General features: G+C 45.1%; 3 protein-coding genes across 4 annotated transcripts; 2 read left to right on the top strand and 1 right to left on the bottom strand.

The window, feature by feature from the left end:
• The first annotated feature begins 15,698 nt into the window (after window positions 1–15,698).
• Window positions 15,699–21,333, top strand: alkbh7 (alkB homolog 7). 2 transcript variants are annotated; one of them, XM_056288234.1, is made up of 4 exons: window positions 15,699–15,810; window positions 17,263–17,436; window positions 18,919–19,043; window positions 20,258–21,333. In XM_056288234.1, exons 1-4 carry the CDS (start codon window positions 15,805–15,807, stop codon window positions 20,376–20,378), a joined length of 426 nt encoding a protein of 141 aa, XP_056144209.1. In that variant the 5' UTR covers window positions 15,699–15,804; the 3' UTR covers window positions 20,379–21,333. The 2 variants fall into 2 exon arrangements, with proteins under 2 accessions (XP_056144209.1, XP_056144208.1); XM_056288233.1 differs by having other exon boundaries at window positions 15,705–16,086.
• A 1,142-nt stretch (window positions 21,334–22,475) lies between these two features.
• On the top strand, window positions 22,476–39,741 carry LOC130119672 (GDP-L-fucose synthase-like). Its single transcript, XM_056288256.1, has 10 exons — window positions 22,476–22,630; window positions 25,959–26,073; window positions 26,299–26,427; window positions 30,030–30,103; window positions 31,157–31,290; window positions 35,599–35,663; window positions 35,810–35,876; window positions 36,069–36,148; window positions 39,094–39,193; window positions 39,686–39,741. Exons 1-10 carry the CDS (start codon window positions 22,476–22,478, stop codon window positions 39,739–39,741), a joined length of 975 nt encoding a protein of 324 aa, XP_056144231.1.
• Window positions 39,742–42,387: 2,646 nt separating this feature from the next.
• Window positions 42,388–53,708, bottom strand: gtf2f1 (general transcription factor IIF, polypeptide 1). The gene is made up of 14 exons (XM_056287939.1): window positions 53,612–53,708; window positions 52,880–52,944; window positions 52,490–52,536; window positions 51,759–51,831; window positions 50,170–50,363; window positions 49,654–49,824; window positions 47,014–47,216; window positions 45,244–45,397; window positions 45,061–45,116; window positions 44,482–44,613; window positions 44,238–44,311; window positions 43,989–44,130; window positions 43,607–43,718; window positions 42,388–43,107 (listed from the first exon to the last, which is right to left on the bottom strand). Exons 2-14 carry the CDS (start codon window positions 52,889–52,891, stop codon window positions 42,903–42,905), a joined length of 1,575 nt encoding a protein of 524 aa, XP_056143914.1. The 5' UTR covers window positions 52,892–52,944; window positions 53,612–53,708; the 3' UTR covers window positions 42,388–42,902.
• Window positions 53,709–72,089: the final 18,381 nt, after the last annotated feature.

Below are 72,089 nucleotides of genomic sequence, written 5' to 3'. Positions count from 1 at the left end.
TCACTCACTCATAAAGGCCTACGGTATCACTCACTCATAAAGGTCTACGGTATCACTCACTCATAAAGGCCTACGGTATCACTCACTCATAAAGGCCTACGGTATCACTCACTCATAAAGGCCTACGGTATCACTCACTCATAAAGGCCTACGGTATCACTCACTCATAAAGGCCTACGGTATCACTCACTCATAAAGGTCTACGGTATCACTCACTCATAAAGGCCTACGGTATCACGCACTCATAAAGGCCTACGGTATCACTCACTCATAAAGGTCTACGGTATCACTCACTCATAAAGGCCTACGGTATCACTCACTCATAAAGGTCTACGGTATCACTCACTCATAAAGGCCTACGGTATCACTCACTCATAAAGGCCTACGGTATCACTCACTCATAAAGGCCTACGGTATCACTCACTCATAAAGGCCTACGGTATCACTCACTCATAAAGGCCTACGGTATCACTCACTCATAAAGGTCTACGGTATCACTCACTCATAAAGGCCTACGGTATCACTCACTCATAAAGGTCTACGGTATCACTCACTCATAAAGGCCTACGGTATCACTCACTCATAAAGGCCTACGGTATCACCCTCGAGCTCAGGGTAAACTCTGTCTCTATACCCGCTGGTGTCAATACTTGGCTTTATTTGTAGCAACTGCTTGATGGGAGCCATTCATTACCTGGTAGAAGCTTAGATGAATATGGGGAGAACATGTGAACTCCAGCCATCAGGCTGCCCCCGGACAACATCAGCACCATAGAGAAAGAGTTACTCGTACCATCAGAACCATAAGGATAGTCACCCCCCCCCAAAAAAAACAAAAAAAACCCCACAACTTTCACCAACCATGTCAAACACCAATCAATTCAGCAACACACACCTTATCACATCATCAGCATATCATTAAATCAGTGCCTTACACATTGCCATATGGCCTATACGTATTTAAACCATGGCAACAATTTAAAGCCGCATTACGTGATATTTTGATATTAAACTCTATAATCTATACTCTATAATTTATCCTCTATAATCTATATTCTATAATCTATAATATATACTCTATAATCTATATTCTATAATCTATACTCTATATTCTATAATATATACTCTATACTCTAGAATCTATATAATCTCGTCGGCAGAACAGTGCTTGATAAATTCATTGAGACACACTGCTGAAATGTTCCTGTCATATTCACTTGTTAATAACCCTGGGCAGGATTTTCAATGGGGGGGGGGGGGCCTTGAGATGATAAGTAACACCATGCAATCAATTAATATAACATGAACTATAACGGCCTTTTTACTTTATGTAGATGCCACACTCTGATATGTTTGCTATGAATGGGGAAGAAAGGCAATAAAGATTTTTGCTTTGGAAATATGTGAGGATTTCTATGACAGCAAATGCCTTTTTTTAAATTATTACTTTCATGGATGTAAATGGAATAAACGTAATTAATGCGCAGATGGAGTCACTATGAGGATAGGCAGATACGTTATTTCCTTGGACACTGAAGGCCTTGTGGGTTAAAAGGGTGACAACCAGTGCTCTAGGGCAGGGGTGCCCAACTCCAGGCCTCGAGGGCCGCAGTGTCTACAGGTATTTGTTGCAACCATGCACTACACCAGTGTTTCTCAACCCAGTCCTCAAGGAACCCCTATCCTGCAGATTTTCATTGTACCCCTGCATAGGTAGCCCTGCTTGCACTTACTCGACCAATCATCTCGCAGCACTTAATTATGCAAGGTGTGCAACGTCTGACAAAATTCATTGCTGATTGGTTGAATAACTACAAACAGGTAACCTATTCAGGGTTGCAAAGAAAATATGCAGGGTAGGGGTTCCTTGAGGACTGGGTTGAGAAACACTGCACTACACCACCTGATTTAACTAATTAGCTCACCTCTTGGACCAAGGAGGGGAAGGAATTAGTTAAATCAGGTGGTGTAGTGCATGGTTGCAACTAATACCTGTAGAGACTGCGGCCCTCGAGGGCTGGAGTTGGGCACCCTGCTCTAGGCCAACGTTTCCCAACCCAGTCCTCAAGGACCCCCTAACCTACAGATTTTCATTGTAACCCTGCATAGGTAGCCCTGCTTGTACTTACTCAACCAATCATCTCGCAGCACATAATTATGCAAGGTGTGCAACATCTGACAAAATTCATTGCTGATTGGTTGAATAACTACAAACAGGTACCTATTCAGGGTTGCAAAGAAAATCTGCAGGATAGGGGGTCCTTGAGGACTGGGTTGGGAAACACTGCTCTAAGACACCCAGACATGCTTTTCTGACCATCCATCAATCATCCAAACCGCTTATCCTGCTCTCAGGGTCGCAGGGATGCTGGAGTCTATCCCAGCAGTCATCGGGCGGCAGGCGGGGAGACACCCTGGACAGGCCGCCAGGCCATCACACACACACACACACACACACACACACACACACACACACACACACACACACACACACACACACTCATACCTAGGGACAATGTAGTACGGCCAATTCACCTGACCTACATGTCTTTGGACTATGGGAGGAAACCGGAGCCCCTGAAAAAAACCCAGGCAGACACGGGGAGATTGCGTGGTCTCCAAACAGAGGGCGACCCAAGACGACCCCCATGGTTGAACTACCCCGGGGCTCGAACCCAGAATCTTCGTGCTGTGAGGCAACCGTGCTAACCACTGCGCTACCGTGCTGCCTGCTTTTCTTACTATTTCCCAACATATTAAACCCATTTCAGCAGCAATGCCTTGTTGTTTCTGGTGCAGAAATTATAAAGTATAAGTGCACAAACACTGTACAACATGAAAGTTATAGCTGTTCATGGGATGATGGTAACGTTGTGGTGAGTTGTGTGTGTGTGTATGCATGAGAATATGAGTTTGTATTTGCAAATTTTGCATGCACACACTGTTTGTTGATAAGTACTGAATGTACGTGTGTCTTTACAAGTGTGTATCTTCACAATAGAGTGTGATGATCTGTGAAATTATCACTTGCCCTGCAGAATTGGAGTCTCTGAGATGAAGCAGCAGCCTTCTGTCCAAACCCCATGATTCCACACCATAAGTATCAGAAGCAGTGAAGAGCAACAACGCTACTATCCATGCAAAACTGTGAGGTCCTCGGGACATTGATGATGCAGCAGCAATGTCTTTTTCTGCCTCTGTTCCTTTCTCCTATTTTTCACTGCATAACCATACAAAACAAAACAAAAATCCCTATACTGTCTTTGCAAAATACACTCATGAGAAATACCTTGAAACGGTTCATTTTGAAAAGGAAAATTTTGACCACTCACTTAATCTGCATGGGCATAAATGAACTGGTCGATAAGAAACAGCAATTAACCCAGCATTAAGACAAATGATGGTGCCAAGTCTCAGTGGAACAGGAAATAGCTTGAGTTCTCGACTTGTAAAATGAAAATGCTTTTCATTCCAGACCTCTATATTTCCGATCTGTCATATAATGAATTGCAGTTTGTGTTTCCTGGCTGATATGTGGTGTTTCACAGGGAGACTCTTATCCCAGACAAGATGCAAGAGACAAGCATCACCTCGCCCAAGTGTGGCTCCCGGGAAAAGAACATGAGAACACAGCACAGCTGGAAGGTCAAAGGAATTTAGGGGTAACTGCGTACTTAAATACCCTTTTTTTAGGGGAAAATTAAATATATGGCTTCATTTCAATAAAAGATATCCCTCTTGCATGAATTCTCAACGTTTATGCGCAATTATGACTTTATCTGCATCTACTGTAATAAATCTGCCAACACTGCACCCCGCTGACTGAACTGCTGTACTTTTGTCCACAGCCATGTCACACATGCAAAATAAAGTATGTATGTTACCACCCCCACTTGATTAGAGAATATAAGTGTGCTCCAAACCCTGACTGGCACAGAGCCGATTTGTGCCAGATGGGTGTGGTTTCCACTCCATTGAGCTTTACCACATGAAACGGCACACGCCGGCTCACGCCATCCCGAGTCTACCACTTTATTTGCTGGCTAGAAGGCAAATAAAGCACCGCATGCACCAAAATGACAAACAAGTGTCCGGGTGGCGTGGCGGTCAGTTCTGTTGCCTACCAACATGGGGACCAGAAACCAAACAGCTGGGTAATCCGCACAAAGGCAGCCTAATCAGAACCTGCTGCAGAGTTGTAATAGTCCCGACCTGCTGCCGTCTGGGGCTAAGATCATGAACGACCCAGTGAGAGCTCACTTTACTGTCCACTGAGAGATGGAGGAGGCTGAGGCATGGGAGTAGAGAGAGAGATCCAAGCAGGGGGACTGGGAGATGAAGACAGTATAGGAGAATATGAGACAGACAGACAGATAGATAGATAGAGGTATAAACAGCGAGATAGACAGCTACAGAAATATGGAGCGTGTCAGAGAGAGAGAGAGAGAGAGAGAGAGCGAAAAGAAGAGATTCCTCACTTCCTCTATACTGACCTCTCCACTCCCCACCTCCGCTAAACTTAAGAATGCTGTGGGAGGACAGAGATGAAGAAGAAGAACAGAATGACAGAGATGGGCAGTCCGGGTAGCGTAGCGGTCTATGCCGTTGCCTATCAACACGGGGATCGGCGGTTCAAATCCCCGTGTTACCTCCGGCATGGTTGGGCGTCCCTACAGACGCTCACCCTTTCTTGCCTGTCCTGGTACCACCACACCTCCGCCCCGAAAACGTTCTGTTTCTCAGCATTTCTCAAGGATGAAAGAGGTGAACTCTACAAGTTACTGTGCCGTGGGTAGGATGCCAAATATGCAGCCTGTAGTGGAGGACCGCAGGAGCCAACCTCGCTTACACCACCCTGTTCTTTCTAGCCAACATGGTCTATCACTGATGGACTGTACCGGCTGGAGGGAGGATGAAGATTGGCTTAGCTTGTCAGTTTGAAAAACACGGTCAAACCGGCCCTCACGCTGCTCAGCGGTAGGTGTATACACTAGGCATTACGGTACGTGTGTAAGTGTATACACTAGGCATTACGGTAAGTGTGTAGGTGTATACACTAGGCATTACAGTAAGTGTGTAAGTGTACACACTAGGCATTACGGCAAGTGTGTAAGTGTATACACTAGGCATTACGGTAAGTGTGTAAGTGTATACACTAGGAATTACGGTAAGTCTGTAAGTGTATACACTAGGCATTACGGTAAGTGTGTAAGTGTATACACTAGGCATTACGGTAAGTGTGTAAGTGTATACACTAGGCATTACGGTAAGTGTGTAAGTGTATACATTAGGCATTACGATAAGTGTGTAACTGTATACACTAGGCATTACGGTAAGTGTGTAAGTGTATACACTAGGCATTACGGTAAGTGTGTAAGTGTATACACTAGGCATTACGATAAGTGTGTAAGTGTATACACTAGGCATTACGATAAGTGTGTAAGTGTATACACTAGGCATTACGGTAAGTGTGTAAGTGTATACATTAGGCATTACGGTAAGTGTGTAAGTGTATACACTAGGCATTACGGTAAGTGTGTAAGTGTATACACTAGGCATTACGGTAAGTGTGTAGGCGTATACACTAAGCATTATGGTAAGTGTATAAGACATGATTTAAAAACAAAAGCGACCTTCTGGTGAACATGATTTCACAGGCAGTCGGTCAGTCAATAGTAAGGCCCTGTGTGATGGCCTGGCGGCCCTGTGATGGCCTCGGCCCTGTGTGATGGCCTGGTGGCCTGTGTGGTGGCCTGGTGGCCTGTGTGATGGCCTGGAGGCCTGTGTGATGGCCTGGTGGCCCTGTGATGGCCTCGGCCCTGTGTGATGGCCTGGTGGCCTGTGTGATGGCCTGGTGGCCTACGTGATGGCCTCGGCCCTGTGTGATGGCCTCGGCCCTGTGTGGTGGCCTGGAGGCCTGTCTAGGGTGTCTCCCCACCTGCCGCCCAGTGGCTGCTGGGATCGGCTCCAGCATCCCCACCACCCTGAGAGCAGGATAAGCGGTTCAGACAATGGATAGATGGATGGATGGATGGATGGATGGATGGATGGATGGATGGATGGATGGATGGATGGATGGAGGGGGAAAGGCACAGAGCACTGCCGATACTGGAGGGTGTTAGCTGACATCACAGTTAATCTGCAAGAGGCAACACACCTCCTACAGATTGTTTTTCCTTTGAGGAGGCAACATGCCTGTGAATACATTTAATGGTGTCATTTCAACGGCAGTCATACGGCCCTTTCCTCCTTCATTTAACACTGACGTGAGAAAAGGTGTGTCATTTGTGCAAAGTAACTGCTTTAGTTTTGTATTATTTGAGAGTCCAAACTTTTTGACGGCATGTATTCGGTTTGAGGACGGTGTAAAGGTTCACCTCATTTGATGCCAGGGGCACAGCATGGCAAAAAAGGTCATGCCACCCTCACCATTAGGCAACGTGACAAATCCATCCACCCATTATCCGAACCGCTTTTCCTGCTATCAGGGTCACGGGGATGCTGGAGCCTATCCCAGCAGCCATCAGGCGGCAGGCGGGGAGACACCCTGGACAGGCCACCAGGCCATCACACACACTCATACTTAGGGACAATTCAGTAAGGCCGAGTCACCTGACCTACAGGTCTTTGGACTGTGGGAGGAAACCGGAGCCCCCGGAGGAAACCCACACAGACACAGAGAGAACATGCAAACGCCACACAGAGGACGACCCGGGACCACCCCCAAGGTTGGACCACCCTGGCCTTGAACCCAGGACCTTCTTGCTGTGAGGCGACCGTGCTAACCATTGCGCCACCATGCCGGCCAACATGTGACAATTTGACAAATATTATACAATTTTATATTTCAATGCATTTGCTTACACCTTCCTTACAACAATTTTCAAACAGGACACAGCCGTGGGGGCCACTGCAGCATTCTTACACATGCATCGGGCATTCAAGCCATCTTTTGAAGTTAAAAGTGGGGCTAATGTTTCTCTCTTGATTTTTTTTCCCCTCTGTCAAATGTTCAGGCTGTGGGTGCCTGTGCATCTGGAGCTCTGAGACCAGGGCCTAAAAAGGAGTTTCTTCATTCAATGATTCATAAAGCTGAATAATTCAATGGTTGGATGCATGTAAAGCGCTCCGCCCCTGATGAACCTGTTCCTCCACAGACCCACTGCCAAGCTGAACCTCTGCAAGACTGCTGCATCTCTGCACATACACGTTCACCACTGGCTTGTCCTGGTTCATGAAGCGGAGGATGACATATTTGTATTTCGTTTTGCTGTTGAAATAGGAAGAATTTTTGACGAAGCAAAGTGAACAGTGAGGCCATTGGAACCGGGTGAAGAAAGCGCTCAAACCAAAGGAATTGTCTCAAAATGTGTCACAGTAAAATTTTTTTTAAAAAAATCAAATTTGAGCCAAACCACAAACGGTAGCATATGTGATGATTTATGTTTAAAATAAACTCCTTACTCATCATTACTGTTTGGCCTTGACAGCAGGAATGGAACAGCAAACCATATTAAAATAGGACTCATAACATGTGCTGACAACATTGTGGGGTTAAAGCTGAGCAACCCGCTGTAATGCATCTACCACGCCCCTGCCTCTGTGGGCCGTCTATGAATACTTTATACAAGTTGTCTGAGGAATCTGTTCATGTTACATGTTGTAGGTCAAACAAAACCAACAAAGCAAAACCGATAAAGTTGGGCGTCCGGGTAGCCTAGCGGTCTATTCCGTTAACTGCCAACACGGGGATCGCCGGTTCAAATCCCTGTGTTACCTCCGGCTTGGTCGGGTGTCCCTATAGACACAATTGGCCGTGTCTGCGGGTGGGAAGCCAGATGTGGGTATGTGTCCTGGTCGCTGCACTAGCGCCTCCTCTGGTCGGTCGGGGTGCCTGTTTGGGGGGGAACTGGGGGGAATAGCGTGATCCCCCCACATGCTACGTCCCCCTGGTGGAACTCCTCACTGTCAGGTGAAAAGAAGCGGCTGGCGACTCCACATGTATGGAGGAGACATGTGGTAGTCTGCAGCCCTCCCCGGATCAGCAGAGGGGGTGGAGCAGAGACCGGGACGGCTCGGAAGAGTGGGGTAAGTGGACGGCTACAACTGGGGAGAAAAAGGGGGAAAGAAAAACCCCGATAAAGTGCACGATGTAAAAAGAGTATCGGTGCAGCTCTTGGTTTCAGATGTGCGGCGAGCAGCACGTCAAAAATCCTTCATATCGGCAGCTTTTCATGCAAAGTGGTGCCCGTGATTTACTATTTTGCTTTTAAAGCGAAGCGACAATTGAAGGGAATCTGGGTTAATGAGCGAACAACAACCATGCAGATAATGGTGCAACACACCAGTGTTGTGGACAGTGGCATCTTGGGCACTGGCAGCCCACAACCACACCAGAGGTCCCTTTCAGCTGCCTAATAAACCTGCAGCTGTGCATGATTGTCTCCTAACACTCACATTCACTGCATGACTCATCAGAAGCCATTATGGTGCCTCGAGGGCTTGCTAACCAATGGTGGTGGTCATAGGACCGTTACACAAACAGGAAAAATTCAGAATTACAATGACTCCAAACACACTCATCGTGGATGAGTGGAACGCTAGAGGCAACAACATGGCATCCAGCAATGAAAAGACTAGGAGGAATCACTGCACTCACTGCCCTCTGTGTGTGTGTGTGTGTGTGTGTGTGTGTGAGAGAGAGAGAGAGAGAGAGAGACTAATTTGTGTATCCACAGTCTGTTAGTGTTCATATTAAACCTACATAGGTCCATGCTCACATACGCATGCTCTTCCACATGTTGTGGGGTGGGAGGCAGTAGTGGGTGTGTGAGTGCTGGTTTTCAGTGAGGCAGATACAGTCGTGCTGCACAGATGACAATACCTCAACACTCACATATATATAGACATTACTCAATGTGCTGATGTAGGCACAATTCATTTTTAAACAGCAAGAATTATTAAGCCTTCGCTCATAAGTAGGTTAGTGCTGCTGCTGCTGCTGCTGCTGCTGAAAACTTCAAATGCCGTGGCTTTATTTTATTTAAGGTTGAAGGGACGTTATTTGCCACTTACCACTATGTTGGACACACCAACGGTGCTCTTACAAATAAAGCTACAACAGAAAGCGAGAGAGGGCAGCTAACCTGTCCTTAGTGGTAAATAGGCCAACTGTTTCACCGGGGGGGGGTGGGGGGGGCTCCTCCGGTGGGGCTGAAACCACTGCTTTTCCTGCTCTCAGCACTCCTTCTACTTCTTACATCTTCCACTTTTTCTCTCCACCTCACTTACATCTCTCCCCGCCTCCCCAGGCTCCTTTCTTTAATCCATCCTTTCAAATATTTCTTCCTTCCCTCTGCTCTATCTGTCCTCTTACTGCCCCCTGTCACTTTCTCTCTCCATCATCTGTCTTATTTTTTGGTATCTGCTGTCTCTGCATACCATGGGCATCTCACTTTCTATTTTTACTCACCCCCCCCGCCCCCCAGCCTCAACTCTCTCTTGGTTCCAATGACCTCAAACATCTCGATACTTTGAAATGTTTTATTTCATTTTCATTAATTGTCAAGAATCGTTTCATTTGTTTAAAAAAAAAAGTCTATCTTACCCACCTGGAACCACCTCTCCAAACAGCTTTTTTATCAACTCAATCTTTATTGCCTTGTCCTGGTCAATGCCATCCACCCATTTCTCTTTCCCTATTCTGATTCGAAAGGATCTCTCAGTGCTATCTAAACCAACATGGCTGCTATACGATACAATACGATACGATACGATACGATACGATATGGTACAATACGATACGATATGATACAATACGATACTATACAATACAGTGTGATACAATGCGGCACAATATGATACCATACGATGCGACGTGGTATGATACGATAGTGTGATACAATATGATACCATATGATGCGATGCGATATGATACGATACAGTGTGATGCAATGCGGTACAATATGATACCATACGATGCGATGCGATGCGATACGATACAGTGTGAAACAATGCGGTACAATATGATACCATATGATGCGATACGATACAGTACGATACAGTATGATACGATACGATACTATACAGTGTGATACAATGCGGTACAATATGATACCATATGATGCGATGCGATGCGGTATGATACGATACGGTACGATACAATATGATGCGATACGATACTGTACAGTGTGATACAATGCGGTACAATATGATGCGATGCGGTATGATACTATACGGTACGATACGATATGATACGATACGATACGATACAGTGTGATACAATGCGGTACAATATGATACCATACGATGCGATGCGGTATGATACGATACGGTACGATACGATATGATACGATACGATACAGTGTGATACAATGCGGTACAATATGATACCATACGATGCGATGCGATGCGGTATGATACCATACAATGTGATGCGATGCAATACGATACGATACGATACAACTTTATTGTCCGTTTGTACTGAAATTCATCTTTCATCCTTATGCAGTTCCGTTCAAGAGATTAACACACAAATTAAACGTAGTTACACATGTGACCCTTAACACAGACATACAAAACACATCAAACAAGTTATGACAAACATACACATCACATTATATCCTCTGGATTCAGATCTCAATTATCAGCAAACTGACTTTGGTTTAGCAACAGCAGATCAAATGCGCAGCGGTACAGGGAGGAAAGTCCAATGTGCGGCTGACCACTGGGGGACTAGAGGAGAGCACCCAGGAGCTACAGTGTACTTTCCAAGCAATACCATAAACTTGTCAGCAATCTGGCACAGCACATACAGCCTTTTCAACCCAAGGTGCAAAAACCAACAATAAGTCAAGCGGTGCCATAATAGCAGACACTTAGGTAAATTAATAAATCGCACCACTGAAAAGCTGTGATATACGAGATTACAAGTGAAAGCTTTGTGGTACCACTTGATCAATCAAGTGTGCTGGTGGCTGAAAATGTTTTGAACTGCCTCAATTAACTGAATTCTGCCACAAAATCCACAATTATTGCCAATTAAATAGGCAGGATGACATCATGGCTGTTGAGTTTTGAGAGTTGTCATGGCAAATATCTATCTTAGAATGAATATGTAACATTATAAGAGCAATAATTTTATTACCATTGATTTTCCTTTACTGTGACTATGCCTCTGATCCAATGTAGAGAAATCCCCCAAAACGATGCAAAGACCAGGCTCTTTGGGTTCAGCTTCTTGACTCCTACCTTGAATAAGAAAATAAAGAGGAAAGAATAATTTTATCATATCCAAAAATTATAATCAGAATCAACTTTATTGGTCAAGTGTGCCTATGCACACGAGGAATTTGACTCTGGTACAGCAGCTAAATAATAACTATCACTATAAATATTTGCACAATAAGCATAAGTCCAGCGCCCATGACTCTGGTGCAACCTTGGAGTTGTCATTCATGTTAGTTCAATTTTAAAAATGGCCAGTGAGAGATATTTGGGTGGAGGTTTGCCAAAAGGGATGAGGGATAAATACCATTAGGCAATAGATAGCTTATTGCTCTCCTCTCCACTTTCCTTTACCCTATTTCACCTACCCCTTTCCCCCTGTGCACATCATTTTTAAAAGACATCAGCTTCTGCTACATTTACTCTCTTTATATGCCAACCCCCTCACTTTCTCTCACACCATCATCCTTCTCTCTTTTTAGAAGTACGCCATAAGGCCGGTAGCCTTGGCAGCAGACTGCTCTGAATGAATGTCTTCTGCAGGAGGCCTTGAAGCTTGGACAGCTACTTTTCATTCTATGCAATTTAGTAATATATAATTTAGTCGGTGAAATAAGCGAATCTGTTAAAAAGCATGAGTGGGCGACTCCCATCCAGGCCTCATGCCTTTTAAAGGCAAAAGTAACACAATAGTGACACCTAGCGTCTAATAAATCAACAGCCGCCGCCCTCATTCTTCCATAGTCCGCAAGGCATAACTTTTACAGACGTCACTCTGCTGTAACACACTTTTTTTGGTGGGGAGGGGGGGGGCCTTGATCCCACCAGCACTGGTGCTATATAGTAAACTTGATCGGCACAACATCATTATATATATGTACATTGCATAATGTTTTGACTACTCCCGTTAGGGGGCGCCACAGCGGATCATCCGTGTCCATCTCCTCCTGTCCTCTGCATCTTCCTCTGTCACACCAGCCACCTGCATGTCCTCCCTCACCACATCCATAAACCTCCTCTTTGGCCTTCCTCTTCTCCTCTTCCCTGGCAGCTCCATATTCAGCATCCTTCTCCCAGTATACCCAGCATCTCTCCTCCACATATGTCCACACCATCTCCGCCTTGCCTCTATTCCGTTTTACCTCCGGCTTGGTCGGGTGTCTGCGGGTGGGAAGCCGGATGTGGCCATGTGTCCTGGTCCAGCACCGTGTATAGAGAGAGTCTGGCCAACTGGCTACACGGGTGCCATATTGCAACTGGTAGGCAGCCCCATGCGTGCGCTATCCAAAATCACGCTCGCTTCATGACCCCTCAAACTGCACTTTCAAAGACATAAGGGAAAAAAGAGATGGGGTCCCGGGCGAGGTTCTGGGGGCACGGTGGGCGTGGCTATGGTGCGGGAGGCGTGACAAACGCAGCGGCAGGCATGCTGGAAAGGAGGGTACACTCGAGTGTTGTGAGTGAAGTTGAAGTCAGCGTGAGTGAACTGGTCGGTACTGGTGATATACCAGACAGACCTATAACATGCGCGGATCCAGGGGGCGCACCCGGGCCGTCAATCCCCCCCCCCCCAAACGACATAACGATGGAGAACACACGGGCCTAGAGGCTTCTGAATGGTCCTGAACAGGATGTAGGTCGGTATACGTCATCAGCAGCAGAGCAACGATGGCAATACGTTACGTTCCAAGGGCGTCCGGGCAGCGTAGCGGTCTATTCTGTTGCCTACCAACACGGGACCGCCGGGTCGAATCCCCCGTGTTACCTCCGGCTTGGTCGGGCGTCCCTACAGACACGATCGGCCGTGTCTGCGGGTGGGAAGTCGGATGTGGGTATTTGTCCTGGTCGCTGCACTAGCGCCTCCTCTGGTCAGAGAGGGGCTGGAGCAGCGACTGGGACGGCATAAAAAGAGCGGGATAATTGGCATGATACAACAGGAGAGAAAAAAGGGGAAAAGGTTTGAAAAAAAAACCCGTTACATTCACACACGTGTATTAGTTTACACTTTGCTTTTGCCGTCTACTGTTGATACAGTATAGAGATACTGTATAGTGATACTGTATCACTATACAGCATAGAGATACTGTGTAGTGATACTGTATAGTGATACTGTATAGAGATACTGTATCACTATACAGTATCTCTATGCTGTATCACTATACTGTATAGAGATACTGTATCTCTATACAGTATCTCTATACAGTATCACTATACTGTATAGTGGTACAGTATCTCTATACAGTATCTCTATACAGTATCTCTATGCTGTATCACTATACTGTATAGTGATACAGCATAGATACTGTGTAGTGATACAGTATAGTGATACTGTATAGTGATACTGTATAGAGATACTGTACCACTATACAGTATAGTGATACTGTATAGTGATACTGTATAGAGATACAGTATAGTGATACTGTGTAGTGATACAGTATAGTGATACTGTATAGTGATACTGTATAGAGATACAGTCTAGAGATACTGTATAGAGATACTGTGTAGTGATACAGTATAGTGATACTATATCACTATACAGTATCTCTATACAGTATAGTGATACTGTATCACTATACAGCATAGAGATACTGTGTAGTGATACAGTATAGTGATACTGTATAGAGATACTGTATCATTATACAGTATAGTGATACAGCATAGAGATACTGTGTAGTGATACAGTATAGTGATACTGTATAGTGATACTTTATAGAGATACTGTATCACTATACAGTATCTCTATACAGTATAGTGATACTGTATCACTATACAGCATAGAGATACTGTGTAATGATACAGTATAGTGATACTGTATAGAGATACTGTATCACTATACAGTATAGTGATACAGCATAGAGATACTGTGTAGTGATACAGTATAGTGATACTGTATAGAGATACTGTATCATTATACAGTATAGTGATACAGCATAGAGATACTGTGTAGTGATACAGTATAGTGATACTGTATAGTGATACTGTATAGAGATACTGTATCACTATACAGTATCTCTATACAGTAGTGATACTGTATCACTATACAGCATAGAGATACTGTGTAGTGATACAGTATAGTGATACTGTATAGAGATACTGTATCACTATACAGTATAGTGATACAGTATAGTGATACAGCATAGAGATACTGTGTAGTGATACAGTATAGTGATACTGTATAGTGATACTTTATAGAGATACTGTATAGAGATACAGTATAGTGATACTGTGTAGTGATACTGTGTAGTGATACTGTATAGTGATACTGTATAGAGATACAGTATAGTGATACTGTGTAGTGATACTGTGTAGTATAGTGATACTGTGTAGTGATACAGTATAGTGATACCGTATAGAGATACAGTCTAGATACCGTATAGAGATACTGCGTAGTGATACAGTATAGTGATACTGTGTAGTGATACTGTATAGAGATACAGTATAGTGATACAGTATAGTGATACTGTATAGTGATACTGTATATAGATACAGTCTAGAGATACAGTCTAGAGATACTATATAGAGATACTGTGTTGTGATACAGTATAGTGATACAGTGTAGTGATACTGTGTAGAGATATTGTATCATTATACAGTATAGTGATACAGCATAGAGACACTGTCTAGTGATAATTGTATAGTGATACAGCCTAGCCTAGCCTAGCCCAGCCCGCCGGCGTCGAACATCACATCACGTGTCTCATGAACTTGCTTACGCATGAACATCAACATATGAAATTATGTTTATAAAAAATATTTTTAGCACAAAATCGTGCGATTATTGGCTGATTCCGAATCATTTATGACTTAATGAACATTTGTAAAAAATAATATATATAATATATATTTTTTGGGTAGGAAAAATTGTAGGGTGGGCCTGGTGAAAAGTGGGCGGGCCTAGGACCGTCAGGCCCACCCATAACGCCGTGCCTGCTCCTGACACTCTTCTCCACCCACTCCACCCTGCCTGCACTCTCTTCTTCACCTCTCTCCTCCTGCACTCCCCGTTACTTTGGACTTTTGCTGGAGGGAAAAAAATGCAGCCTCCGTTTATTCGGTCGTTTTGGGAGAAGAAGAAAATGAACAGCGTCTCAGTGACGTAATCAATCCGCGCATGCAAGCGCAACACCGCCCACTTGTGGACAAACAAAGTCGTAAACAAAATAATAGTACACAGTAACACATAGTCATACAAATACACGGGTGTCATATGTCAACATAAAGGATTTGAAGTTTCAAGAAAGACGATGTTGACTGGATTTTTAATTATCAGATTATATATTTTTTTACTTGGCTAAAAATAAACCTAGTCCACATTCCGTATCAGTTGGTGGCAGTACCGCACTAACCCGTTATTTGCCAGCTTCTATAAGAACCGAAGAAGAAACGTCCGCAGAAGAAACGTCCGAAGAAGAAGCGTCGCGCGGTCTCAGCTTATACGACTACACCTCCCACGATGCTTCGGGGTTTCAACATGGCGTCTTACGTCGTAACCTGAACAATATCAACAACAATACCAGCCCATACTCGCTAAACACGGCACACCTAAAGTGCAGGGCGAGCTGAGCACTTATAACAACAATGGAGGTACTGCTAAGGCTTATTATACGCGTTCATAGCCGCCTGCCGAGCCGTTCCCCCCCCCGCCGCCGCTGTCTGAGCTCCGGTGCTGGCGGCAGCAGCCTGCCGCGTCTCCCCCCTGCAGCGCTGGTAGCGGGCTCCTCTCGGGAGTTGCTCCACACGCTCCGCTCACAGGTGGAGGTGCGGACGGAGTTCATCAGCGAGGTGGAGGAGGTCGCTCTGATGCAGGAACTCGAACCGGGTCTCAGAAAGAAACGATACCAATTCGACCACTGGGATGACGTAAGTTTGAGAACACGATCCCGATGATGATGCTCTCAGGTCATTTGAGCAGGCTTCATGGGGACTTGGAAAAACTGGGAACGTGGAAGGTACCGTTCCCAGGCGCCAAAGGGGTCATGGAAAGTAGACATTTTGGAAAAATGCTAGAAATCTGACTAAAACACAACCAACGCTGCTAAAGATTTATTGGCCAATTGAAAAACAGTGAACGGACGGAGCTTTAGAATTCCCGGTGTGTGTGTTGATGTGTATTTTCTGGATGTGTGGAAGATGTCAGTCAGATTGCTACCTACCTACCTGGCTGGCTGGCTGGCCGGCTGGCTATCTGGCTGGCTGGCTGGCTGGCTGGCTGGCTGGCTGGCTGGCTGGCCTTCATATCTGTTAGCTTGCTCTTGTCGACAGTCTGCCAAGCAAGTGCAGTGTCAACAGTCAGAGGTTTCAAATGCTCAAGTGCAAAATACGGTTTACAGAAGTTGCTTTAGAGTAGGGTGGCTCATACTGTATGCAGAAATTAAAATATATGACTTTCACATTATATGTATTGTTGAAGCACACCTTTTAAACCATAGGTGAAAAGTGTGTGAACTCTGTTTTATATCAGTTATAACTGACATCATAATTACATACTGACTATCATGAGTGTTTTTGGTGGACGTTGGGTTGTGGCTCCTGTAATAAATGTTGTCATGGGGTCCGCGGTGGTGTAGCGGTCTAAGCATCGGCTTTGCGTCGATGCAGTTGCCCACTGGGGACTGGGGTTCGCGCCCCGGTCTCGTCAGATCCGACTATGGCCGGACTCCATGAAGCAGCAATCATTGGCAACGCTGTCTTCGGGAGGGGGGCGGAGTCGGCTTGTGTTCGTCACGTGAATGCGTCTCTGTGTGTGTCGGAAAAACAGTGGTTCGGCTTGGAGTCGCATTGTCACAAAAAGTGGGGAGGCGTCTCCTTCGAGACTGCCGGCCGGAGAGATGCAGTTGGCGAACGCATACAGTGCGAGGGTGGGTGTTTGAATTAAAATAGGGATCGATTGGCCACTAAATTGGGAGAAAAAGGGGAAAAATCAGAAATAAATTTATAAAAAAAACAAAAAAATAAATGTTGTCATGAACCACGTTAAAAAGAACTGAATGTGGCGGAGAGATTCAAACTAACATGTGCTCCCTTTCCCTTGTTTAGGCCATACACGGGTACAGAGAGACCGAGCGTGTGAGGTGGGGAGACGTGTGCGAGGGGGTTTTGAGCCGGGTTAGATCTGTTGCCTTCCCTGAGGGCAGTCCACTTCTTGGCCCTGTACACGTCCTAGACTTGGACAAGGCTGGCTACATCAAACCCCACATCGACAGTGTTAAGGTAGGCTTTTCTTTTCTCCTTCATTGTATGTGTGCATTCCCAAAAAGGCCACCTGCACGACATGGTTTCCCAACGTTTCTAAACACCAATTTAGTCAGACAATTCAATTTTATGTGTTGAATCTAAGACTGAGAATGTGCTTTGAAAACATGTAGAGTTGTTGTTAAACTACCAGTGGTATTACTACATCACCTTTGAAAACGTCTAGTGATTGAATGCACAATTAAACTTACATTAGTAAGCGCAGCTAGTCACAACATTTTGGGGAAATCCCAGAGCAAACAACATGACAAATGTAACAATATTTTTAACATATTTGTAACATTCCTTGAAATTGATATAACAATACTTTTATCCTAGAAAAAAAAATGCTGGTACTTTCTTGCCCTTCACTTTGATGTATGATTATTAAAAATTGATTATAGTTGTATTAAAAAGGTGTAATGTGAAACGTCTTTGTGCATGCTCAATAATCCAGGTAAGAAAAACCAAAGGAAGTTGAACCAGTTCATCTGCACACCAGATGAACTGGTTCAACTTCCTTTGGTGTAATGTGAAAGTTACACGTTGACCTCTGTCATTCAGAGAATAACAAAAACAAAACAAAATGTCCGTGTGGCTTGCCCCTTCCTCAAGCTAGCAACACAACTATATTGCAAATTCAAATCAAAAGTTACCATTTGTTTAAGCACATTTGCTGAAAATGGCAAATCAGAACATCTGACATTTTCAAACAGTAGATGTCAGATGTCCTTTTTATTTGTGGGGGAGGCTTTATAAATAAACTGACCTTAACTTTCTCTATGTTCTAATCAAATACCACCGAATTTCAATATTATATCTTTTGATATAGGCGGCACAGTGGTGCAGTGGTTAGCGCGGTCGCCTCACAGCAAGAAGGTCCTGGGTTCGAGCCCCGTTGTAATCCAACCTTGGGGGTGGTCCAGGGTCGTCCTCTGTGTGGAGTTTGCATGTTCTCTCCGTGTCTGTGTGGGTTTCCTCCGGGTGCTCCGGTTTCCTCCCACAGTCCAAACACATGTAGGTCAGGTGACTCGGCCGTACTAAATTGTCCCTAGGTGTGTGTGTGTGTGTGTAATGGCCTGGTGGTCTGTCCAGGGTGTCTCCCCACCTGCCGCCCAATGACTGCTGGGATAGGCTCCAACATCCCCGCGACCCTGAGAGCAGGATAAGCGGTTCGAATAATGGATGGATGGATCTTTTGATATACATTATTGTAATGGTGTTTTGTATTTAATGGTGTTATGTATGTATTTGAAGCGTACTGTGGGTTTCAGGTTTTCCAGTGTCATTTTCCACCTGCTCTACAGGAAGGAATTTTATTAGATTATTTTTTTGGCATGTATGCGTTTCTTTAATATTAATCTTTGCCAAAACCCTTTGAGAATGTTGACGCCTTTGTGTGCTCGTATTGCTAAGTGTCTCTCTGCCATGTCTACCCATCCTCTCCCTCTTTGCCCCCAGTTCTGTGGCAGCACTATTGCGGGTATAAGTTTGCTGTCGGACAGTGTCATGCGCCTGGTGAAGGAGGGAACCACCAACGAATGGCTGGACCTGTTGCTGCCCAGACGCTCCCTCTACATATTAAGGTTTGGTACATATCGCAGCTGTTTCCTGTGACTGTTTTTGATTTTGTTTGGGAATGCTGTGTACAAATACAGTTGTTTCACAAAGTATTCAGACCTCTTCTCTTTTGCACACTTTGTCCATCCATTCATTATCCGAACCGCTCATCCTGCTCTCAGGGTTGCGGGGATGCTGGAGCCTATCCCAGCAGCCACTGGGCGGCAAGCGGGGAGACACCCCGGACAGGCCGGCAGGCCATCACAGGGCATAAATATTTATAATAATAATAATAATAAAATAATTATTATTAAGATTAAATTGTAGATTTAATTTTAAATGGATAAAATTGCAATTTTTGCCCATCAATGTACACTCAATAACCCTTAATGGCAAAGTGAAAACATCTTTTTAGAAATTTTTTGTACATTCATTAAAAATTTAAAACAAATGGTAGTGGAGGGCATTGTGGGTAGCAGTTAGCACATCTGATGAAGACCTCCTGCGGTTGAAATATTGGGTTTGTTTGTAAATAAAACAAGGTGCAGCAGATACCTACATGGGGAGTTCCATTAAAATCATGAAAAACTTGGCTCACCTGCACCAGATAAGGAAGGGGATTTGCATGTCATCATCATATGAATTAGTGTGACTCGAAAAAAGGTCACTTGGGGCGTCCGGGTAGCCTAGCGGTCTATTCCGTTGCCTACCAACACAGGGATCGGTGGTTCGAATCCCTGTGTTACCTCCGGCTTGGTTGGGCGTCCCTACAGACACAATTGGCCGTGTCTGCGGGTGGGAAGCTGGATGTGGGTATGTGTCCTGGTCGCTGCACTAGCGCCTCCTCTGGTCGGTCGGGACGCCTGTCAAGGGGGAGGGGGAACTGGGGGGAATAGCGTGATCCTCCCATGCGCTACATCCCCCTGGGGAAACTCCTCACTGTCAGGTGAAAAGAAGCGGCTGGCGACTCCAGATGTATTGGAGGAGGCAGAGGTAGTCTGCAGCCCTCCCCGGATCAGCAGAGGGGATGGAGCAGAGACCGGGATGGCTCAAAAGTGTGGGGTAATTGGCTGGATGCAACTGGGGAGAAAAAAATTTTTTAAAAAAGAAAGTCACTTGAACTGAACCAAAAATGCCTACATCAAGGGGAAATCATAAACTATCCTGGAAAAGTGTATCATGGAGTTAGTTTTTTCAAAACAGTTTAATGATGAATCTTTTACTTCCTACACCCCTGCAGGGACCAGGCCAGATATGACTTCACTCATGAGATCCTGAAAGACGAGGAGTCGGTGTTCCACGGGCACAGAGTTCCTCGCCAGCGCCGAATTTCTGTCATTTGTCGAAACCTTCCTGTCTGAGGCAAGAGAGTCTTTGGATAAATACAGATGACTGACTCCCACTTGACTAGAATGTTACAAGTCTTTAAAATGAACCAAGATAATTGTCGGTGTTTATCTTGGTGATTTTAATATCATACAATGTACACACGATATATAATAAGGGGTTGCCACACTGTGATATAATGAAATTATTTATACGTTGCATTATATGTAAAAATATGTTGTAAAAAAGACAATGATGAAATCACTATTTTCAAAGCAAGTCATGATTTCACTAACATCTTGTAGAAGATTTGTGTTTTGAAATTTCCCAGCCTGTGTGTGTTTGCCTGTTTCAGTGGAAGGAGGAATGGGCACTGAATGACAAAGGGAACGTTTGACCAGGATAAGCACTGACAGCTTAATAAGAATTATACAGTGGCTTCAGAAAGTGTGTTGACCCCTTCACTTTTTGCACACTATTGTGCTGTAGATTTAATTTTAAGAGGCTAAAATTGCCACTTTTGCCCATCAATTTACACTCGATAACCCGTAATGACAGAGTGAAAACATGTTTTTGGAATTTTTTTCCAAATGTATTAATCAAAAACTGCAATTTCTCATTTACATAAGTATTCAGACCCTCTTAATTGTGGTCAGGTGCATCCTATTTGCTTTAAAGAGCCTTGATTTGTAGAACTTGATTGGAGTCCACCTGTGGCAAATTGAATTGATTGGACATAGTTTAGAAAAACACACACCTGTGCGTTTACTTTCTGAAGCCACCATATGTACAGAATATAGTGTAAACTGAGGTTACATTAAGTTCCTTTTTTTCTGCAAAGGTTTGAAATTGTGCAAAAGATTCCTGGAGTCTGAAGTGAGTTCATGCAGTGGTTGTTTCATAGTATGAGTATTATCTTACTTAGGGGACGTATCATGATTATTCAAAATGTGGGGCGGTTTCTCAGCTGTTTTAATCAAGTCAGAATAAAAACACAATTGTTGATACTCAATGACTGGACATTTTTCCTTCATGCACCAACATACCAAGTCAAATTCCTTGTATGTTCTTGAACTACTTGGCAATAAATATGATTCTGATAGTTGTGACAGCACAACTGGAGAAAATCACTTTTTCTATCAATTGTATATTATCTTATTACAGACAGTGCCATTACTTTGGTATGGGTTGAATTCATCCATCCCTTATCCAAAGCAATTATCCGGCTCTCAGCGTTGTGGGGGATGCTGGAGCCTATCCCAGCAGCCATACGGCGGCAGGCGGGGAGATGCCCTGGACAGGCCGCCAGGCCATCACAGGCCCTATTACTCTGACGTCACTCTTTCGGACCATCGTTCCCACCGGTGCCACATTTGGGCGGTGGCGGGGCGGGGCAGGGACAATTCCTCTGAGCAACAGGGGCACCTCAAAAATGTTTGAAGTTAATAACTTTTTATTTGTCGATATGATTTCTTTTCATGGGGCCCCAAAAATCCCCAGTGGCCCCCCTCGCTGTACCCACATTCAAATTTACTTGGCCTTAGTCAGGAAGGGGTTGTGAATGAAGCATACCAGCAGATGGTAGTGTCCATCCTTTTTGCAGTTTAAAGGGTTTACAGCTGTAGTAGGAGAGGTCAAGAGCTGCCACAAGATCCTAGAAGTGATACAACCTGTTCATCAAATGGGAGGTGAAGCCTCAGGCAGTGCATACTTTGCCAGAGTATTATTTTCAGTTTGCAACTGACTCCTCTGACAGCAGGGCTTTGTCAGGCAGTCAAAGCCCAGATTAGGTGAGGGGCACCTTCCAGGGATGCCTGTACTTCAGCTCTCTGATACGCAGGTAAGGACAAGCTAAAAAATTAAAAGGATTTTTATTTAGACTCTTTAGGATGGTTGAATGAAAATGCATTGTTCTGCCCCACGTGTACACTACTGCTGCACGTACAGTCCCAGAAATGTAACGATGCGATTGAAAAATAGCTCAAATGCTTTTTCGGTTTGGTTTACCCTGCTGTTCAATGGAAAAAGGTGCAAGGTTCAAGACCTTTTTCAGTTTGTTAAACCAACTTCTTTGGTTACATTACATAACAGTTTAAGGTTGGTTTTCCCTCTGACACAGTGAAGCTTAGAGGATGGATTCACGAGGCCATGCCGCACCGACGCGTGTGCTTGTGACTGGGGGATCCGGGCTCCTGGGCAAAGCCATTGAACATGTGGTGCACGAGGAAGGTGGGCGACTTGAGGGAGAAGAGTGGATCTTCATCTCCTCTAAGGAAGCAAATCTGCTGTAAGTTACTTTACGATAGCACTTAATCAGTTAGCCCATTATTGAGATGTGGCGACATCATGCTATCACATTATGTTTTACCTGCGTATGAATTAAGTTTCTGCTTAGTCTACAAAAAAAACAACAACAAAAAAAAGAGAGAGAGATGTAAAGTTCATTAAAAAGATATGCTGCTGATGAGTTGTGATGGCACTGAGTCTAGTTTATCTGTTGCACATAAAAGTTCAGGATGAAACAGTAAGGTAAAGGAAAAAAGGTAAGAATAAAATGACTGGAGTAAAGAAAGTGTGCAGGGGGGACCAAAACCCGTTAGGCTTTACCAGCACAACTAAACAAGAAACATCACAAATACACGGATAAGTCTGTGTTCAGCCTATTTTTTGTTTGTTTGTGAAAATGCAATTTTGAAAATCTTGATTATTTTTCCCCGTGACCCTGAGTAGGATAAGCAGTTTAAATAATGAATGAACAAATGATGCTTTAATCTGGAGTGACAAATGGAGAATAATGATACTAAGTAAGTCATAAGCTTATTAGCTGGCCAAGTTTCAGTGTATGTAAAATAGGAACTACCTTGTCTAACAGCATAAACCACATCTCACGCAAAATTAGCCTTTGTCAACAAGCGCCAGGATGGTTTTCGGTCATTGTTATTCCATATGTACCAACATCAGTAGCTTGCACCCTCCACTCATTTAAGAAATATGCAGGTCTATTTCTAAAAACAGGTATAGGAGATTAATTTGCAAACAGGATTTCGACATTTCCCAGATAACCAGCTTCTAATTTTACCTGCCTTTAAATCACCGTATCCACACGCTGCAGGGCTGAAACTACCATATCTGCAGCTAATGCAGCTGCACTGGGGCCCGCAACAGTTCAGGAGCCGCACACATGGACCCCCTTTATCTCACCACTATCGTGTCCAAGATCTCAAGCACTGAGTCTACGGCATACGGTATGTTAAAAAACGTGCAAAGTGTGCCCGGGCGTGATTATGAACATGTGTACTGCTGCATAGCAAAACCCACACAGAAGAGTTTGCTATCTGGCGAAGTGTCAAGACTTCACCCAGCGAAAAGCCAGGGGAGTAGATCTATGATGAAAGTAGAACTTATTTATTATTTATTTGACTGACTTGTGTTTATAAGCCCTATGCAGACATGAATGTTGTCAATGTGCGGGTGCGCCGTCACGATTATGTTTTCATCTGTGTCAAGGTGCACGTCACTGATTATGCTTTCATCTGTGTCAAGGTGCATCGTCACCGATTGTTTTCAGCTGTGTCAAGCTGCACGTCACGATTATGTTTTCATCTGTGTCAAGGTGCACGTCACGATTATGTTTTCATCTGTGTCACGTGCACGTCACGATTATGTTTTCATCCGTGTCAAGGTGCACATCACAATTATGTTTTCATCTGTGTCAAGGTGCACGTCACGATTATGTTTTCATCTGTGTCAAGGTGCACGTCACGATTATGTTTTCATCTGTGTCAAGGTGCACGGCACGATTATGTTTTCATCTGTGTCAAGCTGCACGTCACGATTATGTTTTCATCTGTGTCACGTGCACGTCACGATTATGTTTTCATCCGTGTCAAGGTGCACATCACAATTATGTTTTCATCTGTGTCAAGGTGCACGTCACGATTATGTTTTCATCTGTGTCAAGGTGCACGTCACGATTATGTTTTCATCTGTGTCAAGGTGCACGGCACGATTATGTTTTCATCTGTGTCAAGCTGCACGTCACGATTATGTTTTCATCTGTGTCAAGGTGCACATCACGATTATGTTTTCATCTGTGTCAAGGTGCACGGCACGATTATGTTTTCATCTGTGTCAAGGTGCACATCACGATTATGTTTTCATCTGTGTCAACGTGCACGGCACGATTATGTTTTCATCTGTGTCAAGGTGCACGTCACGATTATGTTTTCATCCGTGTCAAGGTGCACGTCACGATTATGTTTTCATCCGTGTCAAGGTGCACATCACAATTATGTTTTCATCTGTGTCAAGGTGCACGTCACGATTATGTTTTCATCTGTGTCACGTGCACGTCACGATTATGTTTTCATCTGTGTCAAGGTGCACGGCACGATTATGTTTTCATCTGTGTCAAGGTGCACGTCACGATTATGTTTTCATCTGTGTCAAGGTGCACATCACGATTATGTTTTCATCCGTGTCAAGGTGCACATCACTGATTATGTTTTCATCTGTGTCAAGGTGCACGTCACGATTATGTTTTCATCTGTGTCAAGGTGCACGGCACGATTATGTTTTCATCTGTGTCAAGGTGCACGGCACGATTATGTTTTCATCCGTGTGCACGTCACGATTATCTTTTCATCTGTGTCAAGGTGCACATCACGATTATGTTTTCATCCGTGTGCACGTCACGATTATGTTTTCATCCGTGTCACGTGCACGTCACGATTATGTTTTCATCTGTGTCAAGGTGCACATCACGATTATGTTTTCATCCGTGTCAAGGTGCACGTCACGATTATGTTTTCATCTGTGTCAAGGTGCACATCACGATTATGTTTTCATCCGTGTCAAGGTGCACATCACTGATTATGTTTTCATCTGTGTCAAGGTGCACGGCACGATTATGTTTTCATCCGTGTGCACGTCACGATTATGTTTTCATCGGAGTCAAGGTGCACGTCACGATTATGTTTTCATCGGAGTCAAGGTGCACGTCACGATTATGTTTTCATCGGAGTCAAGGTGCATTGTCACCGATTATGTTTTCATTGGTGTCAAGGTGCACCGTCACCAGTGATGTTTCACTGTTGCTTTCACATTTCACTGTTGCTGGTCATTTTAAAGCTGTTCGCTTTCACTTCTCTCATTCGCTTCTGACACAACTTTGTTATGTGTGATTGTGATGGGCAGGCCGGGGGCTGCTTTGTACCTCTTGCATTGCGGCCTGGCACCGACTCATTATGCCTGTGACATGCTGACACAGCTTTTTTAATTTAAACCTCAAATGGGGTCTGTGATGCTCCGTGGCTGTTGCAGGCATTGTTTAGCTTCATCTATTCAAAACACCATCATTTCTAAAGCTGTTGAAAACAAAGTCTAACGAAATTACCACAGCATTTAATAAATGACATAACTTTATGTTGAACACTGATAAACTCAAATTAATTGTACTTATGAAGGTGGGGCAGATTAAACTTCTTGCTCAAGGAATGTGCAGTACAGTGACTTTAACTGTGCCAAACTTTGTTTGTCTAGCTTTTAGGCATTACTCAATTTGTAGACTTAGTGTTGAATATGACAGCAATTGTTGTATACCATATTCTCAACAGGGATATTGAGCAAACCAGGGCTGCCTTTGAGAAATATCATCCCACTCACATCATTCACCTCGCTGCTAAAGTGGGAGGATTGTACCAACACATGAGGGAGAACCTGCAATTTTTGGTGAGACAATGCACACAGCATCTGTCGCAATGCAGCCTTCATAATACCCACCTTTTCCCCGGGTACTTCTGTAACTGAAAGGGGCTGAAGAAAATTCAAATTCAACCAGTGCTGGAAACATTTATTTCAGAGCCACAGTGGAAGTGATGGCAGATTGTTGCTGACAAAATTTAGATTGTATTTTGACTTAGCCAGCCAGCAAGTGACAGTCTGACCCTTTCACAGAGGGATAACCTCAAGATCAATGACAACGTGTTGCAGACGGCCCATGAAATGGGTGCCACCAAGGTAGTCTCCTGTCTGTCTAGCTGCATCTTCCCCGACAAAACCACTTACCCCATCGATGAGACCATGGTGAGTTCAGAAACTGATAGTTTCACACTTTCAAGTTTATTTGTCATATATATATATATATATATATATATATACACACTACCGTTCAAAAGTTTGGGATCACCCAAACAATTTTGTGTTTTCCATGAAAAGTCACACTTATTCACCACCATATGTTGTGAAATGAATAGAAAATAGAGTCAAGACATTGACAAGGTTAGAAATAATGATTTGTATTTGAAATAAGATTTTTTTTACATCAAACTTTGCTTTCGTCAAAGAATCCTCCATTTGCAGCAATTACAGCATTGCAGACCTTTGGCATTCTAGCTGTTAATTTGTTGAGGTAATCTGGAGAAATTGCACCCCACGCTTCCAGAAGCAGCTCCCACAAGTTGGATTGGTTGGATGGGCACTTCTTTGAGCAGATTGAGTTTCTGGAGCATCACATTTGTGGGGTCAATTAAACGCTCAAAATGGCCAGAAAAAGAGAACTTTCATCTGAAACTCGACAGTCTATTCTTGTTCTTAGAAATGAAGGCTATTCCATGCGAGAAATTGCTAAGAAATTGAAGATTTCCTACACCGCTGTGTACTACTCCCTTCAGAGGACAGCACAAACAGGCTCTAACCAGAGTAGAAAAAGAAGTGGGAGGCCGCGTTGCACAACTGAGCAAGAAGATAAGTACATTAGAGTCTCTAGTTTGAGAAACAGACGCCTCACAGGTCCCCAACTGGCATCTTCATTAAATAGTACCTGTTAGAGCCTGTTTGTGCTGTCCTCTGAAGGGAGTAGTACACAGCGGTGTAGGAAATCTTCAATTTCTTAGCAATTTCTCGCATGGAATAGCCTTCATTTCTAAGAACAAGAATAGACTGTCGAGTTTCAGATGAAAGTTCTCTTTTTCTGGCCATTTTGAGCGTTTAATTGACCCCACAAATGTGATGCTCCAGAAACTCAATCTGCTCAAAGAAGTGCCCATCCAACCAATCCAACTTGTGGGAGCTGCTTCTGGAAGCGTGGGGTGCAATTTCTCCAGATTACCTCAACAAATTAACAGCTAGAATGCCAAAGGTCTGCAATGCTGTAATTGCTGCAAATGGAGGATTCTTTGACGAAAGCAAAGTTTGATGTAAAAAAAATCTTATTTCAAATACAAATCATTATTTCTAACCTTGTCAATGTCTTGACTCTATTTTCTATTCATTTCACAACATATGGTGGTGAATAAGTGTGACTTTTCATGGAAAACACAAAATTGTTTGGGTGATCCCAAACTTTTGAACGGTAGTGTATATATATCGTTTTTTTCCGAAACCATCAATGGTGTTGAGTGCTCGACTAATGAGGAGTGGATTATCAACATGGATACAGGAAAAAAGATTTTAATGCATAGCAGTACAGGCCTGTTTTGTATAGGCAGCACAGCAGTACAGGCCTGTTTTGTATAGGCGGCACAGCAGTACAGGCCTGTTTTGTATAGGCAGCACAGCAGTACAGGCCTGTTTTGTATAGGCAGCACAGCAGTACAGGCCTGTTTTGTATAGGCAGTATAGCAGTACAGGCCTGTTTTGTATAGGCAGCATAGCAGTACAGGCCTGTTTTGTATAGGCAATATAGCAGTACAGGCCTGTTTTGTATAGGCAGCACAGCAGTACAGGCCTGTTTTGTATAGGCAGCACAGCAGTACAGGCCTGTTTTGTATAGGCAGTATAGCAGTACAGGCCTGTTTTGTATAGGCAGCATAGCAGTACAGGCCTGTTTTGTATAGGCAGCACAGCAGTACAGGTCTGTTTTGCATAGGCAGCATAGCAGTACAGGCCTGTTTTGTATAGGCAGTATAGCAGTACAGGCCTGTTTTGTATAGGCAGTATAGCAGTACAGGCCTGTTTTGTATAGGCAGTATAGCAGTACAGGCCTGTTTTGTATAGGCAGTATAGCAGTACAGGCCTGTTTTGTATAGGCAGTATAGCAGTACAGGCCTGTTTTGTATAGGCGGCACAGCAGTACAGGCCTGTTTTGTATAGGCAGTATAGGCCTGTTTTGTATAGGCAGCACAGCAGTACAGGCCTGTTTTGTATAGGCGGCATAGCAGTACAGGCCTGTTTTGTATAGGCAGCATAGCAGTACAGGCCTGTTTTGTATAGGCAGTATAGCAGTACAGGCCTGTTTTGTATAGGCAGCACAGCAGTACAGGCCTGTTTTGTATAGGCAGCACAGCAGTACAGGCCTGTTTTGTATAGGCAGTATAGCAGTACAGGCCTGTTTTGTATAGGCAGCATAGCAGTACAGGCCTGTTTTGTATAGGCAGCACAGCAGTACAGGTCTGTTTTGCATAGGCAGCATAGCAGTACAGGCCTGTTTTGTATAGGCAGTATAGCAGTACAGGCCTGTTTTGTATAGGCAGTATAGCAGTACAGGCCTGTTTTGTATAGGCAGTATAGCAGTACAGGCCTGTTTTGTATAGGCAGTATAGCAGTACAGGCCTGTTTTGTATAGGCAGTATAGCAGTACAGGCCTGTTTTGTATAGGCGGCACAGCAGTACAGGCCTGTTTTGTATAGGCAGTATAGGCCTGTTTTGTATAGGCAGCACAGCAGTACAGGCCTGTTTTGTATAGGCGGCATAGCAGTACAGGCCTGTTTTGTATAGGCAGCATAGCAGTACAGGCCTGTTTTGTATAGGCAGTATAGCAGTACAGGCCTGTTTTGTATAGGCAGCACAGCAGTACAGGCCTGTTTTGTATAGGCAGTATAGCAGTACAGGCCTGTTTCACACAGTGCGAGATGCACGAAACAGGCCTGTACTGCTATGCATTAAAATCTTTGTTTTCCCTGTATCCGTGTTGATATATATATATATATATATATATATATATATACACATACATACACACACACACACACACACACACACACATATATATATATGACAAAGAAACTACTATTTGCATTTCTATCAACAACTATATGCGTTGTAGTTTAAAGACCTCCATTCTTTAGAATTGACATTATGTGTCATCGTTGGAATAAAACTGCTAGACTGTTGTTTAGACTTGTTTTTTCAATATCTAGAAATGAGAGCGATAGTTTATGCTGATTAATCACTACCACAGATTCTGAGGAATGATTTATTTTCTGAAATATGTTTCTGCTCTGACGGGCCTCCATACAGACTTGGTTCCCTTCCCTTTCTTTTCCATGGAGCAGTTTGTAAGAGAAATGACCTCACCTGTTTTGGGTTGCTGGTGGACTTTGCATGTAGACAAACTACCTGTTGGCAAGTCATCCTGTTCCAATACGTTGATGCGGTTGTGCGTAAAACAGTAGTTATGTCAAGACCATTACCACGTCTGTAAGAGGGGGACGGAGAGAAAATTACCCAATGAGCTCAATTATTTCAGCTTATCAGACAATGAGGCTCAGAAGCCACAGTCGTAATAAGATACCTCTTTCTCTTCACGCCTCTTTTCATGCTCTTCCACACGATGGCGATGCAGCTTGAAGATAATTGATCCGGCACAATACTGTTTTATGGCTGTGGAAATGAGAAAAAAATAGATTGGTTTCTAGCTTGACAAGCGTTGTGTCTGGTATCTTTGCTCTAAATCCCAACTCTTCCAGATACACAACGGGCCACCGCATGACTCCAACTTCGGTTACTCGTACGCTAAACGGATGATTGATGTCCAGAACAGGTGAGCTGTGCAGCGTGTGGTGTGGTGCAGACACAGACTGTGGGCGAATCCAGCAGGTGTCAAAGAATACAACAGAGCCGGGGCGTCCTGGTAGCGTAGTGGTCTATTCCATTACCTACCAACACGGGGATCACCGGTTCAAATCCCCGTGTTACCTCTGGCTTGGTCGGGCGTCCCTACAGACACAATTGGCCGTGTCTGCGGGTGGGGAGCCGGATGTGGGTACGTGTCCTGGTCGCTGCACTAGCGCCTCCTCTGGTTGGTCAGGGTGCCTGTTCAGGGGAGAGGGGGAATAACGTGATCCTCCCACACACGACATCCCCCTGGTGAAACTCCTCACTGTCGGGTGAAAAGAAGTGGCTGGTGACTCCACATGTATGGAAGGAGGCATGTGGTAGTCTGCAGCCCTCCCCGGATCAGCAGAGGGGGTGGAGCAGAGACCGGGACATCTCAGAAGAGTGGGGTAATTGGCAAAGTACAATTGCGGAGAAAAAGGGGGGAAATCCCCTCCCAAAAAAATAATACAACCGACCTAAACTGTTTTTGTTCATCAAGAATTAGAAAAGAAGGCAGAGTCAACAGACTTTTTCTGACTCGTGTTTTACCTGTTGTTGTTGTTGTTGTTCACCCTGATGCTGAAGTAAACCCAATCTAGTTATGGCAGCAAAAGCAACAATAAACACACTTTTTTATACACTGGTCTGGTTGCCTTGGTTTGTCTCGTACTGTTTTCCAGTCCCGCAGACCAGAACTCTGGAGGTTTCCAGTGTGCAGTGGCTCTGTTAAAACTCAGGTCACCAAACTGGAGAGACAGAGGGAGGGCGGGGGAATCTTCTCCAAACAACGCTACAACGCTACAAAGCTACAACTATACAACGCTACAACTATACAACGCTACACCGCTACAACACTACAAAGCTACAAAGCTAGCTAATTTGCCAACTTGCTTTACTGACTTTGCTGCAAGTACACAACTCGGTTATTCGTCTGTAAGTGCCTGTGTGTGTGTGTGTGTGTGTGTGTGTGTGTGTGTGTGTGTGTGTGTGTTTGCAGAGCATACTTTGGGCAGCATGGACGCTGCTACACAGCAGTCATCCCAACCAATGTGTTTGGTCCCTACGACAACTTCAACATAGACAACGGCCATGTGCTGTCAGCACTCATGCACAAGACTCTCACTGCCAAACGTAAGACCCAGTCACAGCCCACCGCCATCAGCCACACACACACACACACACACACACACACACACACACACACACACACACACACACACACACACACACTCACACACACACACACACAGGCACTCACACACACTCACACACACACAAAAATACACACACTCACGCACACATACACAAATACACACACACACACACACGAATACACACACACACACTCACTCACACACACACACACACACACTCACATACACATTAATACACACATTCACACATAAACATACACATACATACACATACACTCACACATACTCACACACACTCGCACACACACTCACATACACATTAATACACATACACACACAAACATACACATAAATACACGTACACTCACTCACACACACACTCACTCACACATACACAAACACACACTCACTCACTCACACATACACAAATACACAAACACACAGTCACTCACTCACACATACACACATACACATAAATACACATACACTCACACTCACACATAAACATACACATAAATACACCTACACTCTCACACACTCACACACACTCACATAAATACACATAAATACACATACACTCACATACACACACACTCACACACACATACCCACACTCACTCACACATACCCACAAATACACACACACACACATACCACACTCACACACACATACACAGACACACACACACTCACTCACATACACATAACACACACTCACTCTCACACACACACATACACATACACTCACTCACTCACACAAACACAAATACACATGCACTCACACACACACATACGCACACACACTCACTCACACATACACACACACACTCACTCACATACACACACACTCACACACATACACATGAATACACACACACACACTCACTCACACACACACACTCACATACACATTAATACACATACACTCTCACATAAACATACACATACACTCACACATACTCACTCACACACACTCGCACACACTCTCACACACATGCTCACATAAACATTAATACACATACACATAAATACACGTACACTCACTCACACATACACAAACACACACTCACTCACACATACACAAACACACAGTCACTCACTCACACATACACATAAATACACATACACTCACACATAAACATACACATAAATACACCTACACTCTCACACACTCACACACACTCACATACACATAAATACACATACACTCACTCACACACTCACATACACATAAATACACATATACTCACATACACAAACACACTCACTCACACATACCCACACACTCACTCACACATACCCACAAATACACACACACACACACATAAATACACGCACACACACACTCACACATACACATAAATACACATACACTCACTCACACACTCACATACACACTCACACACATACACACACACTCACACTCACATACACACATACCCACATACACTCACATACGCATACACTCACACACACACATATGCATACTCACACACACTCACATACACACTCACACACACATACACTCACATACACACACGCACACATACACTTATATACACATACACGCACATATTCACTTATATACACACACACTCACACATACATACATACATATACAGACACACATATATGTGTGTGTGTGGTCAGCCCCCTTTAGCCAAGCGGTTGGCGATGTTGCCTTGTGATGCAGTCCACCCCACAGCGGGTGGATATACGTATGCTCAGTTAACATATCTAACCGGCTAACACACTCAACAAATATCATGTTCCTGTGAGGGCCTGGCGGCCTGTCCAGGGTGTCTCCTGCCTGCCGCCCCGCCACCCTGGTTAGGATATGCCGCTTGGATAATGGATGGCTTTATACATCCACACACACACACACACACACACACACACACATATATATAAACAGTGGGGAGAACAAGTATTTGATACACTGCCGATTTTGCAGGTTTTCCCACTTACAAAGCATGTAAGTGGGAAATGTAATTTTTATCATAGGAATCTAAAACAAAAATCCAGAAAACCACATTGTATGATTTTTAAATAATTAATTTGCATTTTATTGCAGGAAATAAGTATTTGATCACCTAGCAACCAGTAAGAATTCCAGCTCTCACAGACCTGTTAGTTTTTCTTTAAGAAGCCCTCCTGTTCTCCACTCATTACCTGTGCTAACTGCACCTGTTTGAACTCGTTACCTGTATAAAAGACACCTGTCCACACACTCAATCAATCAGACTCCAACCTCTCCACAATGGCCAAGACCAGAGAGCTGTCCAAGGACATCAGGGAAAAAATTGTAGACCTGCACAAGGCTGGGATGGGCTACAGGACAATAGGCAAGCAGCTTGGTGAGAAGGCAACAACTGTTGGCGCAATTATCAGAAAATGGAAGAAGTTCAAGATGACGGTCAATCTCCCTCGGTCTGGGGCTCCATGCAAGATCTCACCTAGTGGGGCATCAATGATCATGAGGAAGGTGAGGGATCAGCCCAGAACTACATGGCAGGACCTGGTCAATGACCTGAAGAGAGCTGGGACCATAGTCTCAAAGAAAACCATTAGTAACACATGACGCCGTCATGGATTAAAATCCTGCAGCGCATGCAAGGTCCCCCTGCTCAAGCCAGCGCATGTCCAGGCCCGTCTGAAGTTTGCCCATGACCATCTGGATGATCCAGAGGAGGAATGGGAGAAGGTCATGTGGTCTGATGAGACCAAAATAGAGCTTTTTGGTATAAACTCCACTCGCCGTGTTTGGAGGAAGAAGAAGGATGAGTACAACCCCAAGAACACCATCCCAACCATGAAGCATGGAGGTGGAAGCATCATTCTTTGGGGAGGCTTTTCTGCAAAGGGGACAGGACGACTGCACCGTATTGAGGGGAGAAGGGATGGGGCCATGTATCGCGAGATCTTGGCCAACAACCTCCTTCCCTCAATAAGAGCATTGAAGATGGGTCGTGGCTGGGTCTTCCAGCATGACAACGACCCGAAACACACAGCCAGGGCAACTAAGCAGAGGCTCCGTAAGAAGCATCTCAAGGTCCTGGAGTGGCCTAGCCAGTCTCCAGACCTGAACCCAATAGAAAATCTTTGGAGGGAGATGAAAGTCCGTGTTGCCCAGCGTCAGCCCCGAAATCTGAAGGATCTGGAGAAGATCTGTATGGAGGAGTGGGCCAAAATCCCTGCTGCAGTGTGTGCAAACCGGGTCAAGAACTACAGGAAACATCTGATCTCTGTAATTGCAAACAAAGGTTTCTTTACCAAATATTAAGTTCTGTTTTTCTGATGTATCAAATACTTATGTCATACAATAAAAAGCAAATTACTTAAAAATCATACAATGTGATTTTCTGGATTTTTGTTTTAGATTCCGTCTCTCACAGTTGAAGTGTACCTATGATAAAAATTACAGACCTCTACATGCTTTGTAAGTGGGAAAACCTGCAAAAGCGGCAGTGTATCAAATACTTGTTCTCCCCACTGTATACACACACACACACATACACACACACACATATATATACATACATATAGATGTGCGTGTGTGTATATATACACAAACACACATATGTATATATGTGTATATGTATACATATATACATATATATTAAGATACATGTATTAAGATATATACATCTATCTTAATATTCCACTCCTCATTTGTTGAGCACTTTCATCAACACTGTTGAAGGTTTCCGAAAAAAATTATATATATATATATATAATATATATTTATATAGCAGCTGATGAGTGCGCGACGCATGAAACAGGCATGTACTGCAATGTATTAAAATATTTTTTCCTGTATCCGTGTTGATAGTCCACTCCTCATTAGTCGAGCACTCACAACACCAAGGTCGGACAACCCCGGAGGTTCGAATCTAGGACCTTCTTGCTGTGAGGCGACCGTGCTAACCACTGTGCCACCACATACATACATATATGTATGTGTATGTGGTGGCACATACATAGTGTGTAGTCATCACAGACTTGGTGGCTACAGACCATAGGTTTGAGCTTGTGGTCAGCTTTCAAAAGACCTCGAAAACATAAACACACATATATGTAATGCTGGGGTTAATACTCCTTCCTGTCTATGCCCCTGAGCAAGGCAACTGAGAGAAGAGCTGGTCCCCGGGTGCTGCAGGTGCCCACTGCTCCTATACAATATGACGGTTACATGCAGACAACACACTTCATTGTAACCTGTACAATAACGAAATAAAGTGGCTTTCTTCTTACAGCAATAAAATATCGTCGTTTGTCTCTCCAGGAGATGGAACTACTTTGACTGTGTGTGGCAGCGGTACCTCCCAAAGACAGTTCATCTATTCTCTGGTAGAGTTAACAGTCTGTGGACTAGTGTTTGGAAAATAGGTGTGGGAAAGTAGATTGATCATGTGTGCTTTAGTTTGACGCGCGTGTGTGTGTGTGTGTGTGTGTGTGTGTGTGTGTGTGTGTGTGTGTGTGTGTGTGTGTGTCAGGACTTGGGTCGTCTTATTCTTTGGGTCCTACGAGAATACAGTGAGATTGACCCCATCATCCTGTCTGGTGAGTCGCTCTTGTGCTATTGTGTTTTGCATTAGCCATTAGATTAAACTGTTCACTGCTGCAAATAAATCAAGACACACATTAATTCCCCCCAACAGGATGACATGCTTACGAACTAGGAGAATGAGTGTTACTTTCTTTGTATCTGTACCATGTGTTCTCTATCCGGCACGCCACCGCTCCATCACACAGTGGGGGAGGAGGAGGAGGTCACGATCAAAGATGCTCTGGAAATGATAACACAATCAATGGACTTCAAAGGCCCAATACGTGTATCCTTTCAAACAGCTGATGTTTTGTCCAAGCTAGTCCGGGTCAATACGACTGGGGCTAGCGAGCTGTGGCATGCTATGTTATGGTAGTGGAGTTGCCCTTCCAAAATACCCACTGGTCCCAACAGGCTAAGACAAAGCCTGATTGGTGGCCCTGCTCAGCTAACTAGAAACTGGACAGTTACCAATCACATTAAGAATCAACACCAACGGGGCTCCCGGGTGACGTGGCGGTCTATTCTGTTGCCTACTAAAAAGGAGATCGCTGGTTCGAATCCCCATGTTACCTCCGGCTTGGTTAGGTGTCCCTACAGACATAATTGGCCGTTGTCTGTGGGTGGGAAGCCAGATGTGGGTATGTGTCCTGGTTGCTGCACTAGCACCTCCTCTGGTCAGTCAGGGCACCTGTTCAGGAGGGAGGGGGAACTGGGGGGAATAGCGTGATCCTCCCACACGCTACGTCCCCCTGGTAAAACTCCTCACTGTCAGGTGAAAAGAAGTGGCTGGTGACTCCACATGTATGCGAGGAGGCATGTGGTAGTCTGCAGCCCTCCCCAGATCAGCAGAGGGGGTGGAGCAGAGACCGGGACGGCTTGGAAGAGTGATTGGACGGGTACAATTGGGGAGGGGAAAAAAAGAATGGAAGCTAAGTAGTAAGTTCATAAAGGAATGTAAACATGACATTGCCGTTTTGGAATTTGATTTGAGAACTTCCAACTTCCAAAATGACCTGGGCTAATAGTTTTCACTGTTATCTTCATAAACCAAATACTAGCAAAAAAAGGTTTCAATTGCTCTTAATTACAGAAAAAGAAAATCAGTGGAAACAGTAAGACAGGCACTGGGTGGTAGTGAAGAATTGCTGGATGGCTGGGCAACCCCTGCAGAAATAGTGAGGGCGACAGCTAGGAAGGTACTTGGTGCGTCATCGGGACAGAGGAAGGAAGACAAGGAGACTTGGTGGTGGAATGAGGAAGTACAGCAAAGTATACAGAGGAAGAGGTTGGGAAAGAAGAAGTGGGATAGTCAGAGAGATGAAGAACGTAGACAGGAGTACAAGGAGATGCAGCGTAAAGCAAAGAGAGAGGTGGCAAAGGCAAAGGAAAAGGCGTATGGTGAGTTGTATGACAGGTTAGACACTAAGGAAGGAGAAAAGGACTTGTACAGATTGGCTAGACAGAGGGACCAAGCTGCAAAGGATGTGCAGCAAGTTAGGGCGATCAAGGATAGAGATGGAAATGTGCTGACAAGCGAGGGGAGTGTGCTGAGAAGGTGGAAGGAGTACTTTGAGGGGCTGATGAATGAAGAAAATGAGAGAGAGAGCAGGTTGGATGATGTGGGGGTAGTGAATCAGGAAGTGCAGTGGATTAGCAAGGAGGAAGTGAGGGCAGCTATGAAGAGGATGAAGAGTGGAAAGGCAGTTGGTCCTGATGACATACCTGTGGAGGCATGGAGGTGTTTAGGAGAGATGGCGGTGGAGTTTTTAACTAGATTGTTTAACACAATCCTGGAAAGTGAGAGGATGCCTGAGGAGTGGAGAAGAAGCATACTGGTACCGATTTTCAAGAACAAGGGTGATGTGCAGAACTGCAGCAACTACAGAGGTATAAAGTTGATCAGCCACAGCATGAAGATATGGGAAAGAGTAATAGAAGCTAGGTTAAGAGGAGAGGTGATGATCAGCGAGCAGCAGTATGGTTTCATGCCATGAAAGAGCACCACAGATGCGATGTTTGCTTTGAGAATGTTGATGGAGAAGTATAGAGAAGGCCAGAAGGAGTCACATTGTGTCTTTGTAGATTTAGAGAAAGCATACGACAGGGTGCCGAGAGAGGAGGTCAGATCAGGCAGGAGTCTCCATGGACTATGATGTTCGCGGATGACATTGTGATCTGTAGTGAGAGTAGGGTGCAGGTTGAGGAGAGCCTGGAGAGGTGGAGGTATGCACTGGACAGAAGAGGAATGAAAGTTAGTAGGAGCAAGACGGAATACCTATGCATGAATGAGAGGGAGGACAGCGGAATGGTGAGGATGCAAGGAGTGGAGGCGACGAAGGCATATGAGTTTAAATACTTGGGGTCAACTGTCCAAAGTAACGGGGAGTGCAGTAGAGAGGTGAAGAAGAGAGTGCAGGCAGGGTGGAGTGGGTGGAGAAGAGTGTCAGGAGTGATTTGTGACAGAAGGGTACCAGCAAGAGTTAAAGGGAAGGTTTACGAGATGGTAGTGAGACCAGCTATGTTGTATGGTTTGTAGACAGTGGCACTGATGAAAAGACAGGAGGTGGAGCTAGAGGTGGCAGAGATGAAGATGATAAGATTTTCATTGGGAGTGATGAAGAAGGACAGGATTAGGAATGAGTATATTAGAGGGACAGCTCAGGTTGGACTGTTTGGAGACAAAGCAAGAGAGACAAGACTGAGATGGTTTGGACATGTGTGGAGGAGAGATGCTGGGTATATTGGGAGAAGGATGCTGAATATGGAGCTGACAGGAAAGAGGAGAAGAGGAAGGCCAAAGAAGAGGTTTATGGATGTGGTGAGGGAGGACATGCAGGTGGCTGGTGTGACAGAGGAATACGCAGAAGACAGGAAGAGATGGAGACAGAAGATCTGCTGTGGCGCCCCCTAACGGGAGCAGCCAGAAGTAGTAGTAGTAGTGGAAACAGTGAGTGATATGTGCACACAAAAGGTACGTGTTGGCATAAGAGCAAAACAAACTACCAAAGTTATGTGGCGTCATGTCTTTCTCTTTAAAACTGAGTAGAAATATATGGAATAAAAATTCATGGAATTCCAAATGGGTCATCAGTCATCTTTGTATTACCGTTCTGGAAGTGCTGACCAACACCACCAGGTGCCAACTAATGAAGGTGAAGAAATCTGGGATCTGGGGTTTGCAGCCCACTCGAACCCTCATGTTGATCGTGACCCTTGACCTCACACCAGTTTGATACCGCCATGTCTGATGGCCAGTTAAAAAAGACGGCCAGCAATGCCAAGCTAAGACGCTACCTCCCAGACTTCACCTTTACGCCCCTCAGAGAAGGTAGGAGTCAGAGGATGTCTGTACAGTGTGTGTCTGTTCTCACATGACTAACCCAAACTTAACGCTGCCGCACTGGCCTGAACAACAAGAAATTCCAGTTTTCTTCAAAACTTCATGTCATTTGAACTGAAAACCTAAGAAAAATAACAATATTATTCCAAAAAAAAAAAGGAGACCAGTAATGTGTGCTTTGTTTGACCGTAAAGATATCACTCGTAAAGCAGAAATTCATTTGGCCACTTTTCTGTTGTTCATGCACCACTTCTGTGGCGCTGCATATGGATATGATGGAGCAGACTTGTTGGAACGATGGAAAAGATACTCAGCTGAACAAACTGATCTAATTCATACATTTCCAGTCATACGGGTGTGTGTTTTCATTTCTTTAGTGAGGCTGCAGCCAGGAGAACAGTTTGATATGGTCTGTAACAAAAAAGAAAACATATGCCGAGATGCCTTAACATGACTCTTTCTGCTTTCCACTGCCTCCAGCCATCAAAACGACCTGTGACTGGTTGGTGGCTAACTATGACAGCGCCCGCACATGAAGACCATCTCCATCACTTCCCCGGGCTGAAATGACAAACCACTGTGTCCTGTTTAATCTGATGCTGTGACTGACTGGTTTCCAAGTGTCACCATGCAATATTTTAAGAGTTCACATAATGCAATATTATATATAAAATGCTGAACAAAAATATAAATGCAACACTTTTGTTTTTGCTCCAATTTTCCATGAGCTGAAATGAAAGATCTAAGACTTTTTCTGTGTACACAAAAGGTCTATTCCTCTCACGTTGTTCACAAATGTGTTTAAATCTATGTCAGAGAGCTCTTCTTTCTTGGCCGGGAGAATCACCAACCTGACAGGTGTGGCCCATCGAGACGCTGCTCAGACAGCAGACCGCAGGACTGCTGCTCAGACCTGCTGCTGCAGTCCTGTGCAGTAGTGCTGCTCAGACCGCAGGACTGCGGCTCAGGACTGCTGCCAGTCTGAGCAGGACTACTGCACAGGACTGCTGCTCAGGATTACTGCACAGGACTGCTGCTCAGGACTGCTGCACAAGACTGCTGCACAAGACTGCTGCTCAGGACTACTGCACAGGACTGCTGCTCAGGACTACTGCACAGGACTACTGCACAGGACTGCTGGCAGTAGTCCTGCTCACACCTGTGCAGTAGTCCTGTGCAGCAGTCCTGTGCAGCAGTCTTGTGCAGTAGTCCTGTGCAGCAGTCTTGTGCAGTAGTCCTGAGCAGCAGTCCTGTGCAGCAGTCTTGTGCAGCAGTCCTGTGCAGCAGTCCTGTGCAGCAGTCTTGTGCAGCAGTCCTGCGGTGTCCCGGGCTGCTCACGGTACATTAGTTCAGACACGTAACGTGTTTGTTTGCTGAGTTTGAAATAACTACCTTTGCTCTGTGTGTTTGAAATAAAGACCTACCTACCCGCCTTCCCCGCGTCACGCATCGAGCAGCAGCCACGTCTCTCTCTTCTTGGCGGAAACGGCAACACCGAAATGTGTCCCCGCGCGACATGGAACGTAAACGTGCTTCCTGCGTAACTTCAAAGCGCGTTGAGACAACTGAGCTAAAAAAAAAAAAGACTGGATGGAGCAACTCGCGATATGAAGTGAAGCCGGCATGGCGACTTGGCGGCCATCTTGGGTAGACCGAGAAGCCACCAAAACTGCATTAGAATGGCTGCTAAAAGGTGGAGTTGCGGCGCATACCAGCGCTCTAACCGCACAGGGTGGGGAAAAAGTGGCAATTCAGATAAGATAACATCTCACAAGTAAGTACCCTTTTCTATTGGACTCTTGCATTTAAGATGCCATAGCAACTGCTGTGTTAAGATGCCTTGATTTGTCAACATGTTATTCCCGAGCTGGCTGCTCAGACGAGCGCGTGACAGAAGGACACGGAGCGCGCCGCTCGCGAGGGAGAGAGCGGCGCGTGCTGGCCTCATCAGGCCGCGGCTCGCCATCGCTCCAACACGCTAGCTCGCTAGCTAAGAAAATTACAGCATGCTAGGCTACATTACGATCACCTATATGTGCAAGCAAGACTATTCAACTTCCCAATGAGTCTGTTGTTGGTAAACATCAGAGTGTCATATTCTCATGTTCTGCATCATGATCTTACATTTACATCCAGAAGTTATGTCAGCTGTTTTCGCAGCTTCTCGCCAGCTAGCTTTTCAGTGCATTCTTTGCCAAGATGATGCAGTCGTATCTTGCAATAATTACAAGATTACTTTTATAAGATTAAAAACATGATTATCCCTGACAGCAGTGTCGAACATGTGAGGAGCCGGCTCGGGGATTTTTTTTGACAAATCGAGGCATCTTAAATCAGCAGTTGCTATGGCATTCTGAATGCAAGAGTCAAATAAAAAAGGCTACTTACTTGTGAAATGTTATATTGGTTGAATTGCCACTTTTTTTCGACCCTGTGTGCGGTTAGAGCACTGGTATGCTCCGCAAGTCGGCCTTTTAGCTGGCCATTCTAATGCAGTTTGATCGCTTTTTGCTCTACCTAAGATGGCGCCGATCAAGTTCTATTGGTGGCGCGAAATTATGGGTCGCGCGATCCAGTCTTTCTTTTAGATCAGTGGTTGTGACGCGCACGGATGGATAGACTCGCTAGCCCTTGGCTAACGCTAGCCCTTGGATGACGCTCGCCCTTGGCTAACGCTCGCCCTTGGATGACGCTCGCCCTTGGCTAACGCTCGCCCTTGGCTAACGCTAACCCTTGGCTAACGCTAACCCTTGGATGACGCTCGCCCTTGGCTAACGCTCGCCCTTGGATGACGCTCGCCCTTGGATGACGCTAACCCTTGGATGACGCTAACCCTTGGCTGACGGGTCGGACCCTTTAGTCGACCGGTTAACGGAGTCGCCCGCGGTGCGGGAGCCCCGGGTTCGCGTCCCGGCTGTGGCGGTTCCGGGCTGCTCGCCGCCTTGGTGTGAGAAGCGGGACCGTGACGTCATGGGAAAATGTGTGTGATGACACGCCCACCTAAACGTGTATTCACCCTGCACCACTGGCAGAGAAATGGGTGCCAGAAGTTTCTGCTAATCGTGACAGGTACAACACTTGATTAAATGAAGAACAAATTAATTTCCGGGTTATATTTAATATTTTCCGTAAACACACTGACTGGGATCATACTGAATTTGATGGACTGAGTGGATTGTGGAGAGTTAAGACCAAAAATGTCAATATTCAGTCCAGCAACTGCAAAATATGCCTGGGTGGCTTTTGTTTTCCAGCTCTGCACGAAGAAAGCTAGAGGTCTGTCAACAGGACTACAAACAGCGAGACACGCCTGCAGACTTCACCTTTTATTAGAAAAGCAACTCAGCAAAGACTAGCAGCACATAGAAACTGAGCCCACAAAGAAATACATAATCAACACATGGCGAGACCATACCACTTTCATGACTAACGTTAGTTTTTCTCTATATTAAGGTTTCTGTTAATGGAAATAAAAAGAAAATCAAGATACCGAAGGTTTTTTTTTTGTTTGTTGCATTAATTGTCACCTTTTAATGAGGCTATTTACACCTTCAGAATTTTTTTTTCAAACTGTTCATAATGAAATCCACCAAATTCTACTGTAGCAGGAGTCTTGTGGGACTAACAAGACGCCTCCAGGATGCTTGAGTTCAGCGGGGGGTATACCCCTCTCCTCTCCATCTGCCACCTCCACTGGTTACTCAGTGAGGTAGAAGTGCATTTTGTCATTGACATTTTTGCGCTCTGGATTGAGCCGTTTGAGGATCTGTGCCAGCACATTGACCGTCTGCTCGCTACTCAGGCCTGTACGTTTGGTCTGGAACTTCTTCAGAAGGTCCTTGGTGGTCATGGGCTTTCGGATCAGGTAGCGCCGGACTGCTTCCTCCGTCAGCTGTACATCGCTGTGGGGCAGATAAAAGGATGGATGGATGGAAGAATGGGAAAAAAAGAGGAGTTTCTATGAAGTCAATTTAAAGGTGCGATAGAAGTAGAGGAAGTTGAGGTTGGGTATAGTAGGTTTGGGTGCAAGTTTTTCACCTGCTATTTGGCTTATGAGGCTGATTATTTCTTTTTGGAACAAAAAGCACCAACTTTGACACTGATGTCAACTGCACTAAGATGTTAAGAATAAAGAATTTTTTAATGCGTGGAGGTGCACGTATAGATTGGTAGCAAAGCAAGACGCTTTAACGCAGGCTATCAAAAGGAGTCAATATGAGTATGGATATGGATATGCAAAGGATTATGGTGGAATGCATGCTTCCTTTGCGTGCGATGTTGCCAATATATATAAATGCACATAAATTATCCTATGACAGAGAAAAGGATAACGGAAGAGAGAGACTTTGAACAGAGATAGCACGTGGGTAAAAGATGGAAGTTGGTAGAGGTTTTATCTACCTGGAGCTTGGTGTTGATTTTCCAGAGGGCGTGGGGCTCTGACTGCTCTGCTCCAGCTTCAGCCTTTTGGCAGCGGGTGAGTCCGTGCCAGGACCCTGGGGCTGTCTCTTACCTGTAAGGAAGCGAGGGAGGGATAGAAAAGTAAACAGATCTTTTACGGTTGACAAACATGATCACATCTGGAATTAGCTTTGAAAGGGGATTTCCAGATATGATAAAAAAAATATGATTAAAGGTATGATTAAAGAAAAATTAAAATATCACAAAAGGATCACAAAAATGTATATGGGAGGTGAGATATAAAATCTGACAATAAAGATGCACATATTACAATGGACTTTGTGTATGTACACGTGTGATGTGTATGTGTAAATGTGAACACCTTGCTCCAGCTTGCTGGCAGCAGCACGTAACGTATTGGAGGTGGTGGCAGAGTCTATGGATGGTGTCCCAGGTCGACTGCCAGTCCTAGAACTACCTCCAGACCCACGCCCTCCTCCACGCTTGGGAGGTGTGCGCTTCTTCTGAGAGGTGAGAAAAAGAGGCAATTAGATGGGATAAAACGTTTGATGTGTATTAAAAAGACAGAATAACACTATCCATGCACAGACATGAAAACACACACTCTTACCACCATAAAGAGAGCGGAGGCTGCCTCTCCCTCAATGTCACTGTCGTCTGAACTATCTGATTCTCCGCTGCTCTCTGTATGACACAAACCCACACAACTCAACACAATCTCTCCCGTAAAACTAGTAGAGTAACAAACAGACCCAAGCCTTTTCAAAGACCGTATTATTTTCATTTATCGCTTACACTGCGATCCAATTAGGACCTTTTGAATTGTCATCTGTATTGACAAGGCAAATGGATACCTTTTTTCTTCTTCTTCTCCATTTGGACTGGAGTCTTCTTTCCATCGTCTTCATCCTCCTCCTCTTTCCCTTCCTCATCATTCTGTTTTTCCTCCTCGCTCTCTTCCTCACTTTCAGATGCTTCATCAATTCCTAGATACAAGATAAAAAAAGGGAATGAAAAGTGAACCAAGGAAAAGCAATGGCAATCAGCCATTAAAACCGATAAAAAGAAAGACATCTGTGGAGTACTCAGACATTCACGGAATGATTTCAATCTAAAAGCATGGTGCTTTACAACATTGTCAATCTTGTCTGACCTTTTCCCTTGTATTCCAGATATCACAAACAGTGCATGTCTGCTCCTTGTGCAACTTTTGGAAGCACTGGATACGACATTAAAAACTGCTAAATTGGCTCAGTTGCAAACAGTTATGACTATACCAGAGAAAAATAAAATAATAAGTGACTGAAATGAATATACAATAGATGTAATAATTGCTACAAAAATAAGACACTGCCAAGCAAGGTGAAATCATCCAAAATGACCATCACACAAGCACCCCACCCCCATTTCCCAAGCATGGAACAAATGGTGACCTTTGGGGACATCCTCTCCCTTACTGGGCTTGCTCTTCTCTGGCTCCTCCTCTGAACTGTGGTGAGAAAGGAAAAAAAAACAAAAACAAACATTTACACATCTGTATGCATTTGTTTCTAAGTCAAGTAAAAAAAAGAAGAAGGGTGTTTTGGGTGTTCGTATGAGTGCATGGGGTCTGACACCTGCTCTCATCTGACATGTAGTCCACCTCCAGTCCTTCGTAATCGCCGTCATCACTGTCTTCCATGGCCTCGTTCTCACTGCCCTTCTTTTTCTTCTTCTTTTTTTTTGCCTTTGCCTCCTTTTCCTTCTTTGCCTTGGATTTTCCCTCTCCATCTAGCCCAGGACACACAAGGATTGATGAACAAAAGAAGGAATGCATGTCCAAAAGAATTAGGGACAAGAAATAGAGATAAATGTAATGGGCCTACGTAAAGATCATGGAGAGATGGTGATAAGAGAGAAAAGGGAGATAGGGAAGGGAAGACAAATGTTTGGATGGTGTAGACAGCAAGGGAGATAACATTTTCATGAGTTACTGCAGAATTTTTTTTCTTGGGGGGGGGGTTCCCCCTTTTCTCCCCAGTTGTACCTGGCAAATCATCCCACTCTCTGAGCCGTCCCGGTCACTGCTCCACCCCCTCTGCCGATCCGGGGAGGGCTACAGACTACCACATGCCTCCTCTGATACATGTGGAGTCGCTTCTTTTCACCCGACAGTGAGGCGTTTCGCCAGGGCGGCGTAGTGCGTGGGAGGTTCACGCTATTCCCCTCAGTTCCCCCTCCCCCCTGAATAGGCGCCCTGACTGACCAGAGGAGGCGCTAGTGCAGCGACCAGGACACATACCCACAGCCGGCTTCCCACCTGCAGACACAGCCAATTGTGTCTGTAGGGATGCCCAACCAAGCAGGAGACAACACAGGGATTCGAACCGGTGATCCCTGTGCTGGTAGGCAACGGAATAGACCACTATGCTACCCGGATGCCCCACTGAAGAAACTTTTAAAATGGCTGGTCACCCTCTGCAAAAATATGGTAATCTAAGCTACTTACCTGGATGAATGTAGTGTAAAATTTGGATGGATTCTCATAGTCTGGTGCCTTCATTGAACGTGCCTTTCTAGTATGATCATTATTTGTTTTTGTTGTTGTTGTGTGTGGCTATATATAGAGATGCATAGAAATGCATTCTTTTGTATGCAGATGTAATTTTCATGTATGAAGAATAATATTTAAATACACATGTTGTAATGTTTTTAGTGTTGTAATTTTTTTGAGTTGTAGAAAATTTAATAAATATATTGATGAAAAAAAAAGGTTGGTAATCTGTCAATCATTCATTCTCACCCACAAAAAACAAAATCTGATCCAAAGATCGGTCACTTAAACTTAAGAAAGTTTAGGGGGTGGCTTTGACCTTAAGAGGTAACTATTGTCGCTGAAAAGTAAGGCCTTCTCGAATACCTGGTCTTGCTAGAAAAGTTTGAATGGGCAGAATGAATAAAAAAAGTCTCTCCTATATCAACAAGTGGTCAATCCAGGTGTAGCATAGAATAGAATAGAATACACTTTGTCATTTGTACATACATACAATGAAATTCACTCTCTGCATTTAACCCATCCTAGCTATGTAGCTAGGAGCAGTGGGCAGCTGCCGTGCAGCGCCCGGGGAATGGTTTACCCTTTCCGGGTACTGACAGCTGGGTAGACTATGCCTGGGGATTTGAAATCAGAGTTCCCTTCTCCTATCCCAATGTGTTGGGATAGGACTGGGCACCATGGGAAGTACCATACAGGCATGCAGGAGGACCAGATCTATAAGTAGGGACGTCGTCCTTAGCCAAAGGGCCCTTGCTGAGGTAAGGTGCTACCCCACTAAAGCCTGCGGTTGCAGTTTAGCGTCTTACCCAGGACGCAAACTGCAACTGCAGGCTGGTTTGTCTCTCCTCACCTTCTCCCCCGCTGCTGTCGCTGTCGTCGCTGCTCATCTCCAAGTCCTCTTCCAGGTCATGGATGCGCAGGTCCCCGCCCCGCCCTTTCTTCTTTTTCTTCTTTCCCCCCTTTTCAGCCTCCTCTCCTTCATCCTCGCCCCGCTCCTGCTCTCGCAGACGTCTCTGAAGCATGATGCTGAAGTGGTTTACCACCTTGTTCCTCCTGTAGGTGGAGTGAACTCTGTGTGAGTGTTTGTGTAAGCACACTCATGTGATTGGTTTAATTGTTCCATCATCTGCCCATTACATACACTCCTTCTGTTTTGCCCTCTGGACCTCAACATGCATTCAGACCCTGAATTCCACCTTTTTTCATTTGCCGGCAGCCATACCAACATGTACCCCGGCCCGGCTCTGCCAAATAACGGATGCTAAGCAGGTATGGGCTTGGCTAGCACTTGGATGGGAGACCTCCAGAGAAAACTGAGTTGCTGCCGAAGTGGTGTTGGTGGGCCAGTAGGGGGCAATCTTCCCCTGGTCCTAATAAAAACAACAAATATCAAATCCCAGTGCAGTGACGGGGACAATGTGCCGAAGGAGATGGCGTCCTTCGGATGAGATGTTAAACCAAGGTCCTGACTCACTGTGGTCATTAAAAGATCCCACGGCACTTATCACAAAGAGTAGGGGGTCCCCCGGTGTTCTGGTAAAATTCCCAACCTGGCCCTCTCCATCTGGCCACCTAATCACCCCCCATGTAATTGACTCAATGATTCCTCCCTCTCCACCTCAAGCTGATGTGTGGTGAGCGTTCTGGCACAAAACGGCTGCTGTGCATCACCCAGGTGGTGCTACACATTGGTGGTGGTTGAAGCGAGTTACCCCCTTCAAATGTGAAGTGCTTTGGGTGTCTAGAAAAGCGCTAAATAAATGTAATGATTATTATTGTTATTTTTCTGCCCCCCCCCCAAACTAATGATCATTTAACCAGCCACACCCCTCTCCGTCTTAGTTTTTTCGTATTCATGTCGTCCACTCCCTCCCATACCCCATCTTAATAATAATAATAATAATAATAATGCATTTTATTTATGGGCACCTTTCAGAGCACTCGAAGACACCTTACAGAACACAGTTAAAAACAAGCAGCACTGTATCAGACATAAAATCAAACAAAGCAGGAGTATACAATAATAAGTTAATATAAAACCATCACGTCTGTGAATGTTCTCATTCACCCAGGTCATAGTTATCCAAAGGAATTGAATCAAGTGCAACTGGACTTGGTTAGATATCCGTGAAGACGTTTCGCCTCTCACTTCAAACCCAGCAACACACTCCGACAAAAACTGGTTCATCCCAAAGACCGTGTACCACACACCCAGAAAAGCAATCTGGTATATGCTGTACAATGCAATGAGGATTGCACTGACCTATACATAGGAGAAACCAAACAACCACTACACAAACGGATGGCCCAACACAGAAGGCCAAACTCCTCAGGACAAGACTCAGCAGTCTATCTACACCTAAAGGAGAAGACACACTCCTACGAGGACAGCAACGTACACATTTTTGACTGGGAAAATAGATGGTTTGAAAGAGGAGTGAAGGAAGCCATCTATGTGAAACTGGAAAAACCATCCCTCAACAGAGGAGGAGGTCTGCGACACCACCTATCTCCCACTTACAATGCCGTCCTTTCATCTCTACCCAGGAGACTCAAAAGCTTAGCCTCCAAGAACAACAGTCGGTCACTAACAGCTCCAACGACTCATGACCACTGAATGGAGCACTAACGAAGTCGAAACTAACACCTCCAACGACTGTCGTTGCTAAACATCGGAACACAAAAGAGCCATTGACATCAATAGCTCTGATAACGACAGTCTTTGCTAACCATCGGAACACAAAAGAGCCATTGACATCAATAGCTCTGATAACAACTCCAAAGAGGCTAAATATGAGTTTCATCACCAGCCACTCAGACTAGCTTGGTCTAGTCAGAAAGGCACGAACTGATGAAGCCTCTTGGATGAGAGGCGAAACGTCTTCACGGATATATAACCAAGTCCAGTTGCACTTGATTCAATTCCTTAGGGTAAAACCATCACCTGTACAAAACTCAATGTGGGTATAACCATTCAAGTCGGGATCAGACTGAATATGCCAGTTTGAAAAGGTGTGTTTTGAGATGGAATTTGAAGGTGGAAAGAGTCAATATTGTGAATGTCTTGTGGGAGAGAGTTCCAGAGGCGGGGGGCAGAATGACTGAAGGCTCTGGACCACATGGTAGTCAAGCGGGCAGATGGTGTGGTGAGTACGATGGCAGAAGAGATTCTGAGAAGGGTGTTTGGATATGAAGGAGTTCGGAAAGATACAAAGGTGCTAGGTTATTAAGGGCCTTAAAGGTGAGAAGCAGAATCTTGAACTCAATATGGTATTTAACAAGGAGCCAATGAAGTTGCTGGAGAACAGGAGTGATATGATCTATGGAAGAAGTTCTGGTAATGATACAGGCAGCTGAATTCTGGACCAATTTAAGTGTATGAAGACACTTGAGAGGATGACCAGTAGCCTACTGGCAGGGTGGCAGGGAGTCCCCCCACCTACCACCTAATGACTGCTGGGATAGGCTCCAGCATCCCTGCGACTCTCACCTGCCCCACTCCTCCTCGGCTTCTTCGGCCGTGAGTGTGCGATGCTTGGCCAGTGGCATGAAGTTATACCAGCCATGTACAGGAAAGGCCTCGAAGGCCCCATCAGGACACTGTGTAAAGATGTAGTAGGACGCATTCTCTGTCACGCCACCCTTCTTTTGACCTTTGAACCTGACACAAAAACACGCACACTTAAGAATCCTTTGGGATGTTTTTTTTGTTTTGTTTAAGATGTAGACATTTTTAAACAGGTATTTTCCATCTACTGAGAATGATGTGGACAAGCATGGGAATGTATTTATATATTACTATTAAACTGTCCTTTTACACATAATTAGTTCACACTTGTACTTAATATCAGTCATGCCAGGAAATATATATGAATGTGTCTGGCTACATACAAGCAAATTTTTCAAGAGGGATTCTTTACACATCTCCTCTTTCAAGACATACATAGTCACATTAGTAAAATATAAAAGGTGAACTTAGAGAAAGTCAAGATGTCTGCGTACCAACCTTTTGCCAGCCTTTCCATTGACCTTGAGGATCCAGGGCTGGTCCTCCACTTTGAACTCACGAGTCACAATTCCAAACTTCTTCCGACGTGCCTCCTCTCGCTGCTTTTTGCCAAACTCACTACCGGCCGCACCCTCTGGCATCTCCTCTTCACCATACATCCGCCGGGCACTCATGTCTCGTTCCATTCGAGCCTGAGGGAATTCAGAGGTGACATCTTTTTAAATAAAAAGACATAATTTTGCTTGAAAAGCGATCAGTGAGGTCTTAACATGTTTAGTGAATAAATGACACAAATGTGGTGATATTTGTCCCAGCTAAAAGTCCATCTGATGCATTATGTACAAGTTGAAGACGTAAAAGAACTTGGAATGATGTGAAAGTAAAAAAAAAAAAAATCAAGTGTTGATGCTTTTTCATAAATAACTGAATGATTGGGGAAAAAAGGGTGGGGGGATGTCCGGATGGCGTGGCGGTCTATTTCGTTGCCTACCAACACGGAGATCGCCAGTTTGAATCCCCGTGTTACCTCCGGCTTGGTTGGGCGTCCCTACAGACACAATTGGCTGTGTCTGCGGGTGGGAAGCTGGATGTGGGTATGTGTCCTGGTCGCTGCACTAGCGCCTACTCTGGTAGGTCAGGGTGCCTGTTCGGGGGAACTGGGGGGAATAGCGTGAGCATTCCACGCGCTACGTCCTCCTGGTGAAACTCCTCACTGTCAAGTGGAAAAAAGTGGCTGGCGACTCCACATGTATCGGAAGAAGCATGTGGTAGTCTGCAGCCCTCCCCGGATCAGCAGAGGGGGTGGAGCAACAACCGGGACGGCTCAGGAGAGTGGGGTAATTGGCCAGATACAATCGGGGAGAAAAAGGGAAAAAAAAGAAAAGAAAAAAAAACTTGTGGAGGCAATTCTTGGCTGACGTAAGCAAGAATCTATACCAGTCTTTACCATTTCAAAGCTGAACTCAGCATCACAAATCAGGCCTAAATTCCTGGCTAATAAGGGTTCAGTGGCCGGCAATCAGCTCAAAATGATTTAGGGGCCATATAATACTATTTTTGATTAATGTTCATGTAGTTGCAAAGACTGCATGGACATTTAGCACTTTATTCAGAAATGCTTTGAAGCGGCCATGCAAATCATTGCATTAAAACTGAATTGTAGGAGTTAACAAGGTTGACTGGGACAGAATTTAGAAGATTTTCCAGGGATATGGCGGCATTACATCAAATATAGTTAGTTCTCTTGGGTGTGAAATTGCAAACAGATTGGGTTCATTTTGACAACATCACATTCACTATCAGTGGAGTAGGACTAGGGTGAATCTTAATGACATGGCTTAATTGGTTTCTAGCTTTGACAGATTATTCTTTGTGCTCCTAAATATTAAGATGCAATTAGTGAAAAGATTAGAACATTTTAATTCTTACAATGAGCGGTGTTAGCTTGTGAGAAAGACAATTTAGTGTAGGTGGGTACGTAGAAAACTATATACTAGTATTGTGTTACAGGTACTAGGTGGAATGCTCTTACAAACACAGAGGCACAGTTTTAGTCGTATCTGACCCATATCTAAGAATAAGCCCACCTGTGTCCATGTGGAACAGTTGACTTTGTCTCCAGCATTAAAGGCCATGATGCTGTACTTCTTGCTGGTGCCCCTATTTGGCAGACAGACAGTTCAGCAAGACCAACAGGAAGATGGGCAATGCCCCACACAGAAATATATAAAAAACATTATGATGATTGAGAATCCACAACAACAACTATACAAAAACTATAAAACAACTATAATGTATTTCTTAAAATGACAACAATGAAGATAATTTTGTCTAAAGCCAAAATCCAGAATATTTCTCTGTTAATATATAGTTATTTCATCCCTTTGGACCATGGATGAAATAACTATATAGTAGGTTAAATAATAGTCAGGTTAAATAATACTAACTGGTGTCTTAAATACAGTTGGAGACACTCTCTATACATTGCTATTGCAATGTTTAACCGAGCATGATGAACACTAGTGCAGTGGCAAACACATTCATACTAAAGTAGGAACAATTCCAATGACAAATAAAGTGTCTCTCTTTCTTTCTTTTTTCTTTCAAGACAAGATCAAAACCTAGTATATGGATGGGCTGTGTTTGGTCAATGCTCCAAATTGTGGTCAATTTGTTACACTGGAAATGTTTCACCACTTGTTCCTGGTTTCAGAATTGCACAGAAAGGAAATGAAGCAGGAGGGAAAGATTATGGATTGTGAACACAGTTTTAGTGGGTATCAGCACTGTCAGAGAGTAGGTAGGTTTTGTTACTCACTTGGGGACTCGCACAGTATATTCCGTAGCTGAGGAACTGCTACTCCCCTGTAGCACAAACATATTGACAGAATCTCCTATCAGAAGGTATGCCAGTTAACTCATGTGAATGACCAATAGCCAGTGGTTTGTTTTCAGTCTAGTATTTGTCTCAGCCCAGCTCTATCATCATTACGACGCCGTAGCGCTGGGCTGAGTTTTAATATTGGCAGAATGAAGTCTCTCAGTATGCAAATAATCTGAACAGGCGAGGAACCTAAAGTGTGACACATTTATAGTCAATATTTATAAAGTATGTTCAAATGATGTTAAAATGTTATCATGTTGTACGTTTAACTCCGTACTCAACACACAAGGCCAGGTAACAAACAAACCAACTCAATGAACTTACCAGCGACGTCATGGTTGGTTATCTGTCCAACTGTTCACTTAGGAGCTGATCAGCTGCATCCGTTCCTGTGCACAACACAAGGGAGAGAGTGATGCTGAGGCGCCACGGCGTGTCAACCGCCCGTCGCTTTACGCGGCTTGCTGTGACGCCCTAACTTCCACCGCCCGTCTCTCAGCTGCTGAGGGACAGCGGGGAGAGTCTGTCTGACTATCGTCCTCACCCGGCACCTGTCTCTCTGCTGCTGTTCAGTATGCCGGCGAGGTACAAGTTCGCCTGCACACGCGTCAGAACATGTGCGGGAGGAAATCAAACGAGAAATCACAGCGACAGCTCCAAATAACCTGCAGCGGTGCAGCGCCGCGAGGGAAGCTGCACCGTGCAGCTCTTGGCAGCTTCCCAAATCTCGATCTTCGGATGACCCGACGTTCTTCCGTTAACTCCGAGCGTTAACGGATTCGTCCTGGGACACACGAATACCGACGCATATAAGCGCAGCTTTGAGACGGACCTTTTCGTCCCTTGATGCTGCCATTTAACATAACGTACACACGTCTTCAGTGGCCGACGTCGAAGCGCTGTGCATGCTAGAAGCTAACGCTCATTTGGCGACGCTCATTTTGCGGACGTAACGCGGTCTCAGCCTTCCGCAGTGTTCCGACGCTGAACACTGGAAGGGAGCGCCGCTAAATGTGGTTACAGACGTCGATGTGCCACACGGAGAAAACAACTCACATTAGCGGACCCCCCTCTCTCTCTCTCCCCGGCTAGGCGCCTCTCTCCCCGGCTCTCTCTCGCTCTGGCTCCCCGGCACCGGCTAGGCGCTGCGCTGTGCGAGCTACTGCGCAGTCTCCCAGTGGTCCCACGCACATAGATGGCCGAGTGGAAACGCAGACATGACATATTGGATCCTAGCAACGAATCGCTTCATTTGGGTTTTGTTTTGTTGTTTTAGTTGTTTTTGTTTGGTGAGTTGAATAGGGCAGTAGTCCGTTTAGCAAAAGAGGTGTATCTTTGTCTTTCTTACTTTTTTGTTGCTTTCAAAAGCGGATTTTTTTTTTTAAAAAGATCAGCACAGGACACCTTATGCAAACCCGCCTTGCACCTGCTATGGCTGCCCATACACCAGCAGTATCCTGAAACAGCGGATCAGACGCCGGGTGATGGATATGTCCAACTGACTTGAAAGCATCACATGTCAGTAATGTGAGCCTACTTCCCCCCTACCGCCTGGTAGCAGCAGCAGCACCAAATGAGCTTCTGTAGAGCTCCTGGAGCCGCTTTGTCCATGATTACCAGCAGCCCCACACGACTCGCTTCCTCACTCACACTGGTGTTGGGACAGCTGTCATGGGGGGGGGGAGCTGCTCCATCCAGACTGACAGGGAGTAGCTTATAGTATCACGCAGGATTTGCTGTTGGTGATTTGTTTTTTGTTTGTTGGGGGGGGGGGGGTGATGGCCTGGCGGCCTGTCCAGGGTGCCTCCCTGCCTGCTGCCCAGTGACTGCTGGGACAGGCTCCAGCATCCCCATCACCCTGAGAGCAGCATAAGCGGTTTGGATGATGGATGGGTGGATGTTGGGGGGAAGGGGAAGAAATCTCTGCAAAATTCTGCAAAAATTCTGCCTGTTTTTTTGGACAGACACCATGCTTCACCAACATACCAACATCACATCACATGTGATCTTTGAATAATTCTCAAAATCTGTGTGGGTGTGTGTGTGTGTGTGTGTGAGAGAGAGAGAGAGAGAGAGAGAGAGAGAGAGAGAGAGAGAGAGAGAGAGAGAGAGAGATAAATGGGGCCAGCTAGGGCCAACTCTGTCAACACCACGTCTCTACGGTCATGGGTTATAACCCTATCTAAGACACTCCTCTAAATGGAAAAGGATACCTTTTTCCACGACTCTAAAACTCACTCTAAATCTACATCTCTTGGATGTAAACCCTACCCCTAACCCAGATGGTGGTTATCTGTGATCTTTACCAGAGGCTTTACTGTGTAGTCACATTGTTTCTACATCATGTTAGGTTCTGTTATGCAATCAAGAAGTTTAAAGTATTGTTAAGAATATTACAACGAACACAACACCTATGAAGCTGCTCATCCCCTACTTATTTTGATAGATTGGGCAAGATTAGTTCAGTCATATTTCTTAAACGTTGCAGGGTCAGCGTTTTAATTTTAATGTGGTTTCGTTTTGAAACAAACTCCTTATGGCCCAGCAAAGTAGGTTCTAAAACATTTTGCATCAGATTTCACTGGAATTTGGACATTGTGAAATCTTTTCATTTAGTGTACTGCCAGCTGTCTTATTGGGTGTTCCCTATCAGACCAACACTCCCATAAGCTGTAATGACCGCACAAAGATAGGTGTAACTCACAGGTTGTGTAATAGTGGTTTGATGTGAACTGGTGTGTTTTCATTAAATCCTGGCCTTTTCAGGAAAACCATGCTATCTAACTTTCATTTGGTCTAAAATGTATTTTCTCTGTTCTGTGGGAGACGACACTAAGCCATCTGTGTAAAGCAACGTGTACAAACTCTGCGTGTTAACGCGTCCAAACTTATGGGTCCATCAAATAGGAGTTTTGTTGGTATGTAAACCGGTGCACTTAAGAGGCATTCAGAGGCCCCTGAAACCAGCATCCCTTTAAATTACAGTCCTTAGCAGGGTACGTCATATTCATTGATACGGTATAAATAATGAGACAGTTTACTCAAATTGTTTGTCTTTAATAACTCCATCGGGGCATCCCCATGACATCTCTGACCTCAAGTACTCCCGTACGTCATATGTCATATCCTGTCCTATCAACTGTAACGTGATAGGGTACAGGAATACTACATCTCCCTCGTTAAAATAAAATGGCTTCATAACATACAACACATTTGGCATCAATCACATTTCTACTGCCCAGTAAGTAAACCATGTTAGGACATAAGTGCATTTTTCTAAACGTGCACATTTTTTAAAACACAAAATATTTCAAGGCAACAGTGAAAACATAACAATGCTATTTTTTTTAGCATTTGATAAACAAAACACTTGAATGAGGTATACCCTTCAGGTAAGTAGGTAGGATAGAGAGCCAAGTATCATATTCAAATCTTGCATTCAGTATGGTCAGTGCAATTCAAAATACAACATAAGATAAGCAGGTAATAGTAAACTTTAACTCTTGCACTTGGTATGTTCAGTGCAATTCAGAAAGTGTAACGTTCAACATAATGATTATACATTTTTAACAAGTGTCCATAGGGCAGCGATCCGCCTACACCCTTTACATTTACGGGTCAAGGACCTTTCTTGGGTTAACTGCACGTCCCAAACCTGGTAGTGTACGTGTCTGACGATGTAGTGTCCGGTGTTGACATCCCTTGTTCTGTACCATCGTTTGGTCCTGGCTGTACTTCACAGCTTGTGTGTGTACTGTTGTCCTTTGGCTGTAGCAGGTGGCAACGATTGCGACGATAGGCTTGACCCTCATCAGTGTGGACATTGTAGGATCTCTCTGTGTCTGCAGGCTCTGTCACAGTGGCAGGTTTCCAGTGTCCGTTTGGCTGTTGGATGTGGACTGTGTCACCACACTTTAGTGTTGACAGTGGTCTTGCACTGAGGTCATAGTATTGCTTGTCTGTGCTGACACTGAACTCTCCTGGCATGCACAGCCTTTTGACAGACAACTTGTGGCTGGAGTTTTCACCTATGGTGGGAAGTACTGACCTCAGTTGTCGACTCATTAGCAGCTGGGCTGGTGACTTCAGGCCGTCGACTGGAGTGTTGCGGTACTCCAGCAAGCTGAGGTAGGGATCCTTTCTTTCTGCTCTGGCTTTATCCAGTATCATCTTGGCTGTCTGGACCGTTCTCTCTGTAAGGCCGTTACTCTGTGCATAGTGGGGGCTAGAAGTGATGTGGTTAAACTGCCACGCTTCTGCAAAGCTCTTGAACTCCCTGGAGCTGTAACAAGGACCATTATCACTGATAACTCTCTCAGGTATTCCTTGTCTAGCAAATATGGCCTTCATTTTGGGGATGACCACAGACGAAGTAGTGTGATGTAGTCTTTCGATCTCAAAGTGTCTACTGTAGTAATCTACAACTACTATGTAGTCTTGCCCTTCAGAAGTGAACAAGTCCGTACCTACAACCTGCCATGGCCTCTCAGGAATAGGATGTGAGATCATTGGTTCTTTCGTGTTTGAGCTGTGGCGCTCTATGCATATGGGACATCTCTCCACTACATGTTCTATCTGTGCATTCATGCCAGGCCAAAACAGAACGTCTCTAGCGCTTTGTTTACTCTTTTCTACTCCCATGTGTCCTGTGTGTATGCGTCTTAGCCTTTCTTCTCGTAGTGTGTGCGGAACGACAATTTTCTCACCTTTGAACACACCGTTGATTTCTGTGATCTGGTCCCTGTGATTCCAATATTCAGCAACATTGGGTGGACACTTCTTTCTTGATTCAGGCCAGTCAGCCTGAATTACCGGTTTCAACACGGCGAGCTGCACGTCTCGGGATGTAGCTGCCTGGATTTCCGTAAGCTTACTGTCGCTCACAGGTAGATTACTCATGAGCCTGTGTACTTGGGCATCCACACCTTCACTCAGATTGGTCTCATCAGTGACGATTGACTTCCTAGACAATGTGTCTGCGACAGGAATGTCTTTTCCGGGGCAGTGCATGATAGTGATGTCATATCTTTGCAGTTGCAGTATCATGCGTTAAAGTCTGACTGGTGCTGCTGCGAGGGGTTTCCTCGGTATCGATTCGAGAGGCTTGTGGTCAGACTCGATGACTACGTGGCGACCACACGTGTATTGGTGAAAGCGCTTACACCCAAAGAGGACTGCGTAGAGCTCCTTCTCAATTTGAGCGTAGTTTTCTTCAGACTGATTTAGTGACTGATGCGTATGCAACTGGCCTACCTCCCTGTAGGGGCACTGCTCCGAGGCCACTCTTGGATGCATCAACTTTTAGTGTCAGTTCCTTTTCTGGATCAAAGTACGTGAGGGCTGGACCTGGTTCCTGTACATTGAGATCTTTCATGTTCTGGAATGCTGTATCGTGTGTTGCATCCCATCCAAACTCACTGCTTTCCTTCAGTAGTTGACGTAGTGGTGCATTCACCTCTGACAATCTGGGTGCGAATGTGGCCAGGTAGTTTGTCATCCCCAGTATTGTCTCAAGCTCTGCCTTGTTCTGAGGTCGCTCCATATCTCTGATGGTTTCCACCTTACCTGGGTCTGGTTTGATGCCTTCACGACTCAGCCTGTGCCCAAAGTATTTGACCTCTGGAACACAGATGACATTTATCTGGGTTTAACTTTAACCCTCTTTCCTTCGTTCTCTGCAGCATGGCCCGTAGGTTTGCGCCGTGCTCCTCTTTTGTGCTGCCATACACCAGAATGTCGTCAACGATGGCTGCAACACCACTGAGGCCTCGCAGGTCTCATCAATCCTCCTCTGGAACTCGTCCTGTGCTGAAATGACACCAAAAAGAAGGCGGCGAAACCTGTACCGGCCAACCACAGTGTTAAAGGTTGTCAACATTGAAGACTCTTCTGTTAGTTTGATCACCCAGTAGCCTGACCGTGCATCAAGCACACTGAGATATTGTGCTCCAGCCAGCTTCGGTGTGATGTCATCTAATGTAGGCATTGGGTGATCTGGTCTTTGTATTGCCTGATTCAGGTCTCTGGGGTCAAGGCATATTCTCAGTCTGCCAGTGCTGGGTTTTTCAACAACCACCAGTGCATTTACCCGTTCTGTACGTTCTGTTACCTTCTGGATGACTCCAGCTCTTTCCATCTCTTCCAGCTCTTCTTTCAAACTGTTGCGGAGCTTGTGTGGAATCCGTCGTGGAGGGTACACCACTGGTACTGCAGCCAGTTTCAGGTGGATTGTGCATTCTCCTGGGAATGGAGAACTGTCCAATGCCCTTAAACACATCGGAGTACTCAGCCATTGTGTTAGTAGGTTCATTTTGTGCAGCATTGACAGATAGCACCAGTTTTACTAAGTCTGTGTCTAGGCAGGCTTGCAGGCCTAAGACAGGTGGGCCCTGTGTACCAACTATGTCGAACTCTTGCATGACAGTAGTGCCTTTGTACTTGCATTCTAGGTCACACATCCCTGTCACATGCAGTGCTTGACCACCATACGCACTGAGTTTTATTTCTGCTGGTCTTGGATCTACATATCTGAAGTCCCTGTCATAAATGTCTCTTGGTATTGTGTTTACATCAGCACCTGTGTCCAGTTTAAACTTCACATATGTGTATATATATATATATATATATATATATATATGATACACATGGCGTTTTTTTCTGAAACCGTCAATGGTATTGCAAGAGCTCAACTAACGAGCGGAATATCAACACAGATACAGGGAAAAAAAGTTTTAATGCATTGCAGTACAGGCCTGTTTCGTGCACTCATTAGCAACTGATGTGTGCGACGCACAAAACAAGCCTGTACTGCAATGCATTAAAGCTTTTTTCCCTGTATCTGTGTTGAGATATATATATATATATATATATATATATATACACACACACACACACACACACACACACACACACACACACACACACACACACACACACCGGGGTATCTGAGAGCAGGCCTGCAGTCATATGCTTATCAGAATAAGTAAACAAAAACAGAAAAAGCAAAATTTCCCCAAAAAAGGACTTGTATGTGAATCCCTTGTAACTTCCAACAAGACCATAATCCAAATAATTCAATCAGATCCACTAAAGAAAGGCTCGGGAGGAAGATTTGCATTTTGGATGGACCAAGTCAAAGTCCTGAAAAATGATAGAGATACCGCAGCAGGACCTAAAAGACACTTCCCAACTCACTGAATTAGCTCATTACTTTATAGAAGTCTCTCAAAACAGATGTGGAATCCTGATGTGTGGCTTTATAGAGTAAACATCTATATCCACATCTGTTTTGAGAGCTTTTTACGCACTCCGGTGAGAATGAAAGAGTGTCTGGTATGGGCTGCTCATGTCAGGTCCTGCCTCAGCATCTCTATTTAACTTAGGTCAGGACTGACAATCCAAAACACAGATCCGTCTCCTGGGCCAGTCTTTGGTAGATCTGATCAAAAGACCAATTTACTTGCCATGGAAACAGGAATTGGTTCCACTTTTCAGGGTCTTACTGCACCCCAAAATGAACAGCACAGCCGGTTCCTGTTTCCATGGCACTCTTGAATGTATTGTACATCTGATGTACTGGAAGGCGAAGTATCAGCGTACAGCTATTTGCTGCTGTGGGATAAGGGGCTGGTCCATCCTCTGGGTGAACTAAGTCCAGCTCAGGTTGTGAGGGAAACCCCATAGCTGGGATCTTCTCCAGCCCAGTGGCAAAGGTGAGGATGTTGCCCAGGCTCAGCGGGGTCTCTCCATCTGTCAAAAAAAAATGTGTAATCAGTGAACCTGAGGACTAAATAATGTAAAGAAAATTTTACGGTTTAAATTATAACAATTAAAAGAGGGGATTGTGTTAATATTGCACACTTGAATAGACTAGACTACTGATGTGTGTTTTGGTGTTGGTCCGAACAACTCCAGCACATGGTAGCTTCATGTGCACCCACAACACTCCACTTGCTCTCTGCCACAGTTAGCTGTCGGTAGCCAATTGTGTCTCAATACGTACATTGTACAGTATCAAGAGCGCCCTCTGCTGCTCTGTGTGACTGTAAATACATGCTGGCTTGAGTAATGATTAACCAAGAAACAATAAACAGTAAACAATTAACAGTGGAGCTCAGCCACGGTACAAGAAAACGGTGTAGGTGTCCCCTTTTCTTACAAACACTTCACATAAACAATACGAGGCGTTTATATTTGGCACTTGACCCTCCACCTGCAGGAGCCAGTCCCTCCAGTAGGCAATGGTCCTGGTCTCACCCTTCCCCCTGTTGGACCCAGCCAGTGATAGGCTTGACAGCTTAAACACTGCCACTACATCTGCCGCAAACAAGGTTGTTTGGTCCTCTGGGAAAATTGGTGCCAAGGCCTTGTAGTGGGTCTTTATCGCCCCCGAGGCACCAAAGATGCTCAGGCCCTCTCTGAATCTGTCCATGTGTGGAGAAGTAAAGGAGATAAACCTAAATGTGGCAGCTGCTCTGAAATAAGCACCAACACCCTACCCACTGCTGCCATTGTACAGCGTGTGAACTTTATGAATATTTTGTGCAGATAATTATTATTAAATCAATTATGATTTGAAAGTCTTTTTTTTATCTTAACTGTTTAAAACAGAAATGTCTCATTTCACCAAGCGTCCCGTCTCAGTCCACCAGTAGTAGTTGAAATGATGAACAGTACCATGCTATGCTTACCGCTGGAGGGCTGCAGGGATGCGTCCCTCTGTGTAAAAATCCAGAAAAGGCAGCAGTCCCCTGTTCATCTCTGCTCCAACGTTCGGAGGTAACGCAGGGAGCCCCTGAGAGACCGCTCCTCCGAGGTGTCATTCCCTGCTTCTCTGGCCTCTTCCAGGGATTTTGCAGAGGCAATCCGAGTCATAAGTTCTGAAAGAAAAATGTTTGATTGTATTCTGCTTCAATAATCATAATTCTGAGGGTCCGCGGTGGTGTAGCGGTCCAAGCATCGGCTTTGTGTCGATGCAGTTGCCCGCTGGGGACCGGGGTTCGCACCTCGGTCTCGTCAGATCCGGCTATGGCCGGACTCGATGAGGCAGCGATAATTGGCAGCGCTGTCTTCGGGAGGGGGGCGGAGTCGGCTTGTGTTCATCACATGAATGTGTCTCTGGGTGTGTGGGGAAAAAGCAGTGGTTCGGCCTGGAGTCGCCGCGTCACCGAAGTGGCGAGGCGTCTCCTTCCAGACTGTCAGCTGGAGAGATGCAGTACGAGGGTGGGTGTCTGAACTAGAATAGGGAGCGATTGGCCACTAAATTGGGAAAAGGGAAAAATCAGAAATACATTTAAAAAAAAAAATCATAATTCTGAGTTTAACACCTATGGGTCCCACTTTAAATGAAGTAATACCTCAGTAATTACATATAAATCACCCATTAAAATACAACGTAACTACAGAGTAAGTGAGCAACATTACAGATGAATTACGAGTACAGAATCTATGTATTTATAAGTACACACCAGACCGTAGATTTGTATAAAACGAGCTGCTAAATGGATGAATTTAAACGTACATAATTAGGTCACACTTCACAATAAGGTCACATGAACTGGCATGAACTAATGTAGTTAACATGAATTAATGATGTACAAATACATAAAGCATCAGATTAACTTTTCATTAGTTAATAATGTAACTAATCCATTAGTTAATAAAAGTACTAACTAATGAAATGTTTATCTGATGCTTTGTTAATGTATTTTTGCATCATTAATTCAAGTTAACTACATTAGCTCATGCCAATTCATATTAGAATAAAAAAACTCATGTATTTGTTACCGTTAATCTGCAAGATTAGCCTATGTTTTAATACATAATCATGTAACTAATACATCAGTTCATGTATTTGTGAACTGCTAACTAATGAAAATTTAATCTGATGCTTTGTTAATGTATTTGTACATCATTAATTCAAGTTAACAACTACATTAGTTAACGCCAATTCATGTGACCTTATTGTAAAGTGTTGCCTAATTTACTTGCCTTTTGGAGCTTTTCTTCCAGAGTGTGGTCCATCACCTCTTCCATACTTCCAGGAAGAGGTGATGGACCACAAATCTGTCTATAGAGACGCTCTGAAAAGAAATTGGGAGAAACTCCTCCTTGCAGAAGGCAAACGACAAGCAGCTCTTCTGTTTCAGTTCAAGGGTGTTCAGTGTATTTAGTTCTTATCAATCATAGTAACTGTTCTTGGCATATTACTTATTAAAGCCACAACAGCCCTCTCAATTTTTCTTAAACATCTACGTAAAGCCAATATTCATTACTCGCGGACTGGCAGGAGGAGACGGTCTGGGAGGTGGTGACAGACTGGCAGGAGGTGACAGACTGGCAGGAGGAGGTGCCAGCAACTCCTGAAATGATCAATCAGTATTCTTTACTTAGATGTGCAGTGCAGCTCAAAGTGTTGTAGTACTTCAGTCTGACTCAAGTTCTGATTTTTGTGACTCCATTTTGTATGGGGACGCTAGCAAGCAAGCTTTCTCACAATTCTACAGTCAGTGGTAACACTCATTAACAAAGACAACGATCATCAAGTTCTGCACTCGGGTTCAAACACGGTGACTCAGACATTGGAGTTCAAGAGATCTTCTGACTTGAGCACAACACTGGATAAAAGTCTCTTTCCAACCAAATAGACTCCTGAACTTGTGTACGTGTGCATATTCATCACACACATGTAGCTGTATACTGATTATGAACACTTAAACGTCAGGGCGTTGCCTTTCCTGGACCTGGTCCCTTGACAGCCACAGCACATACCATGTACACATTAAATCTCCTCCGAGTTGTTCTCCCATCTGGGTACTTAGGTTGAATGGGGACACCTTCATCAGGCTCCTCCACACCACTGATGACTTTCTCTCTCTAGTATCGCCTTAACATGGTGATGAAATGTTAAAATTACAATGTAATGAATGACTTTCAACATAAATACTACATGTTTGTAACTCATCATGCACAGTTTGTACCCTTCTCCAGCGCCGCGCCCGATCCCCAATTTGTCTCAGTCTCCTCTTGCAATTGAAAAATATTAAGTTTCATTACATTTGTTAGTAACTAAAAATGTAAATGTTTACCATGATTCCTGGCAAGTAAATTCATGTTCTTACCCTTGCTCCATCAATTTCTAGAGAACGGGCGTATTCCTCGTCCTGCTGCTGGCGCGACTCTCTCCATGCCTGCAAATCATACACACATAAAAAGGTATTTCTCTAAACCGGTGGTTCTCAAAGTGGGGTCTGGGGACCCCCAGCAAAATGAGGAAGGAGTTTAATTTCACCGGCTAGAAGTTACAGCCCAATGACAATGTGCACAATACAATTCTGAGTGTTCATTTAACTCAGTGTACAAATGGACTCTTATGGGGGTCCTTGACACTAAATCTTTTGAAATGGGGGTCTGTGGCCTAATATGCATCAATTTGGGGTCCTTTACATGAAAATGTTTGAGAACCACTGTTCTAAACCACCCCGTGGCATTTACACTTCAGTTATATGGTAATTTATCCATTTCATACAATACATTTTTGATCAGATCCAATCCATCTTCACCGACCTTGTCGTAACAGATTTTCATTAATACCCAATAACAGGGATTTATCTAGTAACCCCAAAAACTAATATATGGCACAGTATCTGACCATGGGCACTGATGCAGCATTTCAGAGCATATTTAGATTAAAAAAAAAAAAAGCTTACATTAACTGCATCTCTTGACTCATCCGCACAGACTTCCTGTAAAATGCAGACGACCACTGCTGGGTCAACATATGAAGAGTTCATTTGCAAAAACGGATATCTCCATTTTTATAAATCACTTTTTTTTTATTGTGCATTCCAGCTAATAACCAACCGCAGTTGGGTTTGATTAGGTATAAATAACTCAACAGGATACAGCAAACTTACAAAATTAAACTTTATTTTAAAAACAAATTTTCCAAGCAAGTTTTTTTTTTGGGGCCCAAAACTGATATATCCAACATATTTTTTTGGCAAAAGCAGAAAACTCCACATTTCATGTGTCAGTTAAAAAAAAAAAGAAGCCATGCAATGGACAAGTTTTTTTTAAGTGCAATATTTAAAAACTGCAATAAACAGCCCATTAATGAGCAATTTTAAACATTCATAAGCTCATAACATGGCTGGAAAAACTATGTCAGTGTTTCACAGTATTCAATAGTCTACTCCATATTACAATACTCAGTGTTTCACAGTATTCAGTTGAACTCAGTTCTCCAAGTCACTCCATATTTCAGTGTTTCACAGTAGGCCATTCAGTGTTTCAGGTTAGTATTCGTAGGGTCTACTCCGTATTCCATGATACCTATCGTTACTCAGTTTTCAGTGGAGTTAATCGCTCCTCATCACTGCTTTCCTCCAAGTCTGGTCTGCCGACATGGTCGCATCCCCCAGCAGCCAGTGCAGCATCACACAAGTGTGTTAACGTGCTCTCACCAATTCTCTCTTAGCTGCCTTTTCAGAGGGGCAAGCCCCACCGCAGTTTCCAGACCGCCTCACTCCGTCCTGCACCCAGTACTTGGCAATGTTGCACAGGCAATCTTTCTTGATGCCTGGAAAACAACATTTCTTTAATAAAGCAACGTAGGCCTACAAAGCCTACCTGTTGTAACTGTGCAAGGGGTAAAACTGAGAAAATGGCTTTATAATGGTCTCCTTCATCTGGAAGGCTTTAAGCTAGTCTAGTAGGCCCAAGTTAGTCCTCTGGAACACATCCATGCGCACGCACACACTTGGCCTAAACATGACCGCATGCAAGCTAAGCTACACTAGTAAAAGTTAGCCAACATCATCGACACTTGGCAATATTCAACATCCTACTTAACAATACTCCCAAATGATGCTTTGCAGACAGACATTCTTCCAGTCCCATTCAGAACGAGGTACTTGGCCGTCAGATCTTGGGTTTTCCTGGATCGTCTACTTTAACTGTTGTTCCAGCTACATAGAAAGATGAGAAGAAACACAAACATGCGGACAAGAAAATGCAACACACAGAAAATCCTTTATCGAGCTGCCAGACAGGAAAGTCAGGTGTTACAGCAGCACAAAGAGAAGTAAGATGTCTGCTAGGACGTATTTGTTACCACTGAACTACAAATGAGTCAATAAAACCCCAAACTGGAGTTTTACTTTCCCATATCCTGGCCAGATGGCGGCGACAACACAGCAGTTTAGGCCTACTAGCTAGCTAGCTAGCTAGCTAGCTATGTTTCTGCAATAACAGGCTACAAACAGACAGTGCAAGTTTGTTTAAACGCCAATATTTTATGCAACAAAAGGCGCAGGATAATAAATAATCCGTCGAGAATATACTTTCTGAATAGATTTTCATCATTACACGATGATAATATTGTGGCGAATTCGGGGGACAACACAACCACAGGAACTGCCGCGGCCGGGAAGCGAACCCGGGTCGCCCGCACCGCAGGAGGCATCGCTAACCGCTCGACTAGAGGGTCGGAGCCGCCAGCCAGCGGCCAGCGTGACTTCTTATCCATGCACGTTACAGTATGATTATATGTGGCCACGGTAGAACAGGTGGGGCCAAGGCCCTCCTCGCCCCACGGCTGCGTGCTCAGCGCGCTGGCCCGCCGGCCCGCCGCCGCTCCGCATGAAAGCCCAGCTTCAGAGAAAGGACAAGGCGGTGACCTACCCCTCAGCGTCACGGCGGCGGCAGGGACAGGACCCGAGCGCAGACCGGTTCCGACCAGTCTGATTACAGGGAACCAAACCAGCAGGTCCACAGAGCGGGGAGGGCTACCAACAGGGCGGGGCAAAGCTCCCAAACAGCGGACACTCGCAACAGCCGAGGCGCCGTGGCGACGCCAGGGCTCCGAGCCTCAGGGAGCGTCTCCGGCCAGAGGACACGTATACCCGGGGGAGGCCAATCAGGGAGATTGGGCGCAGGTGCGCGGGAACCGGCCAGCCAATCGGAGACAGGGGAGGCTGAGCGAAGCCGAGCAATCAGGGGATGGGCGAGCCATGATCCCAGGCCATGACACCCAGTCGTCCCCGGTTGGGGGGGGGGTTCCTATAGGTGACCAATCAGATGATATGTGTAATATTATAACTGTTAATAGTAATTAAACATAATGAAAGCATGTTATAATGTTATACTGACCTTGAAAGGAGCCTGGTAGGAGCAGCCTATGCCTGTCATGGTGGACATGGCAGGCCAATGCCACTTGTACACCACGTTTGGAGAAATATCTCATGATTGTGGTGTGAGGCGACGTCTCCGGAAGGACCTGAAAACGTGTGAGTGGTGTATGCCATGAGGCACATAGCCTGCGGTGTTCACACGACTTCATTTGCCTTTGAGCCTGTGGTGCCTCTGACAACCCATGAGCTCGGGGTGCTGTGGTCCTGAGTGTGCACTTCCAAGTTGGACTGGTGCTGTTACAAAGCGTGTCTTCATGATACAGAAGCGACACTGACAAAGCACACGTCCAGTGGTACTGTCACATATTCTTTATTGTTCATTTCATACACATACACTCGTACAAGTGGACATTAAAGACGTATGTTTGCTTGCACACGTGCTCCTATGTGTGCATGGTTGTACCGTTCTGACAAAGAGATTCACCGCATGTGTAAAATCCTACTTAGCTAATGAAGTCTGATTCTGATGCCTGCTTCAGAACTTCTTTCAAGATCCAAGGCTGCTCCCAGTTCTTCCCCCCATTTCTGTTGGCTTCCTCACTATCTCCCCTTTCTCCCCCGCCACGGAGGCGCTTCCCCATGCCAAGAAAAGGAGACTTCTAATAACGCAGGACTCTCGCAGCACAATGCCTGGCCCGACCTGCCATCATCCACAGCGCCACGGGTCAGCACCGGAGTGCTCACCCTAATCTCACAAATTGGAGCTGCGCCTGGTACAGGGCCACATTATGCCCAGCTCAGCACTTCTGTTGCCATTTATGGCGTGAGTTTTTTTTTCAAATATGGAATTATGACCATTATTTTCAGTAATAGGTTGAAGGAGGGCTGGTGTGTGTTTCATCTGAGCTGTGTTCTCAGACAGCACCACTGCACCACTGTAATGGGTATTAAACGGAAATCACATTAAACCACCCGGGTTGACGTGAGAGTCGCTCTGTCTTCTGGCCGCTGTACTTCATATTTTAAGGGTATGTGAAGACCTTGCTGTCGTTGCTGGAACAGCGGGACCTAATAAGAGTAGCTCACTAGCAGCTCAGCTTGCTGGGCTGTGTTGAAGACGGGCATTGTGCATTCGGTCATGTCACTTTGGTGCACCCTCTGGGTCAGATTTAATCAGCTCAGTCTGAGACCCATCCTCATCTCTCGCTGGCTCCATGCATCCTACCAAGGGCACAGTAAGGTGCACATGGAGTTGCCTACTGGGTGAAACTGAACGACAAGAGGCCACAAAGTTTTTGTTTCCCTGGGGTCTCTCGTGTTCTACAACGATACATCGTTTGCATCTCAGAGCCTGTTAACATCCAAATGAAATCTTTCTAACTCGAGCGATCTCTGATATTGACTTGTGGGTATGTTCACCTTTGACCGAGGCCTCACCTGCACATAGTATTTACTGCAATGGAGAGTATTACTGCCAGTTCACATGACTTCTGCCGAGACGGAGGGAGGGAGGGAGGCTTCTCCACTGCTCTTCATGCAGAGGTGTACACGGACTGGGTCACACACACCGGATCCTGAAGCAATTAAGATTAGACAGAAGCAATTCAACGTATTGAGGCGATTTGCAGGCTGTTAACGTTGGTGCACACGACAGTTGCGGGAGGGGTGACTCAAGTGTCCACCCAGCAGGAGCAGTCTTTGCATCTGAATGTACTTTATGGACTGATTTCAACTTTCCATTGGTGGTAAAGTTGAACTTCCCCCCTACCTCCCCTTTTCTCCCCAATTGTACTTGGCCAATTACCTCACTCTTCACACCCGGCTCCCCACCCGCAGACACGGCCAGTTGTGTCTGTAGAGACGCCCGACCAAGCCGGAGGTAACACGAGGATTCGAACCGCCGACCCCCGTGTTGATAGTCAACGGAATAGACCGCTACGCCACCCGGGGGCCTCCGTGAAATTGAACTTTTGAGGGCCCCGCGCCGCTCTAGATGGTTTCTAGGTATTTGTCTCCCTCTTGTGGACAAAGCGTTCCATTACAGGGTTTACAAGGACAGCGTGGCATATCGGCCGGTGTTTTCTTATCAGAGCGATTATTTGTCTGACTTTCGCCCCGGTGTTCGGCATACAGGACACTGATGTGAACGTAGCGTCCGTTGGCATGTTTATGCTGACGCCACATGTGGTGGAAGTTGACTCAGAGAGCTGCTCGTGGTCTCCTCTCCCTGATGTTATAACGCCCGACTCCTCAGAGCGAGCGGGGAGACAGACAGGCAGGTAGGTAGGCAGGTAGACAGGCAGGGTGTGATGTAGTGTTAGGAGCAGATGGTCGAGGGCTGGGCTGATGAATGCCATGTCTCGTACGGCAGACAGGTGGCCTGCTGGTCCCCTCCGTCTAACGGCCCCCGCAGAGGGAGGGAGGGAGAGAGAGGGAGGGAGGGAGAGAGAGAGAGAGAGAGAGAGAGCATAGTACCTCACCTTTCTCACCTGTGCACTAAACATGGGACGCACCAATTATCCTGTAGTGGTATAGCTGGTAAAACACAACGAAAGTGGACTGAAAACTGCCCAGACAGCAAAGGATCTTTGGCCCACATGTGGCCCACATCTGCAGTTCTCTTACGTCCCACATTTGGCCTTGAATGATGGCGTTGATTGACTCAGGGTGAGTGTGGCAGCCTCAACTCAGCCACACTTGGGCCACATCTGGCCCACAGAGTATGTGCTGCAACCCAAGTCAAGCCCGGTTCATTACCGTTGGGCCACATCTGGCCCACACAACACTTGCCAGTGCCGTAACTGAGCCGTAAGTACCAAAAGTGCCCCAGATCAGGCCCACATGTGCCTGCTATCTGGCTGTACCGATTCACAGCACGATGAGATTTCATGTTTTTCGCACTTGAATTGTCGCACATGTTGACAACAAACTTAACTTAATGGATATGCGCGAGTGTAGGGCAAAAGGGTATTTATACGACAGTGGCGGGTGTTGTTAGATTGCCGCTTTGCATCGATAAGCAAATTGATTGCAACTAAATACGTAATGTTTTGATGTGGAATAAAATAAATTGATTTGGATTCAGTCATTCCTTTTCTCTTCATATGCTGTCAAACACATCTGAGGGAAAATGTCAAGCGTCGGATATTTGCGCTCTGTCTTTGACACCGGTAGATCTGTCGTTTGGCCAAGCAGGCGCTATGTTAGATGTAGCGCGACTTGATATATAAGGCCTTTTAGCCTCTGCCTTGGCTCAACTCCAAGGGCCCATTTGTACAGATGGCCTTTTACATGGGCCATTTTAGCAAAGCACCCTCCCCATAAAGGCAAAGTGTCTCATTGCTTCATAATTGTGTGATAATGATCATTTCCTGTGGTTGGGGTGACAGATTCTATCCTGATCCAACAGATGCTTTAATCATATTTTAGGCCCTCATTTGACCTTAATCAGCCGTTACGTGAATGGAGAACACCCAACGATAATATTTAACACGAGAGGTGGATAAGGCATTCATGATAAGCAAGGAGGACAGCGTGGCACGTGGGTGGCTTGTGGTACTGCGGCCTGTAACACTTCAACCAAAACAAACCTGCAGTGCTAGAAGAACAAAACCATCAGTATTGCCAGAATTAACCCGTCTGTTGTCTCCCGGGTCAAAAAGGCCCAACAGTGTTCAGCAGCAGAGAAAAGACTCCAATGATCTGTTTCAACCTGACATGTGATGGCTTTTCCTACAGGGACCCAATATTAGAAACAGCCACGCATTGTTTTTGTTCATATTTCCATGGAAGCTGTACACCACTAGGGTACTAAGATTGTCTTGGGGTCATGTGTGACCCTAAGACATGTCTGGGTCATGTGTGGCCCTAGACATGTCTGGGTCATGTGTGACCCTAAGACATGCCTGGGTCATGTGTGACCCTAGACATGTCTGGGTCATGTGTGACCCTAAGACATGCCTGGGTCATGTGTGACCCTAGACATGCCTGGGTCATGTGTGACCCTAAGACATGCCTGGGTCATGTGTGACCCTAGACATGGCTGGGTCATGTGTGACCCTAGACATGCCTGGGTCATGTGTGACCCTAAGACATGCCTGGGTCATGTGTGACCCTAGACATGCCTGGGTCATGTGTGACCCTAAGACATGCCTGGGTCATGTGTGACCCTAGACATGCATGGGTCATGTGTGACCCTAGACATGTCTGGGTCATGTGTGACCCTAGACATGTCTGGGTCATGTGTGACCCTAAGACATGACTGGGTCAGGTGTGACCCTAGACATGCCTGGGTCATGTGTGACCCTAAGACATGCCTGGGTCATGTGTGACCCTAGACATGTCTGGGTCATGTGTGACCCTAAGACATGTCTGGGTCATGTGTGGCCCTAGACATGCCTGGGTCATGTGTGACCCTAAGACATGCCTGGGTCATGTGTGACCCTAGACATGTCTGGGTCATGTGTGACCCTAGACATGCCTGGGTCATGTGTGACCCTAGACATGCATGGGTCATGTGTGACCCTAAGACATGCCTGGGTCATGTGTGACCCTAGACATGGCTGGGTCATGTGTGACCCTAGACATGCCTGGGTCATGTGTGACCCTAAGACATGCCTGGGTCATGTGTGACCCTAGACATGTCTGGGTCATGTGTGACCCTAAGACATGCCTGGGTCATGTGTGACCCTAGACATGCATGGGTCATGTGTGACCCTAGACATGTCTGGGTCATGTGTGACCCTAGACATGTCTGGGTCATGTGTGACCCTAAGACATGACTGGGTCAGGTGTGACCCTAGACATGCCTGGGTCATGTGTGACCCTAGACATGTCTGGGTCATGTGTGACCCTAGACATGCCTGGGTCATGTGTGACCCTAGACATGCCTGGGTCATGTGTGACCCTACAAAAACGAGGGGTGTCCACTGATGAAATGCAGTCTTTCTGTGCTGTGAAGAGGGAAACCCCAGATAGTCACACAGTTTGTGGTGAATGACAGCTTGTTTCTCCCTGCACAATAGATTTTGGAGTTTGAAATTAAATTAAGTTGCTTTAATTTGGAGGCTTAATGAAGGCGGGTCATGAATGACCCTCAAGACAAGGGCAGTATACACAACGTGTGGACAGCACAGGGGGGAAACATATTTTGAAGCAACGGCAAATTAGTGAGGCGGATATTTGGCGCCACCTCGTGGCGCAACGGTGACATTGCACGTACAGTAACGGACCCTCTGTTGAGTAGAAGTGTGTAGTTGAAGTGTTGGTTGTAATCCACATATGGATTACAAGTGCGGTAAAAGGCTCTCATGGGGAGGTGTCAGTGAAGACGTGTACAGTTATAACTCAGGTTTAAGAGAACAATGTTTTGGCCGCACCAAAGCATCTCGACGTCATCAGAC

Source organism: Lampris incognitus, chromosome 10 (assembly GCF_029633865.1).
Source record: "Lampris incognitus isolate fLamInc1 chromosome 10, fLamInc1.hap2, whole genome shotgun sequence".
Classification (NCBI taxonomy): domain Eukaryota; kingdom Metazoa; phylum Chordata; class Actinopteri; order Lampriformes; family Lampridae; genus Lampris; species Lampris incognitus.
Note: the sequence above shows the minus strand (reverse complement) of the source record. Positions and strands in the feature narration are given on the sequence as shown.

Coding starts and splice junctions, on each gene's coding strand:
- alkbh7 (XM_056288233.1), top strand. CDS start 15,805: ATGGAGGTACTGCTAAGGCTTATTATACGCGTTCATAGCCGCCTGCCG. Junction 17,437..18,918: donor CCCACATCGACAGTGTTAAG/GTAGGCTTTTCT, acceptor CTTTGCCCCCAG/TTCTGTGGCAGCACTATTGC. Junction 19,044..20,257: donor CGCTCCCTCTACATATTAAG/GTTTGGTACATA, acceptor ACACCCCTGCAG/GGACCAGGCCAGATATGACT.
- gtf2f1 (XM_056287939.1), bottom strand. Junction 50,364..51,758: donor ACTGTTCCACATGGACACAG/GTGGGCTTATTC, acceptor GAATTCCCTCAG/GCTCGAATGGAACGAGACAT. Junction 44,131..44,237: donor CCTCCGCTCTCTTTATGGTG/GTAAGAGTGTGT, acceptor CTCACCTCTCAG/AAGAAGCGCACACCTCCCAA.
- LOC130119672 (XM_056288256.1), top strand. CDS start 22,476: ATGGATTCACGAGGCCATGCCGCACCGACGCGTGTGCTTGTGACTGGG. Junction 36,149..39,093: donor ACTTCAAAGGCCCAATACGT/GTATCCTTTCAA, acceptor ACCTCACACCAG/TTTGATACCGCCATGTCTGA. Junction 39,194..39,685: donor CTTTACGCCCCTCAGAGAAG/GTAGGAGTCAGA, acceptor CACTGCCTCCAG/CCATCAAAACGACCTGTGAC.